The 61,859-nt window shown below is 45.8% G+C and overlaps 1 protein-coding gene across 2 annotated transcripts; it reads left to right on the top strand.

The window, feature by feature from the left end:
- The first annotated feature begins 7,333 nt into the window (after window positions 1-7,333).
- Window positions 7,334-52,584, top strand: MGARP (mitochondria localized glutamic acid rich protein). Of its 2 annotated transcripts, none has more exons than XM_029594996.1 (5): window positions 7,334-7,542; window positions 27,295-27,398; window positions 37,622-37,724; window positions 43,628-43,636; window positions 47,803-52,584. In XM_029594996.1, the coding sequence occupies exons 1-5, from the start codon at window positions 7,467-7,469 to the stop codon at window positions 48,084-48,086; spliced, it is 576 nt and encodes a 191-aa protein (XP_029450856.1). In that variant the 5' UTR covers window positions 7,334-7,466; the 3' UTR covers window positions 48,087-52,584. The 2 variants fall into 2 exon arrangements, with proteins under 2 accessions (XP_029450856.1, XP_029450937.1); XM_029595077.1 differs by lacking the exon at window positions 47,803-52,584 and adding an exon at window positions 45,171-45,471 and having other exon boundaries at window positions 7,364-7,542.
- Window positions 52,585-61,859: the final 9,275 nt, after the last annotated feature.

The raw sequence follows: 61,859 nt of genomic DNA, 5'->3' as shown, positions 1-61,859 counted from the left end.
TTTGTCTGTCTTCACATAAAATCAATGCCTGTTTTTGTAGCTCCCATCTAGACTGATTCCATCCTGTTAATAGCCTTTTGAAGGTGCAGTCTGCAGAATTGCACACACTTCCCAATGAGGTCTCGCAGGAGCAATATCACCTCTTAATTTCCTAGCGTGTAGCAGATGGACTCAGGACCAATGGGTATAGTGTGCTCGAGCTAGCAGTTGGAGACGGATCAGATTTCAATCTGACGCCGGCACGTAGTACATATACCCCTGCAGGAAGTGCAGAATCTCAGTATTTTCCGTCTCCAAAGCAGTTAGGAGCTATCTTCACGCTCGCCGAGCGTGAGAACAAAATAAAAGAACAGAACTACAAACAAAACTACCTGAAGGCGAGCCCCGCACTCCTGCGGTGATACCCTCTGGTCCCTCCCCCAGTTGAGTTTCCCGAGGTGATTTCCGTGGTCCCTCGGAGGTAAGAGCCTCGGTCCGGTGGCCGAATCGCGGCAGGGACTTAGCCCCCGAGTGAGAAGGGCTCAGGCGCGGCATAGAGGCAGCCTCGGTCCGGAGCCGTTCGCGGCGAGGACTTAGCCCCTGAGCGAGACGAGTTCGGGCGCGGCTTAGAGGCGGCGGGCACACTTCCTCGAGCGCGGTGGTGAAGGTATTCACCCTCTCCCCCCCCGCAGCCGGAGACCGCCCGGGTCGCAACCGGGAAGCGCCGAAGACAAGGTAAGGCGTACATCTTTACTTACTGGTCTCCGAAGATCGAGGAGGAGCAGGGTCTGCCCACGTGGAGACCGCCATATTGCCCGCACGCTCGCCGGCGCCATCTTGTCCCTCTTTGCCGCCCAATCGAGCGCACAATTTAAGCTAAGCGCACCTTATAGGCGCCCGAAAATAGCTGGGCGCAACACTTTAAGCTAAGCGCTCCTTATAGGTGCCCGGAAATAGCTGGGCGCAACACTTTAAGCTAAGCGCACCTTATAGGCGCCCGGAAATAGCTGGGCGCAACACTTTAAGCTAAGCGCTCCTTATAGGCGCCCGGAAATAGCTGGGCGCAACACTTTAAGCTAAGCGCACCTTATAGGCGCCCGGAAATAGCTGGGCGCAACACTTTAAGCTAAGCGCTCCTTATAGGCGCCCGGAAATAGCTGGGCGCAACACTTTAAGCTAAGCGCTCCTTATAGGCGCCCGGAAATAGCTGGGCGCAACACTTTAAGCTAAGCGCTCCTTATAGGCGCCCGGAAATAGCTGGGCGCAACACTTTAAGCTAAGCGCACCTTATAAGCGCCCGGAAATAGCTGGGCGCAACACTTTAAGCTAAGCGCACCTTATAGGTGCCCGGAAATAGCTGGGCGCAACACTTTAAGCTAAGCGCTCTTTATAGGTGCCCGGAAATAGCTGGGCGCAACACTTTAAGCTAAGCGCACCTTATAGGCGCCCGGAAATAGCTGGGCGCAACACTTTAAGCTAAGCGCACCTTATAGGCGCCCGGAAATAGCTGGGCGCAACACTTTAAGCTAAGCGCTCCTTATAGGCGCCCGGAAATAGCTGGGCGCAACACTTTAAGCTAAGCGCACCTTATAGGCGCCTGGAAATAGCTGGGCGCAACACTTTAAGCTAAGCGCTCCTTATAGGCGCCCGGAAATAGCTGGGCGCAACACTTTAAGCTAAGCGCACCTTATAGGTGCCCGGAAATAGCTGGGCGCAACACTTTAAGCTAAGCGCACCTTATAGGCGCCCGGAAATAGCTGGGCGCAACACTTTAAGCTAAGCGCACCTTATAGGCGCCCGGAAATAGCTGGGCGCAACACTTTAAGCTAAGCGCTCCTTATAGGCGCCCGGAAATAGCTGGGCGCAACACTTTAAGCTAAGCGCTCCTTATAGGCGCCCGGAAATAGCTGGGCGCAACACTTTAAGCTAAGCGCACCTTATAGGTGCCTGGAAATAGCTGGGCGCAACACTTTAAGCTAAGCGCTCCTTATAGGCGCCCGGAAATAGCTGGGCGCAACACTTTAAGCTAAGCGCACCTTATAGGTGCCCGGAAATAGCTGGGCGCAACACTTTAAGCTAAGCGCACCTTATAGGTGCCCGGAAATAGCTGGGCGCAACACTTTAAGCGCTCCTTATAGGTGCCCGGAAATAGCTGGGCGCAACACTTTAAGCTAAGCGCACCTTATAGGTGCCCGGAAATAGCTGGGCGCAACACTTTAAGCTAAGCGCTCCTTATAGGTGCCCGGAAATAGCTGGGCGCAACACTTTAAGCTAAGCGCTCCTTATAGGTGCCCGGAAATAGCTGGGCGCAACACTTTAAGCTAAGCGCACCTTATAGGTGCCCGGAAATAGCTGGGCGCAACACTTTAAGCTAAGCGCTCCTTATAGGTGCCCGGAAATAGCTGGGCGCAACACTTTAAGCTAAGCGCACCTTATAGGTGCCCGGAAATAGCTGGGCGCAACACTTTAAGCTAAGCGCACCTTATAGGTGCCCGGAAATAGCTGGGCGCAACACTTTAAGCTAAGCGCACCTTATAGGTGCCCGGAAATAGCTGGGCGCAACACTTTAAGCTAAGCGCATATTATAGGCACCCGAAAAGAGCTGGGTGCATATTTATGCTAGGCGCCCAATGATTGGGCGCGTATCATTGGCGCTGATTTTGGGCGCTTATTGTGGGTGCCGATAATTGGGCGCGCATTATGGGCGCACATCCTTAGGCGCACATTAAAACTTCCGCGCATAAGCTTCGCGCACAGTACAAGGCGCATACCAAAGGCTTGGAGCAAAACCGGCGCGCATATACCAGACGCATGGAGCGCCTAAGAGCTTACGCGTCCACAGAAGCGGCGCCTCCAGAAATAGGCATAAAAGCCCAAGGCCTCTGCCCTGCATGCCACTACAGAGCGAGAAAACGGACGCCCTATGCGCACACGGTGAGGAGGCCCTGGGAGACCAGGCCAGGGCCTCCTCACCCAGGTCCCAGTGCTAGCTCCTCAGGGAGCACCCCGGACCTAGCTGGCCCAGACGGGGACGCCCAGGGCACCGGCACCCCTCAACTTAGACCCGGCATCGACCTCCTGGGTGGAGTTATTTAAAGGGGATTTACGCCCTTGTCAATATGCACCGGAAGACCCTCATGCCCCAGGCACCTCGAGGCCTAGGCACAGGCTCCCACCATCCAGAAGCCCCACCTACGGGGACACGGATTTCTCCAAAGAAGAAGTTGAGCCCCTCGAGGAGAGAGACCTCCCCTTGGGGACGGAGTCGCATCAAACCATGAGACCATTTTTCTCTTAAGGACAAGCTTTCAGACCTGGTATCTCAATGCCTATCGGTACTCACTACCCCGGGCCAAGGCACCCCGGAGGAAACCTAGATGAACCCCCTGCTAGAGGGCCTTCGACAGATGGGTATCCTGAAAAACCCAACTGGGGGTTCCAGGCCAGGTTTGGGAACCTCAGTTCTAGTCTATAAGGTAGCGGTAACCTCTTTTGTCATTTTTGCTGCTAGATGCATATGGCTACTCCTCTGAAAGTGCTTACAGGTCAATATTTTCCTGTCAATAGCATTCACCTCTTTCTTCAGACTGGTGTAGCAGACATACCCTCTAATGCAGTGGTCCCCAACCCTGTCCTGGGGGGCCCACCAGCCAGTCGGGTTTTCAGGATATCCACAATGAATATGCATGAGAGAAAATTTGCATGTTATGGAGGCAGTGTATGCAAATTTTCTCTCATGCATATTCATTGTGGATATCCTGAAAACCCGACTGGCTGGTGGGCCCCCCAGGACAGGGTTGGGGACCACTGCTCTAATGCAGGGCTTCCCAAACCTGCTCTGATGATTCCAGGGCCAGTCAGGTTTTTAGGATATCCACAATGAATACGCTTGGGAGAAATTATGCATTCCCTGCAGATCCATGAATATGCAAATGTATCTCATGCATATTCATTGCAGCTAGCCTGAAAACTCAACTGACTGTGGCATCACCAGGATGATTTTGAGAAGCTCTGCTTTAGTGTTTTATAATTCTTACATGAGTGGGGAGGGAGAGAGATGCATTTGACACAGCTCTGCCTCAGGGATCCATTACAGTACAGGGCTGGATTTGTTACCAGCATGCAGTGATGGCGACCTCCAGGCCCCGAGTGCCACGAACAGGCCAGGTCTTCAGGAATATGCATGAGAAAGATTTGCATGCACTGCCTCCATTGTATGCAAATCTATCTCGTGCGTTTTCACTGTGCATATCCTGAAAACCTGGCCTGTTTGTGGCACTCGAGGACTGGAGGTCGCCATCACTGCCAGCATGGAGCTTTTCTCCACATACCCAATGAATTGGTTCCCAAGCCTGCCCTACTGACCCTGCAGCCAGCATGGGTGCACAATGGGCTAGATTTTAAAAGCCCTGCGCGCCGGCGCACCTATTTTGCATAGGCCGCCGGTGCGCGCAAAGCCCCTGGAACTTAAAGGGCTCGTGGTGCCCCCCTGATGACATCATTGGTCTGGGAGTATATAAAGCCATTTCTCATGCCTCGCCTTGCCTCGGCAATAGGTGGTCTCTGTTGGAGTAGTGATTTGCATTTGCATTCCTGATCCTTGCCTCCTGATTCCGCTGTGTGTCTGCTTGAGTTCCTGGTTCCTTCACAAGTCTGGTTGCCTCTTGAATTCCTGTCTTCATGGTCAGTCTCGTCTGTCTTCAGCATCTCATCTGTCCCGGTTGTTCCTCCGTGCTCCTCTTCCTCGCCTCTTCGGATTGAACTCCTGGTTTTTACTTCGGATTGGACCTCGACACTGCTTGACCTCCGCCTGCCTCTGACCACCGCTTACTCGTCATCTTGCTTGAATTCTGCCTGCCCAGAGCTCTGCCCGAACCACGACATCGAGCAAACTCTGCCTGCCTCCGACCACAGCCTGCACCAACCTCTGTTGCCTGCCACCTGCCCCCATTGCTGTTCGTATTGACTCCACTTCCCTTCTGTGCTAGCCTATAACATTCTGCACGTCAGATCTGCACCTCCACAGAGGCCTGCACCCAAGTCCAGCAGGCCCCGACACCCGAGCGCTCAAACTAAGGGGGAACGAGGGCTGGTATGGATGAAGCCTCTGTTGGGCCTCTGCTCCAGCCAGCTCCACCTGCCGACAGTGGGGACCTACAGGGCTCCACCCTGTGTGTTGAACTAACTCCACCTCGACCCGTGGGTCCACTTCCGCAACAAAAACACACTGAACTTGAAAGTGAGCAATTGCACGTCTTCAATAAAAGTGCCGCCTGACACCGTTCCAATGTTTCGTAGATTTAATGTCGAGTCGCACTGCGATTGTCAGCGTCAGACTGGACTGAGACTTCGACAAGCGCAATGCAACTCTGTAACAGCATTTACCGTTCAAGAGTTATGAAGCTTTTTTTTTTTCAAAGAACGTATTTTAAGCCATCAACCTTTCCGGTTTTTTTTTTTTAAATCTTTTTTTGGAGATTGATATCAATAAAGTTACATTGCTGCACCTTACTCTTTCAGAAAGGCACAAGTTGCTTCATATTGATGACAATGAATATATGAAAACAAACAATTAATTATGCCATCAGCTGTCCTATCCAACAGTTTGGTACAGTATGAAAACAGGCGCGTGCACAGCTGTATGTTGCATCTCCAAAACTATTGTTTTTCTAGAGGTAAGAATTAGTGCAATGGTTATCTATCTTCCATTTTTGTTGTTTGCAAAATACCCTTTGATATTGTGTATCCCAATCCATCTTTTGGAATATGCGTCTTTAATTTCTGTATGCATAGGATCCCTTGTGAATTCTGTAAATTCCAAGCAGAAATATTTTAAGATCCAGTTTTCATTTATACTGCAAGGTTAGATCTATCATATTTTCTATATTTGTCTGCCCCGGAACACTGCAGAATATAAGGGGGGGGGGTGTAGATTTCTAGTGAGGAGGACAGGCTGTATTTCATGACCTGTCCATCAGGATCTGAGCAACTTTTTGTGTGTGCAGGAGATCCAAGGGAATGAGTGTACATCACAAAAGGGCCCATAGGTAAGAAGCTGGAAGGATAGAAACTCGTGAAGTCTTGTGCTGACCGCTGCTTTGTATTTTAGAGCAATACCGTCTGATCCATATTTTCATTGGCAGTATTGAAATGCCTGTTTAATTAACTGGACTGGATAAGGTTCTGTCCTCACAAGTGAACACAGAAATGCAGGTGGTAAAGAAAAATGTTTATTCAAGAGGAATGTAATTTATGAAGGGGTTGGCCACGTTCCATGCCCAAATAGCACTCTTTCAAGGCATCTGTTCTGGAGTGCCAGCACTGTGGTGATTTAGTTGTCCATGGCACTGGTGCCAGGTTCCCTGCTTCTCAAGTACAGATGAGAACCAATCATAGGTCCACAGGGAAGAAATCCCGACTATGACATCTTCCAGGAAAAAGAAGCATGTGCCTCGGTTATAACATTAGCCCTTCAGCACCTGGCCTGGAAGGGGATACACCAATACAGGACAGAAAACCCTGGGGGCAACAAATGTGCTGGTGGTGCTCATGGCACCTCACCTGAAAACCTTCCCTCTCACACGAAAATAAGCAGCATAAGGCCAGCTCTGTAAATGCAGTGGATGCTTGAACACCCCCAGTACTGAGCAGACTCATTCAGTGTGTCCGGGGAGAGGTTATTTGTGCTGCTTAGCACCCTTCACTGCTTTTGAAAAGATAGCTCCCATGATAAGCAGGGTTTAGGCAGATTCCCACTAGGTCAGAAGTAGGGCCATCCTTGAGGGAGGGGAGCAAATGGGGAAGATACCCTAGGCCCTTCCCCCATCCATCTAATTTCAGCATTTCAGGACCGCATTGTGGTGGAATCACCCTGAGCCCTGCACCCTTCTAAGATTAGCTCTGATCTGAAGTCCAAGAGTCAAGAGGACGCTAAAGTGGCCAAAACCAAAAGTGCGTTCGGCCAACAATGTGATGATAAAAGGCAGAAGGTTATTTACTAGCGCGACGTGCCAAAGTCCAAGTTTACAGCATGATCCCACCAGACGCTGCCTTCCACTTCCTGCCGGTGCCCTTCAGGTGTTCTGCTGTTTGTGTCTCAGTGATTTCCTATAGGTCGATGGCTGGGCCTGAGCGGAAAGGACCTGCCCTTGTTCTCATATTGCAGTTCAGATTCGCAGAACTTTATTGGCACGACAATTTTACGCGTGTTGCCAAAGTAGTATGCATAATGATTAATACAAAAGGGAAAGAAAAGGAAAAAAAATACATTATAACAATAGTCAAGGAAGTCGGAGAGCCTCTGGCTTCTATTATAGAACGCTCAGAGGGGCGGAACTAGCTCCCGCCCACTGCCTCGTGGGCGAATGGTACAGTGACCTAGAATGCGCTAGGCGGCGACGCTCGTGCATTGTCATTTGCCTTGTATTCCGGCACGCGCTCGGATCCCCTTGACAGCCGTTCAGCTCAGCCTCGCGGACAGCGCAGCTATGCACCTCTGCAGGGCCGCCTGGCGAAAGCTCGCGCCGCTGGCGCGGGCTTCCTCTGCCTCCCTCGTCAGAAACGGTAAGCGGAGCCCCGAGAATAGCGGCAGAGCGCCCCGAATTGTATTAGTTAGGGAGCAGCAACGTTTGCAAGAAGTCGGGTTTTTTTTTTGTTTTTTTTTTAGTGTTTGGGTGCGGGAGAGTCGCCTTTCGGTGCAGGCTGCAGGTGACCTTCGCTTCGGGGGAGCGGCTGAAGCGCTGGGGATCAGGTGTCCTCTTTACTGGTGAAGGTCACACGCACCACGGCCCCCCTCCCCTCGTAAGCTGCCCTGGGTTTTTTTGTACGGAAATGAAGGTGATTACGTTGTATTATAAATACTGCTACCTTCTTATTTCCGTGTCTGGCTTTCACTTATGGCTTTTATGTTCTCTTTTCGTTTTAACGGCGGATCTGAAACGCTTTCCGCGTTGTCCACCGTTAAAATCGTAGTCTCTTTAATTTGTATTGAGCATCAAATATCCGCTTGCTCTTCTTCTTCTTTATTATTATTATTATTTTTTTAAATAATACCTGAAACTGCCTTTTTTTAATGTATTTTTAAAGACGCAGGAAAGGGCAAGCCTTCCTTAGAAAAGGGCAGTGCTATAGGTTACGCAATTGGTGCTGGGGGGGACTGGGGCCTGCCGAGCTGCGCCCTCTGGTTACTCTGTATCTCTGCTTCCTTACTGCCTGCTAATGAGCTCTCTTTAGCACGTACGGAGGGGTTGATTGTATCCATGTGGAATTACCTTTCCCAAGTCTATTTTAAAGGGGTGGGGGGAGAAGCATAGTGTTGAAAAATATTCTTAATCGTTTCGCTTTCGATATGCTTTTTTTTTTTTTCTTTTCTCTCTGCCTGATGTCTGGTTTCTCACTGTAGACTGAGAGTGTAAAAGGCATGACGTTTTAAGACGCCAGTCGGTCGATTTGATCGAATACTTTGCGATTGGTTTAACACTCAGGCCCTGATCCACCCCATAGACACAAAATGGGAGACGAAAAAATCAGGTCTTTGATTCCGTATTTGACACCCCCCCCCCCCCAATGGCATCAGGAACTTGGGAAGGCAGGGGAACATGGGCAGAAGTTGGTTTATTTGGCTCCCCCATTCCCCCCCCCCTTCCAAAAGATGGTCCCCCTTGCTGCATTTGTCTGGCAGTGTAGTAAAGCATCCCCCAGGAAGGGCTCGTGGTGGTTCTAGTGCATGTTGCTGAAAGAATCCCCCTTTATCTAAGGCAGCGGTTCTCAACCTGTGGGTCGCGACCCCTTTGGGGGTCGAATGACGATTTGCTAGGGGTCACCTAAGAGACCATCGGAAATATGGGTTTTTTGTCGCTCCTCGAGTCAATCCCTCCTCTCACCGGATGCAGTAAAAAAGTTCATTCTGCGCTCCCTCGCTCCCCGATTGGCCGGTGCTGGGCAAAAGGGGCTTGCCAAAGCAAGCCCCTTTTGCCCAGCACCGACCAATCGGGCAGCGCGCCCTCACTCCTCGAGTCGCTCCCTCCTGCTGTAAATGTTGGAATGCGTTGGAAGAGGGGTAGTCATATACGGCGAGTATATCTCAAACTCTATATTTTAACTGTAAAAGTTGGGGGTCGTCTTATACGCCGGAAAATACGGTATATAGGGGTAGATTTTTTTTAAAAAGCGTGATCGCGTACTTTTGTTTGTGCAGCAGGCGCAAACAAAAGTACGCTGGATTTTATAAGATACGCGCATAGCCACGCGTATCCTCTAAAATCCTGGATCGGCGCGCACAAGGCTGCCGATTTTGGGCAGCCTGTGCGCGCCGAGCCGCGCAGCCTGCCTCCGTTCCCTCCGAGGCCGCTCCGAAATTGGAGCGGCCTCGGAGGGAACTTCCTTTCGCCCTCACCTCACCTTCCCCTCCCTTCCTCTACCTAACCCACCCCCCGGCCCTATCTAAACCCCCCCCTTACCTTTGTCCCTAGATTTACGCCTGCGAGAAGCAGACGTAAATCTACGCGCACCAGCGGACTGCTGGCGCGCCGTCTTCTGACCCGGGGGCTGGTCCAGAGGCCTAGACCACGCCCCCGGGCCGGCGCCATGCCCCCGGTCCCGCCCAGCCCCCGAAACACTGCGTCATCCGGTCCCGCCCCCGACACGCCCCCTTCGAAAAACCCCGGGACCTACGCGCGTCCGGGGGCTCTGTGCGCGCCGGCGGCCTATGGAAAATAGGCGCGCCGGCGAGCAGGGCTTTTAAAATCCGCCCGATACAGTACAGTTACTTAGGCCTATGAACGAAAATAATTTTACGGTTGGGGTCGCCACATAGTGGGGAATTGTATTAAAAGGGTCGCAGAACTACAAAGGTTGAGAACCGCTGATCTAAGGGATTGTCCTGGCCCACTTCCTTCTGTGCTCCTTCCTTGGCTTCCACTTCTTGTGCCCAATGGGCTGGATGTAATAAAATGTGAGTAAAACATATATGCATGCCGAACCTCCGCACACACGCACTAAAAAGAATCTACTCCCAGCGCAATCAATTGATGTGCCAGTACATTGGAAGCTTAAAAAAAAAAGTGTGCTACTATGAAAATCTGCAAAAAAATGGTTAATATATGTAAAAATGATTTATGCTCCAAAACATGTTTTTCTGTGCATGAATCCTAAGTCCAGGACCTCCATCGTTCAGCCCCATAAACTAGCACTGGCCCCAGAAACCTTTTGCCACTTCTGAACAGGCATTCAATTTTGAGCATTAAGAATACATGGGGAGGGGGGCGGGGGCAATAGTTAATGCTTTCATTAGTGTTAGAACTTACCCGCGAGGGCACTAACCCAGTGACTTCCACCCTTTTCAAGACCAAGGCACCTCTACATGAACAAAAATGTGTGGCATGTCAGCCTCCATGGAGCGGACCCGTAATGTCAAAAGAAGAGCAGGGGAAGCACTGAAAGTCCTGTCAGTGTCTCTACCTAACTTCAAATCAAGGATGAAAAGGGACAAACGCCTGAGCTCATTACAGTGGGCCAGCATCCCCTGTCTGCAAGTGCAGGAGAAGGGAGAGAGAAGTCGCCGTGGTGCGGGTTAGCTGGCTCGGTTACCTTGGCCTGCCGCACGTGACTGTCAGAACTCCTCCATTGCTGCTGCTGCTCCCAGTGAGTCAGATCCAGTGCTCGGTGCACGCTCTCCCCGACTCACTCAGCCTGGGGAAGAGACAGAAGCTGGAAGGACTCGGAGGCTCAGCAGGGGAAAGATGACAAGGTGCTTACGTATCCATCCTAATGACAGCAGAAAAGGAAAAAAATGGTCCGTCCAGTCTTGCCCAGCAAGCTTCTTGTGGAAGTAACTGCCGCTCTGTGCACTTATCCCTAAGCCTTATGATATCGCTAGCACTAATTTATGGGTTATTTTTTTTACTGGGTGATGAACCACCTTGAAAATTCAGACAGTAGGGCTGTGCATTCGTTTAATTCATTTAATTTTACATGCTTGTATAGGAAACAAATGAAACGAATGCACATCCCTATCAGACAGTGCTGCTTGATATGCTTTGCCTATGGACTTGGCTGTAGAAACAGTCCTATGCTTTTCCCCTTATGTCTGCGTATCAGTGCCCCAAACCATAAAAGTCAGGGCCCGTGATGGTTGTCATCCGAATCCAATTCCCCTTCCCTCCCCCCACCATCGAAGCGGAGAGCAGTGGTGCAGTTGCATTAAAAGCATCGAGGATTATTGGTTAAGGGTAGTAATCTCCACGCCTTCTGCTAAATAGTAATTGCCCACACCAGCAGGTTAACCCCTCCATGCATGCTGTGTGCGTTGTGTGTACCGCACAAAGCGGGGCCCAGTAGTCCGTGCTCTGCATGTTGCCCAGTAACCATATTCCAGGACTCGTGCTGTATCTAGGAAGAAGAGGCATGCATGACTACGCACGTTCTCGGATAAGGGAACGTTTAAGAACCACCATTTGTGTTTCCTGTTGCTGTGAGCTGCTGAGAGCAGAACCCAGGTGCTTGTCTGGGTCTGAGTGTTAGGCAGTGGTGACTTTTTTTTTTTTTTTTGTTTTGTTTTGCACACCTGATCAGCTCTGAAGGCACACTGGTTGGGGAAAACTGCACTAACCAATATATGCATTTTTTTTTTTTGTGTATGTGCAAAACTCCTTGCTGAATCTGGAGTAAAGTTTGTGCACAAAAACTTTTAAATTTTGCGAAGTGCGTCTTATAATATGGGCATCCAGCACTGATGGTCCCCTCCCCTCAGCTCCTTACAGTCTTATGATATAAATAACACTCAAACAACCTTCTGGAATTCAAACAAGGCCGCAGCTTTATTGATACAATAACCACCAGAGCCAACTTAACACTCCAAATTCCCATCCCGGGGTCATCTACCACATCCCCACCAAACCTGCGCAAACCAGCAGCATCCCGCCGCTAATCTGGACCCCCCCCCCACCACAGCTCCCAACAAGGGGTCCCCAGCATGAGACTGAACCCAGTCACACGTAGCTGAAGCCAGAGGCAAAGCCCGCCGCATAGCGGGTTCCTTGCTCTGAACCCCACCCTAACTGAGTACTGTCTCTGGTCACTCTGCATAACCCCCCCCCCCCAAGCTGTGACAAACAAGCCCCATAACACCTAAAACAGGGGAGGGAGGGAGGGAGGGGGTCAGGCTGGCTGCTGGCATCAAAAAGGGGCGGGCCCAATGGCTCCACCCCTTTTTAAGCCCCGTTCAAAACCCAATGCCACGATGAAGCCAACCAATCACAGCCCTCAGGTCGGCCCCGCCGCATCATCGCCGGGGGGGGAGCGCAAGGACGCGCATCCCGGCTCTTCCCCCCTTCCCCCCCCCCCTCCCTCCAGCATCCGACCGGAGGAGCCCGGCTGGCGCCCATATTATCATGGGCCCAGCGAGTCAGGCTCCCCCGGCCCTGCCATTACATCAGGCTTGGTAATTGTAACAGATCCCTTTGTAAAAATGTCAAATTACTTATCTATCTTAATACAGTTATTCTACCACACTTCAGTTTTAATTTGATACTTTGTTCAAAGCGAATCTACTTCGATCGCGCTCCTGGTCAGCACTAAGCTGTAATCTGTACGTTTCTGCGTGTATCTTTGGTTTTGTTTTTTTCAGTGTACTGCTTTTAGTAGCTGTATGATCGGTATCAATTACGTGACTAACCATAGGTCACGCAAAGTGCAGAGAGGAGTAGGAAATGAATGAGGATGGAGTTATGGTTCCCTTTGCGATTTTACAGTATAACGTAGTATTGCCTGTGAGCTCCACACCCACGCTGTCCGCCAAGTATGACTCATGTTCTAGTCAGTACTGGCATGAAATGCAGAGGAAAGATTGGTGCAGTTATTAAAGCACCGTTGCCCATCTCTTTATTGTTGCACGAAATGGAGCTTGCAATAATTATAGTCCTCACAAAGTTAAGACACTTGGCAGTCATGTGTATTCATGGTATTACTCTTTTCATTTACAAAATAAAAATAAAATTGTTCTAGCTGAATTTTAGTTTCACAACACCCATGGAATTGTTAGATTTCACCCCCCCCCCCCCCCCCCGGTCTTATTCAAGGCGGATGGTATAATTTGATAGAATGGTGGTGGCGGCAGATGCTTTCAAGCATTGTATGTATGGTGTTTTCTTGCTTTATTTGTTTAAACAAATGTATAACACATCATAGCAAATGAAATAAAACTTCATCAGAACAGGCTGTTGTTTCTTTCTTGGATGTAAATTCCACTTTCGATTGCATTAATCATACATGCCTTCTAAAGTATCTATCTCAAAGGCACCAGCCTTAAAATCCTGGCCCCAATGGCTGCTATATTGATTTATGCAAGACCAGCGTGAATGATCTTGTGCTTTTTGGTCGTGTAATTAATTTGCAGAATTCACCAGCTTCAGTTGTTGTGCTTTAATGAAGCCTGTACTGTTCTTATGAATAAGGCGGGTGATAATACTGAGGTTTAGGTGTTATCTGCCAATTTCTTTGCTGAATAAAGATATGGCGATACTAATTACAGACGGGAAATCTTCAACCGCACGTTACAGTATCGATCTGTAAGATACTGCAGTTGTGGTCGGGGCTTCTTATTCTTCTGCCTATTCATCCTGATGCACCACGCAATATGCACCATGTAACATAACTACCATACACTTAGGCAGGTTCCAGTTGTAGAATCTCATTACCATATCGTAATCTTTGTAAGTTATACACCATGCAACATGCACCATGTAACATGACTTCCAGATACTCAGCCAGGTTTCAGTTATAGAATCTCACTACCTAATCGTAATCTTTGTAAGTTACTCCCCAGTTCCTTGATCCAAGTTTATTCTCCCGGTTTGATGTAATCGCATTCTTACATGCTTGTTTCTGTTATAATGTAAACCAAAATGATATGTAACTTTGCTACATGAATTTCGGCATATAAAAATGTTAAATCACACAGGACTCATTAAAGGTCATCAGATTCAGGCAGATACAGTACAGTGCGCTCCGGAGCGCACTGTTAGCCTGCTATTGGACGCGCGTTTTCCCTTACCCCTTATTCAGTAAGGGGAGGAAAACGCGCGTCCAACCCGCGGTACCTAATAGGGCCCTCAACATGCAAATGCATGTTGAGGGCCCTATTAGGTATGCGCGCGGGATACAGAAAGTAAAATGTGCAGCCAAGCCGCACATTTTACTTTCAGAAATTAGCGCCGACCCAAAGGTCTCTCCGACTTAATATCATAGCGATATTAAGTCGGAGGTCCCGACTTAATATCGCTGCAGCTGTCGGGCTGGCAAAATTGAGCATTGGCTGTCAAACCCGCTGACAGCCACCGCTCCTGTCAAAAAGGAGGCGCTAGGAATGCGCTAGTGTCCCTAGCGCCTCCTTTTCCCCGTTTCTACTGCGCCACCTAATTTAAATACTGCATCGCGTGCACCGGCGAGGGGCCGGTGCGCACACCGGGAGAGCAGGCGTTCGTCCGCTCTCCCGCGGACTTTACTGAATCGGCCTGTTTGTGAGTAACACACGTAGAGTGGCCTGGATTTCTCACTAGTCACACTAGGGCTGTGCCTAGGGCTCCATTTATTTGAGGGGCGGCAGCCAGCAGGCAGAGGAATAATAAAAATCCTGCCTCCAGTAGCAAAAAACCTCTGCAGTCCCTCTGATATCATGTCAGACGCTGCATCATGCATGCAGGTAATTTCCCATGGTGGCTTCTGTTCGAGGGGCGGTTCTATTATGAGGCAGGGTGAGGCAGTGGCCTCGGGCGGCAAAATTTTGAGGCGGCAAAAAGTGGCCTCAAAATATTTCTGCCATGGCCGCCTCACCCTGCAGGGAGCCACCCCATTCCCGGGCGGGCAGAAAAAACCTCTGGCTGGCGGCACACCTTCTCTGAGGCACCCATGAGCTTCCCAATCCCATGAGCAGAAGAAAATATCCATAATGGCACAACTTAAATGATGCCACCCCTGCGGTGCATCTTCAGTGACGTAGTCCGCCCCTCCCACGGCACATCTTACAGTGACTCGGCCCTTTCCCCTTACAGTGCATCTTTTTGGCCCAGTGACAAAAGAAGACATTCGGCACAGCTTCAGCAATATGTTCCCTGCCGCCCCCTCCATCTCAACTTCAGTGATGTGGCCCACCCCTCCTGTGGCCTTGAATCCTGTGAGAGTGTGAAGGGGAGTGCTTGAGAGGGGGGGAGGGGCTGAGAGTGAGCTACGTGAACATAAGGGGAGAAAAAGAGCCACTGATCATGAGTACTTGTGTGTATGTGTGGAGAGAGTGCATGCGTGTGAAATAGAACCACTGAGTGTGTGAGAGCTTGTGCATGTGTATGAGGGGGGGTGTGAGAATTAACATTTGCTACTGTGAATGTATGAGAGAGAGGATAAAGTTTGTGCACCCTCCTTGTCCCCCTCCACCTCTCCCACTGATCCACAGGTATGAGACATGGAAGACTTCCCCCCCCCCATCCCTATTAGTTTTACATAATTGGATGTTTTGAAATATTTTATTGGTGTTTGATACATTTTTTTTTTATTTTTTTGTATACATTTTTTATTGGATATTTTACTATTCATCACTGATTTGAAATATTTATTCTTTTATTGGTATGGTTGATGTTTTGTATTTCATGTTCACTAAGGAATAGTGATGGGTTTTTTTTCCATTGTTGCATTGTATGCATATTCTGGCTTGTGGTTTCCAGATCAATTTTTGTCTGCCTGCTTCTATTTATACTTTAGAGACAGTTTAGTCTATTTGGTGAGGGTCTATCTGTTCTGCATATGTGACCACAGTGAGGTCTTCTGTTAGCGAGTAGTTTTTGTATAGGGGTCTATAGCAGCTTGGCTTATTTTGTTTTCCTTAAATGTTTTAGGGCCAGAAATCAAGCCAGAGACTGCAAAGGTTGGAATCTTTACTGCTATATAAAGAATATTAATGCATCAGTATGAAATATCCTGGGACATGGTTCAAAATTCCTGACTTGCATGAATAATTGGATTTTGTTGGCTAAAAATAAAAAAGTTGAAGCACCATTACTTTATTATTATTTTAAGTTGATCAGTGTTAATTTAATTGGTAATGTCCTACCTGTGGGGTGGGGGAGTGTCATCTCCAATGGTGCTTAGGGGTGACAAAAACCCAAATCCCTCCCTGCACTAGACTGTTTTGTTACATATCTCCAGGGTGACTAAGATATCTGGGGTGGTGACTTCATTAGATGCTGATAAGGCCCTTGATAGGATATAATGGCCCTTTTTTGTTTGCTCTTAAGAAATTTGGTTTTCTTGAAGAGTTCAATAGGTGAATTGGTGTTTGTATGCAACTTCTAGAGCTTTTGTACAAATGACATTCTTACCTCCAGATTCTTAATTCATAGTAGCACTAGGCCATAGAACCTTTGGCACAAGCCATCAGGGACAGTAAACAAGTTTTGGGGGTTTAAAGTAAAAAGTACTGAACATAACATTTCTGGCCCGAGATTGATGTCACTACTACAGGAATATGGTGTGGTGTCAGGGTACCGGATTAACTTAAGTCTAAATTGCAACCTTTTACTGATAAGATCTGTTTCCTCTTAAGAACATAAGAATGCCAGACAAGTGAGTTTTTCCCTCCTACCAGCAGATGGAGGCAAAGGGCAAGTTATTTGTCCTGCTATTTCCCTCTCTAGCCTGGTGCAACAGGGGAGGCCTTAGTCTTCTGCAAAGGTGTCAGACTGGGGGGGGGGGGGGGGATGCAGGAGCTATGGCCCCTCCAAAATTTCAGTCAACAAGCATTGGTGCTTTCCCCTCCTGCCTGCCTGTGCTGAAAAAAGAAGACATTGGTGGCAGTGGATAGGGCTGGCGGAAGGCATTAGGCACACTAGACGGCCGCTTAAGGTGCCAGAAGCGGGCAGAGTGCCGCAGTTGATGTGAGGGCACCATTTTTGAAACGGAACAAGTCAGGCGGTGTGATGCATAGATTGCCCTACAATGTGATATCTCTCCAATGTCTCTGCCTAGGGCGGCTGAAAATCCATGCACTGGTAGTGGATGGTGCACAGTACTTAATCATGAGTTCATATTTTGAAACGGAGAAAAGCGCTCCGTGGTGATGGCTCTCCTCCCCTGTCGGTGCCTGAATGGTGCACTTTGAACCATAACCACAACACTCGAGCCCAAGCTCAGCAGCAGAGGAAGGAAGAGGGAGAATACCATGGAGGAGCTCTTCTGTATCAGAATATGAACTGATGAGTGAGGGGATCCAGAGGGGGCAGGGAGAGAGTGAACTGGGGATCAGTGTGGGGGTGGGGGGGGAGCGAACCAGGGTGAATGAAGGGTTTGGGAGTGGGAAAGAGTGAACTGGAGAAAGTGAAGGGCTTGAGGGGTGTAGAACTGGGGAAAGTGGGGAGGGGGGGAATAGGGTGAGTGGGGGGGGGGCAGGCCTCTCCATTCTCCCCATTAGCATCGTACCTCACTCCCCCATCCATCTCTTCCTTCAGCTTTTCCTTCCAGCCCCAATCTCTCTCCACCCTTCCTCCCATCAGCCTTCCTTCTCCTTGCCCCTGCTTCCACACTTGTCATCTTGCTCTTTCTTCTCCCTCCTGCCCCTGCTCCTACCACCACACAAATTAAAACAGCAAAGGCACTGCAGGACCAGCATAGCATCATATTATGTTAGGGCTGCAGAGCCCTTGTTGCCAGACTTCTCTTCCTTCTCTCCTGCCTCCGCTCCAGCTCCTTCCTCTCTTTAGCACACACCTCCCCCCCCCCCCCCCCCTCCAGTGATGGAATAAGAATTTTGCTGCTCCCTGGCACTGTTGGTGCTGTTGCCCCCACATTTCCACCCCTATATATATATATATATATATATATATATATATAATGATATTTATATTCCTAGTTAACTGTTAAACAAGCGTTTGGCTTTTCCACTTATGTTTATTGTAAAGCCTATGGCTGAATTACTGTTTGCTGTAAACCGAGGTGATGTGCATTACGTGCCGCGGTATATTAAAAAAAAAACTATAAATAAATAAACTTCCTCTTCAGCCAGGAGACAACGGAGCAGAACCTCTAAGGCACGGCCTTCTTCCTTCTGTTCATCCTGCTCCAGTGAATGAATGCCGAGGGGAGAGGGGCTGCATTAGGGAGCAGAGGGACTTATCTTGGCTTTCTGCTGTGGCCTTGCCTCCCCCCCCCCCCCCCCCTCCTGTTTCCTGCACAGGGCTGGAAGAGGGAGAAGAGCAGTTTTGTTTTTTTTCCCTTTCCTCTGTCCCTTCCAGCCTTGCCCCTTCCTTCCTGTTCTCTGCACTGGAAGGGGAGGGCTTGGAGCAGGAAGCAGCCTTTTCTCTGAGTGAAATTCAGCAGTACCATATATCTCTCCCCCCCCCCCCCCCCCCCCCCATCTCCACTCCCTCTCAGCCCTTGTTCCATCACCCCTTCTGTTCTTTTAGTCTCCCTCCTCTCTTCTCCCTGCTCCCACTCCTCCTGTTGCTCTCTCTACCTCATGCCCTCCCCCCTCCTACCCACCTCCCAGAAGCAGTGCCAATATAATATCATATTATGTGGCACTGCCAAGCCTGTCTCTCTTTTTTTGGGGGGGGGGGGGATGGGGTGTTAAATAACAATCCTTCACTCTTGGTATCTGATGGTCTTCTCTCCATGCAGTAAAGAATAGTCACTTAATACTGACATTCTTATTACTAATACTGATTTTTTTGTCATTTTATCCTTTACCACTGTTTGTTTGTTTTTAGCACCAAGCATTTATTTTGTCTAGGAACGAGTAATTATACTCTGATTTATATGAAGAATGTGTGTAAGATCCAATGATAAACTGGCAATGGAAATGTAGGCGGAGCTTGGAGTGGAGTAAGAGGCGGTGCTTGGTTTCTCCCCCCCCCCCACCCATATCAACCAGAAGGACCTTCTGCCCCTGGTCCTCTGCGTCAAGGAGGAGGAAGGGCCACCGAGTCAACTCAGGCCTTGGGTTAATTCTTCCAGGATAGGCCCAGGCAGAGTCAGGGGGAGCTCCAGCAGGATGACAGCCTCTCCCCAGGGCGATCGGAAACGGCAGGCTTCTGCATTTCCTTTTAAGAAGCATGATGGCTTTAAAAAAAAAGCTTGGAATAGCAGTGTGACCTGGCAGCAGGTTGATGGCAGACTCTTCCCCCACTCCCCAATCAAAGGAGTCTCAAGTATGGAGGGGCTGGGAACTGTGGACAATGCAAGGCCAGATGAGCGGCAAGGTGTTGCTAGCTCATTTTGCAGAGCGTGTGATGGAGAAAAGCCAGTGCAGCCTCTATTAAAAGAGGCAGAGCACGTGTGGAACAGCGCGGCCTAACCATGCCACCGTTTCCTATTAGGACGGAGTTCCGTGGTGGCAGCTCACATGTGGCACTCCCAGCTTGAGCCAGAAAGTCTGCACTGGTGGCTGGTCAGAAACGGTCTCGAAATCTATTGCCCCGCCACTGGGTCAAGGTGATCACAGATGCAAGTACAGTAGCGGGGGGGGGGGGGGGCGTCATGCTGCAAAGGACAGATGGCAAAGGTCTGTGGTCCCAGAGGGAGGTGGTGTCATGGAAACATGGGCGTTCAAACTAGCATTGGTAAGCTTCCAACAAGTAGTAGAGGGGAAGCCAGTAAAGATCCTTTCTGACTACAGTGGCATATCTGAACAGGCAGGAGGCCAAGAAGAGTTGTTTTATTGTGTATTATCCTAATGTATTAGTTACATTATTATTGTTTACAAACTTGTTTCGCCTTAACTTAATTTTGATTGTCAAGCTTGTTGCTAATTTAATGTTCTCTGTAAACCGAGGTGATGTTTGCTAACGAACCGCGGTATATAAAAATCCTTAAATAAATAAATAAGAGCAGGCAAGTCCTAAAGGAATCAGTTATTGATGGACTGGGTGGAGAAACATTTACAGGACCTCTCCACAGTCCATATAGTGAGACTGGACAATCTGCAGGCAGATGCTAGAGCCATGGGAAGTGGGATCAAGCGGACAATGACTTTAATTTAAAAATTAGCCAGATTGGACCATCCTCAGTGGGACCTGATTGCAGTGCACAGAAATGCCAAGGCTGAAACAGTTCTTCAGCAGAAGGTAGGATGCAAGGTCTGGACAAATACACACACTTCTGCAAGTGTGAACTCAAGGCACTTTTTTTTTTTTGTATGTTTTCTCGCTCTGGTTGGTCATAGGCAGGGTAGTAAGAAGGAGCTGTCCATCCTGGGGAGGTGATGCTGATTGTATCAGATTAGCCGGATGTCCATGAAATGCAGACTTGGTCAGGCTCAGAATAGGGGACCCACTGAGGTTCAACCAAATAGTGCACCTGCTAAAGTAGGGTGCATTAACCATGGAGGATATGGCTCTTGGGAGGCAAGGCAAGTCATATCAACACTGCTAAAGACCGGGAAATATTTGACTTCGCTTACTTACATAGGAATCTGGAAGATCTTTGAAAGATGATGTGCCCAGCACAGTATTTGGCCGCACAGAGCAGTTATGGTCATGATTTTGCAGTTTCTGCAGGATGGAGTAGAGAGAGGCCTAGCAGTGAACTCCCTAAAAGTCCAAATAGCAGTAGCTTGCTGCAGGGGGTAAGTCAAGGGCTCCTCTCTGGTGGCACACCTAGACTTGGTTCGTTTTTCTTCGAGGAGCAAAGTAGATGCGTCCATCTAGCAGGTGCCACCATAGGACCTAAACTTAGTCCTAAGGGCACTGGTACAGGCACTATTTGAACCCTTCAAGAATGCCTCAATTAAAGACCTTACTTTAAAGACAGAATTCACGGTAGCAGTTTGCTCAATGAGAAAAACCTGAGATGCATCTTGCAGAGATCCACATTTGTACTCCTCCAGGGAGGTGGTCACAATTAGGCCAGTGTCTTCCTTTTTGCTGAAAGTAGTATCATATTTCTACCTGAATCTAAAGCTGTTTCTTTACCAGGGTTCAGAAAAAGAGACTGTTTAAGGCAGAAAGAGAGTTTAGATGACTGGATGTTGAGGAAGATGCCATTAAGGTACTTAGAGTAAACGAATTAATTCAGAAACTCAGACATACTTTTTGTGTTTGCAGCAACTTGCAAAGGTGAAGTGGCCATCAAAACATCTATCGCTCCCTGGATCAAGGAAGCAAATATCAGCTTATATAATGAAAGGGAAGTGAGTCCTAGAGGGACTGCAAGCACATTCCATGACAGCACAGGCAGCATCCTGGGCAGAGTACAAAGCAGTAGTACCTGCAACTATCTGTAGCGCAGCCACATGGATGTCGCATTCATTTACGAAACATAGTTTGAACCTTCAGGAAAAGAAAAATACAATGTTCACCGTGGGGTCCTAGAAGCAGTTCTGGGGTACTACTATCTGGGATAAGTACTGTTTTAGGTACATCCCACTTGTCTGAACTGTAGACAGATGAACTCAGGACCAGTGGGTTTATGCTCCCTCCTGACGCGATTTCTGTGGTCCCTCGGAGGTGCGCCTTGGTTGGTAGCTGGGTTTCCCGGCGTGGACTTAGCTGCTAGTTCAGCTGAAAGGCAGCAGGTACAGGAGGCAGTTGCCCTCTCCCTCCGCAGCCAGAGACTGCCTCTCTTTCCTCGGCCAGTAAGCGCTTAATTCAGGTAAGGTTTAAAAAAAAAAAAAAAGTTTTACCTGAATCAGAGACAGAGGGGGTTTCAGGACTTTCTCCATTCTCTGCGCAGTGTGTCCACATTCGTTCCCGCTTCCGTTGGGGTTGGGGAACTGGGCAGCCTGGTGGGTTGCGTGGCCCCCAGTGGGCTAGGCTCCACACTTAGGCTTTTTTCTTGCATGCTGCGTAGTAGGTTGTGGCGGCCGTTTTCACGCGCTCTTGTGTGTTCTGCCCTCTATAGGCCGTCGGTGTGCGCAGTGTGTCAGCTCTGTGCACGCATTGTGCATTCTGTTTTTGGGTGCGCTTTTTACATTCACAAATTTTTTTTTAAGTACTTAACTTGGTGCACAGGTTGTGCATGCGCCTTGCCACACTTATTTTTTTGGGCGCATTTCATTTTTTGAGCGTGAGCTGTTCCGACGCATATTTACCGCAGCGATGGCGCCGGTAAGCAAGAAGCTTAAGTGACTTCCTATTTGTGTTGCCTGTCATATTAGGGCTTCTCAGCCTGACCTGGCTTCTAACCTGTGTCAGCGCTGCTCAGACACTCGGGGAGAATTGTCTTCCTCAGACTTTGCTAAGCTCTTCCCGCCAGATCTTGGTTCTCCCTTGATGGGTTATTTTTCCCTATATGCATCACCTTGCACTTATCCACATTAAATTTCATCTGCCATTTCGGTGCCCCAATTTTCCAGTCTCACAAGGTCTTCCTGCAATTTATCACAATCTGCTTGTGATTTAACTACTCTGAACAATTTTGTGTCATCTGCAAATTTGATTATCTCACTCGTCGTATTTCTTTCCAGATCATTTATAAATATATTGAAAAGTAAGGGTCCCAATACAGATCCCTGAGGCACTCCCCTGCCCACTCCCTTCCACTGAGAAAATTGTCCATTTAATCCTACTCTGTTTCTTCTCTTTTAGCCAGTTTGTAATCCACGAAAGGACATCGCCACCTATCCCATGACTTTTTACTTTTTCCTAGAAGCCTCTCATGAGGAACTTTGTCAAACGCCTTCTAAAAATCCAAGTGTACTACATCTACCGGTTCACCTTTATCCACATGTTTACTAACTCCTTCAAAAAAGTGAAGCAGATTTGTGGGTAAAGCCATGCTGACTTTGATAAAATGAGAAAAATTGTTAGAAAAAACTGAAAGGAGCAGCTACAAAGGTAAAAAGTGTGCAAGAAGCATGGTCATTGTTTAAAAAAAATACTATCCTAGAAGCATAGTCCAGATGTATTCCACACATTAAAAAAAGGTGGAAAGAAGGCAAATGTAATGATGTGGGGACTACCCCACTGAGACCTGATAGCAACTCAAGAGAACACACAGCCTAAGATGTCCTGACAGCTCCCCTGGTTGACCTTTTCAGTGCTTCCTTAATCTGGAGTACGGTACTTCCAGAGCACTGAAAAAGGGTGGATGTTCTTACTCATATACTCATAAAAGTGGAAGTAAGGAGGAGGCTGGGAACTACAGGCCAGTTAGTCTTAGCTCTGTGGTGAGCAAACTAATAGAATTGCTGCTAAAACATAGGATAGTAAACTTTTTGGAATCCAGTGGATTGCAAAATCCAAGGCAGCATGGTTTTATTAGAGGTAAATCTTGTCAAACTAATCTGATCAACTTATTTGATTGGGTGAACAGAGAGTTGGATCAAGGGAGAGAACTAGGCTTCGTGTACTTGGATTTCAGCAAGGCTTTTGACACTGTTCCACACAAGACATAAATTGTGTGCCCTTGAAATGGATCTTAGATGACCGACTGGGTTAGAAACTGGCTGAGTGGGAGGCGACAAAGGGTAGTGGTAAATGGAGTTTTCTTTGAGGAGATTGTTGTTAATGTGTCTCAGGGATTGGTCTTTGGACCGGTTCTTTTCAACATTTTTGTGAACAGAATGGAAGGGTTATTGGGAATGTTTTTTTCTTTTTTGCTGGACAGCTAGGAAGGAGTGGAAAACAGGGGGAGGGATCTAGTGTAGTTCGAGGAATAGTCTTAAGGTCTGGCAGCTAAGATTTAATGCTAAAAAATGCAGAGTAATGCATTAAGGATACAAAAACCAAAGGGAAAGGTAGAGTATTGGTGAAATTCTAAACACAAAGGAAGAGTGGGATCTCGAGGTTATTGTATCTGATGATCTTAAGGTGGCCAAACAAGTAGATAAAGCAATGGTAAAAGCCAGAAAGATGCTTGGTTGCATATGGAGAGGAATGGTTAGCAGAAGAAGGGAGGAGATATTGCCCCTCTATATGTCTCTGGTTAGACCTCACTTGGAACTGTGTACAGTTCTGGAGACTGCACCTTCAAAAGGGTATAAACAGGATACAGTCAGTCCAGAAGATTGCTATTAAACTGGTCAGTGGTCTTTGTTCTAAAGCATCTGGGGATAGACTTATCTAAACATGTATACCCTAGTGGAAAAGCAAGATAAAGGAGATATGATTGAGACATTAAATATCTCAAAGGTTTCCGTGCACAGGAGGTGAGCCTTTTTCAATGGAAAGGATGTTCTAGAACAAGAAGTCATAAGATGAGGATGAAAGGAAGTAGATTCAGGAGTAATCTTAGGAAATATTTCTTTACAGAGAGAGTGGTGTATGCATGGAACAGCCTCTTAGTGGAGATGGTAGAGACAAACAGTATCTGAATTCAAGAAAGCATGAGATAAATACAGGGGATCTCTAAGGAAGTGATAAGAATTATAATGCTGGATGACACTGTACAGTCTTTCTGCTGTCATGTTTCTAAATTCTACAGTTTTGCCTGGGAACGAGGCTCAAGGGAAATAGATGTGTTGGTCCAGTTATGGCCAGTGACTGATCTTCTCTACATGTTATCGGCCATGATGGGAACAAGGATGCTCCAGAGGATGGTGAACCATGCCGACTGGGTACCTTAGTAACACCGGACTGGCCCAGGTGCCCATGGTTTACAGACTTTGAGACCAAGCAGGGTGAGACAACTCAGGCTTGCAAGAAGACCAATTATTTGTTGTCTTATGGTTTGGCTATTGAAAGGAGGAGGTTGAGATAACTGCTTTGAGTAGCCTTGGCCTAACGCTCTTTGGGTGAGAGAGTGCCCTTCTCCCTTGCATACAGCAGAGTCTGGAAGGTGTTCGAAGCCTAGTGTAGAAATGGGAGCATTTCTCTGTTTGAGGCGCAAGTAGGGATGATTTTAGATTTTGTACAGGAAGGCCTGAACAAGGGTCTGGCATTAAATTCGCTGAAGGTAACATTGACATGTTATGGGGCCAGGTGGAGGGAAAGTTTAGTTTTCAACCAGATGTAATATACTTTAAGGTAGTAAAACATGTGAATCTTATCATGTAGTGCCAGCATGAGATGTAAATCAGACATTGAGGGCCTTAACGAAGACACCCTCAAGTCCCTTAGTGTCAATTTAAATACTTAACTCTGAAAACTGTATTGTTGGTAGCAATCTGCTCGGCCAGAAAATCAGAACTCCAGGCACTATTGTGTCAAGATCCATATTTGATGATCTATGAAGACAAAGTTTCAATCTGCCTAGTTCCTTCCTTTTTACCTAAGGTGGCTTTAGAATTTCATATGAACCAGAAGATACATTTTTGCTTTTAAGAAGGCAGAATGTGTCTGATCAAAGGGAAGCTTGGATCTGCTGGATGCCAGAAGAACTTTGTTGAGGTACCTCAAGGTCACAAATGATGTTGACATGACAGACAGGATGTTTGTCTATTCAGGTGCTAAAAGGAAGGGTTGGGGGGCATCCAAAATATCCATTGCAAGGATAGATCAAGGAAGCCATTGTGGCACCTTCTGAGAAGATGAAGATTCAGATGTAGAAATTGCAAAAGGTTTTTAGTGTGTTGGCTGCTGATAACTAAACTTTTTTTTTTTTAATTTAAAACAAAACTTGTGCATAATGGTTTTACTGTTCTTCCAGATAATGCATCCTTTACAAGAGACATTTTTGTATATGATTTGAAGCGAATAAAAATGTATGAATATGGGGTCTATTCTATCGGCAACCTGTCTTAAATGCTCCGACCCCGATGCCACTCTGATACATTGTCTGTGGGATTGCTCAGTTATCAGAGACTTTTGGGCAGCCGTTCGTGGAGCCCTATCATCTATCCTCCGGATGGAGGTTCACTGGTCTTGCTCGCTCTGCCTGCTGAACAATGATGTTGGTGATGAAAGCTTGAATGTGGATAATCTGCAGTTCATAGCAAAAGCTTGCCTCATCGCTAAGAAGTGTATCCTTCTGAAGTGGCTGGACACGGAGCCGCCATCTTTGCAACTGTGGTCTTCCAAACTGACTGAGCTATACCAACTAGAGTATGGCTCTATGTATAAGCACTTCTCTCCACGGAAAAGGCAAGTGTTTCATGACATTTGGGCGTCTTACTATGAGACTTTATCGTCAACGGTTCGAATTTCTGCTCCATTGACCATCAGTGACAAGCAACCATCAACTGCTACATGAGACTTTTCGGGGGGGTGGGCCCTATTTTGCGGGCTCATTGCTATGCCTTAGTTGGCGGTGGTCGCAAGATCTGCCTTCAGTACCCTGCTTCTTTCGATTTCCTAAATGGAGAATTAACGGCTCTCTACCGGGGGGAGGGGGGAGGGGGGGAAAGTTCAATTTTCCACTGTTAAACGGGATAAAAGTCTTGGGTGAGACAGGCTGGTCTTTGTTACTATGTTCTACGATGGCTGTAATGTTTAAACCTGTATGCCCAATAAAACATATATTACAAAAAAAAAATAAAAAAAAAATGTATGAACACACATGTAAAACTAAGAGAAATTCCCTCATTTTTGCGTCCCCACTACAAGTTTTAATTCTGTAATGCGGAGAAGGCACTGGGGGTTTTCGTTTATGATTAACCTACCTGAGTTGGAGGTTTGTCTGGTTCGCAGATCTGCACTTCAGACTTCATGGTAACCTTTGGAGGTTGGTCCTTCATGCTGGTAGCAGTGTCAAGGACATAACACATTTAATAATATTACCCTTTGCAGTTCGGACACCTTGGTTGGTTTGCATATTGGGGAAGTGAACGCCTTGACTTTGTGGAGCCTGTGTTGGGAGGCCTGGCCTCTGCAGGTTTTGGCACGTCTCATGCTTCTGTATTTATAATCTACCTCTGCTGTCATGTCTTGATTCTGTGCTTTCAATTCATTTGATCCTAATATAATGTGAAGAGCAAGTACATGCTACTTTTTTTTGTACTATGTGTCTCCTTTTTTAAGGTTGTGTAGACTTGTCTGGAATTTTCTTAGTGCTGTTAGAAGCGTTAGATCAGATATTGACACCAATAGCCACAGAAGCAAATTGATAAGAACATAAGAACATGCCATACTGGCTCAGACCAAGGGTCCATCAAGCGCAGCATCCTGTTTCCAACAGTGGCCAATCCAGGCCATAAAAGCCTGGCAAGTACCCAAAAACTAAGTCTATTCCATGTAACCATTGCTAGTAATAGCAGTGGCTATTTTCTAAGTCAACTTAATTAATAGCAGGTAATGGACTTCTCCAAGAACTTATCCAATCCTTTTTTAAACACAACTAGACTAACTGCACTAACCATATCCTCTGGCAACAAATTCCAGAGTTTAATTGTGCGTTGACAGAGACTCGACCCTGCTATTTCATTTTAATAGTTTTGTTTAATGTTTGTTTTTTCTGCAGCTCCCCAGCGGCTGATGTCCTCCAGCAGTGTTCCGGGTTCCTCTGGCGAGAGCATGATGTACTATGGGGTGGTTGGTGTCTGCATCACCGGGGCAGGATTTTATGTAAGTACACATTTCTATCCTGAGATTTACTGATTGGAGGCACATTGCGAGTAATGGCAATTTGTCCCGTCCCCCCCCTTATTGGTTAAAGATTAAAAAATAAATAAAAATGCTGTAAATAGCTTCTATGAAATTAACTTACTGAATTCTGTAGTTCTAATTCCATCGTATACTCGAACTTTTCTTTCAGGAACTTGGCCAGGCCTCTTTTGAACACCACTATGTTAGATGACTTGACCACATCCTCCGGCACTTGTTGGTGCATAATTAGTTCTCTTGTATGCAGGTCATACCTGCCAAAGTTGAGGCTTTGTTATTGGGCCCAGAAATATGTTTGCGGTAACAAAACTTAATGAATTTGCCTTCTAGGTTTATTTTGAGAGTAGATTACTACAGTTTTTCCATGGGAACAGTCCCTTGGCCACTCCTTTTTTTTCCCCTAAGACGTGCTGTGGGAGTGGAAAGCTTCTGCTTTGCTTCCCTCTGCCCACTCCCTCCTTGCTCCTTGAACGAGGACAAGATCTCACAGATGCTTGCCTTTGGGTCATGTGACTGCTTCCTGTGCACACCAGCTCTCTAGAGCAATAGGGGAATTGCCAATAACCTGCACCAGTGAAAAGGGTTTTGGTTAGGAATAGAATAAAACAAGTCACTTCTTGCTACAAAAGCATGTTATAAATGGGACACATTTATTAGTAGATAGTCTCATGGGGTCCCTACGTCTGCATTGACCTGTCCTGTATTGAGCAGATGAAGGGAGTATAACTCTCTTGAAAGCTAGTTAGATAAAAAGGTATTGCCTGTAATTCTTTCACTTTGTTTCCTTCACCAACAAGCAGGGGAGAATTAGCCATGGCAGGTGGGTGATGTCATCAGACTGTGCCAAATGGTCTATTAACTCATAGAGTGTTTGCTCTACGTATGAATGTAAAGTTGCCATTCTGGGTCAAACTGAGGGTCCATCAAGCCCAGTACCCTATTTCCAACAGTGGCCAAGCCAGTATACAAGTTTCTGGCAAGTACCCAAACATTAAATAAATCCCGTGCCATTAATGCCGGTAATTATTCCCCAAGTCAACTTAACTAATAGCATTTTATAGACTTCTCCTTGAGGAACTTGTCCAAATCGTTTTTAAACCCAGCTAAGCTAACTGCCCTAACCACATCATCTGGCAACAAATTCCAGAATCTAATTGTGCATGAGTGAAAAAAATTCTCATTTGTTTTTAAATGTACTACTTGCTAATTTCATGGACTACCCCCTAGTCCTTCTGTTTCTGAGAGTAATAAACAGATTCATAATTACCCATCATGTCATGATTTTGTAGACCTCTATCATCCCCCCCTCTCCCCAATTGTCTTTTCTCCAAGCTAAACAGCCCTAACCTCTTTAGCCTTTCCTTGTAGGAGAGCCATTCCATCCCCTTTATTTTGGAGGCCATTCTTTGTACCTTCTCCAATCCATCTATATTTTTTGGGATGCAGCAACCAGAACTGAACACAGTACTCAGTGTGGCCTCACCATGGAGCAGTACAGTGGCATTATGACATTCTTCGTTTTATTCATCATTCCCTTCCTAATATTTCAATGTTTATCCACTATGACACCTAGATCATTTTCCTGGGAGGTATCTCCTAACATGAAACCTAATATGGTGTAACTATACCATGGGTTATTTTTCCCCTATATGCCTCACCTTGCAATTGTCCACATTGTGCATCCAAACAGGCAAAATTTAATCTAGTCTCGCAAGGGCTTCCTGCAATTTCTCTGTTTGCTTGTGATTTAACTACTCAGAACAATTTTGTGTCATTTGCAAATTTGATCCTCGCGCATCATCCCCCTTTCCAAATTATTTATATTAAAAAGCATCAGTTCAAGTGCATATCCCTGAGGCACTCCACTCTTTACCTCTCTTCACTGAGAAAACGGACCATTTAATCCTCTTCTCTGGTTCCTGTCTTTTAACCAATTTACAATCCACAAAAGTACATTGACTCTTATCCCATGACTTAAAAACTTTTTTTTTTTTTTTTTTGGAGCCTCTCATGAAGGACTTCATCAGATGCCTTCTGAAAGTCCAAATACACTTAATCTACCAGCTCACATTTATCCACTTTTATTAATCCTTTCAAAAAAAAAAAATTAGATTTGTGAAGCAAGACTTCCCTTGCATAAATCCATGCTGGCTCTGTCCCATTAAACTATGTCTTATCTGTGCTGTGATTTTATTCTTTAGTATAGTTTGCATGATTTTTCCCAGCACTGAAGTTGGGCTCACCAGTCTGTAGTTTCCCGGATCAACCCTGGAGCCCTTTTTTAAATATCGGGGTTACATTGGCCACCTTTATTTAAAAATTTATATTTTGTGTAATTTTAACATATTCAAACGTGGATTACAGTAAAACATTCAAAGTATAAAACACAAAATACATCTAAAAACTGCAACATAATATATATAAAACAAATAAACTATGCCTTGCCATCAGCTGTAATAATGCCTCCAAGTCATTCTCTGCAGAAGCTTTGCAGAGTAGTTCTGCTTTTAACAATTTTCTAAATTCTAAATAATCAGACTCCCCTCTTATTGCCTTAGGTAGCGCATTCCGCATAGCTGGCGCAGCAATGGATTAAGCCTTAGCTTTAGTTTTCTGCAGCTGATACTTTGTTGCTGAAGGAACTAATAATAATTCCTGACTAGAAGAATGTAAATCTCAGCAAGGCGCATATTCATTCATCAACCCTCTTTTTGAAATTGTGAAACATTGTTTACTACCTTATGCATAATAGCAAGTATTTTAAACCTTCCAGTCTTTAGGTACAATGGACGATTTTAATGATTGATAGGTTACAAATTACTAGTGATGTATCTGAAATTTCATTTTTGAGTACTTTCAGAACCCTGGGGTGATTACCATCTGGTCCGGGCGATTTGCTACTCTTCACTTTTATCAATCTGGCCTACTTCATCTTCCAGATTACTGCGATTTAATTCAGTTCATCTGAATCATCACCCTTGAGAACCATGTCTGGAACAGGTATCTTAATCAGGAAACACTGAAGCAAATAATTCATTTAGTTTTCAGAGATGGCCTTCTCTTCCCTAAGTGCCCCTCTAACCCTTTGATCATATAACGGTCCACCCAACTCCCTTGCAGGCTTTCTGTTTCAAATATATATTTTAAAGTTTTTAGGAGTTTTTGCCTCTACGGGAAGCTTCTTTTCAAATTCTTAGACTCTTATCAGTGGGTTTTTTAACATTTAACTTGTCAGTATTTATGCTTTTCCCTATTTTCTTCATATGGATCCTTCTTCCAATTTTTGAAGGAATTATAACCAAAACAGCCTCTTTCACTTTGGCACTTCTTTCCATCTTTCTTAATGCATGGAATACATCTGGACTGCACTTCTGATATTTTTAAAATGTCCAAGCCTGTTGTACAAACTTAACCTTTTGTAGCTGCACCTTTCAGTTTTTTATATCTTCCTCATTTTATCAAAGTCCTCTCCCATTTGAAACTTTAGTGAGAGATGTAGATTTATTTATTATCCCCTTTCCAGTTATTAATTCAAATTTGATCATGTCATGTTCACTATTGACAATTGGTCACACCACTGTTACCCCTTTTACCAAATCATGCGTTCCATTAAAAATTAGATCTAAAATAATTACCTCTTGTTGTTTCCTTAACCAATTGCTCCATGAAGCAGTCATTTATTCCATCCAGGAACTTTACCTCTCCAGCATGTCCTGATGTTACATTTAGCCAGTCAATATTGGGTAGTTGAGATCTGCCATTATTACTGCATTGCCAAATTGGTTAGCTTCCCCCATTTCTCTTAGCATGTCATAGTCCCATCTTGTCATTTTGGCAAGGCAGACGGTAGAATACTATCGCTATACTCGTCCGCAAAACACATGGGATTTCTACCCATAAAGCTTCTACTGTGCATTTGTTCTCTTGCAGGATATTAAGAACATAAGAAATTGCCATGCTGGGTCAAGACCAAGGGTCTATCAAGCCTAGCATCCTGTTTCCAACAGAGGCCAAACCAGGCACAAGAAACGGGCAATTATCCAAACATTAAGAAGATCCCATGCTACTGATGTAGGACTCTTATGCCGCTCCACCCTATCATTGCAGTATAATTTGTAGCCTGGTATAGCACTATCCCATTGGTTATCCTCTTTCCACCAGGTCTCTGAGATGCCAATTATGTCTACCTTTTCATTCAGTCCTTTACACTCTAACTCAACAATCTTTCTTCTTCGACTTCTGGCATGTTTTAGAACAAGTATCTTCATTAGTAAACACCAAAGCAAAGAATTAATTTAGTTTTCAGAGATGGCCTCATCTTCCCTACGTGCCCCCTTTAATCTTTTGATCATATAATGTTTTTTTTTGTTTGTATCAAGTTGGTTTTCAGTTGACCAGGATAATTTTGAATTTATTAACTCAGATGCTTCTTTACTCATAGGCACATGGACTACTTTTGCTTTTATTGGAACCTCTGTTGGGATGCCCTAACTCTTCCTGTTTCATTAGTATCCTTCAAAGATATCTCCCTCCGAGCCACGTGCTGCAGAGTGATTGTCAGTTTTCCCTCTTATTCTAATTTAAAAGCTGCTCTATCTCCTTTTTAAAGATTAGCACCAGCAGCCCGATTCCACTCTGGTTAAGGTGGAGACTGTCCTTTTGTAAAAGATTCCCTCTTCCCTGCACCATTGAGACTCTGGAGCTCTGCCTGCCTTTGGGGATTTGCACATGCCAAAGGGTACAGCAGCCGTTGGACCTAGTGGTGAAGACTGACTTTTCTTCCCTGGCAGCTAAGGATGAAGCAAGCACTCTTCAACTTATCCTCTCTAAGGTATCTGATTTTCTGTCTCGAGGAGTCGCCCCTTTTTGTCCCAACCAAGTGGCATGCCATCAGAACCCTTGCCAAGGAGGTTAGAATCTTCCCCACTGTTTCGCAGCAGAATCCAGCCAGTTGGATGTTCACCAGCTTACTCCCCTCAGAGGTGATCAAGGACCTCCTCAGTTGCCCACTACATAATTGAGGTCCTGGATCAGTATTCCTTCATTCCTCAGATCAGAGGAAGGGTCAATGGGAATCCCCTCTACCTGAACCTCCAAAACACTCTTTTCCACCCGAGGACCTCCTATTCCAGATTTCTGGATAAGTTGGGTAAGCTGCTAAGAGTCAACAGCCATAAAGATAAATGCACGCACATGGAAGTCTTCGGCTTTCTCTAGATTCTGGATGCTCCGGCCGCCATTATGAGCCATTCAGTCCTGCAAGAAATACAAACAAATGTGGGGGAATCCCACTTCTCTGCTCCAGTAGCCAAGAAATTAGACCTGAAGTAATAGTGTCCAGAAAACCCTAGATTTTGGAGTGGTAAAGCTGCCTCTCTAGTCATGGTGAAGTCTGTGCTAAAACAAGGTGAGAAAGCAAGGATATTCTCAAACACTCCACCAGGCAAAGACCGCCCCCCCCCCCCCCCACACCCTGTATATATCATCCTGTTCTGTTAGTATGAGGTATTCAGCCTCAACTGGAGCACACCGAATGACTTGGATAAGGGCAGGCAGTTTGCACTATGATCATGATTCTGTGATTGAGTGTATTATAAATCTATAAATAAATATGCCCAGTCCCCTCCCTGGAGAGTTGCCTAGTTGGCTAAACTTAACTCTGAAATTGATTGAGGGGCTCATGGTGCAATACCTGTGTGGGAACTCCCATACATGCTCCATACAGCAAAAGCTGTAGGAGCTAAGAGAAGGATCTGTTTGGAACAGTCTGTCACCCATGTGTCATGGTGGATTTCATCTTGCTGTCTACAGGGAACACCATTTATGGTAAGCAAACTTGCTATTTCTATATAAGTAAATTTTAGTGAATTTATGCAGAGGTTAACCTTTTTATCTCCATCAGAATAGGTTCCATAATCTTAAAATTCTTAAGATCCTGCACATATACAACGCTGTTCAAGGCAGATAAAGTGAATAATTGTAAAATAAACATAAAACATTCATGAATGGTCATTGCAGTCCCAAGGTCAAGATCTCTTCCTGGGCCCTTCTGAAAGAAGCAAGATTGCAGGCCACCGGAAAGTGAGCCTTTTTTGTGCTTGGAGCTATGCTTTGGAATGATATGCTTGCTTTGAGCCATATTAGATTTGAAACTGTTTCATACAGGACTAAAGTCTCATCTGTTTAATATTTGTATTATATTTTATTGTTTGTAATTTTGTTTGTCATCCATCCAGGATGTGTTTTACTAAGCTGGGCAGATTACACATTTTAAATAAAATAAATTTAAAAATACATAACATGTTAAATTCCTTATAAGATATAGCCTTAAGCTTTTTTTTCCTGAAGCATTTTGTCTTGTTCACCCCTCAAATCAGAGTATTCCATAAATGAAAATGCTCTTGATCTGTTAGGTATTTGTTGTAACCTGTATTCCCAAAGCAAAGTAATGATTAAGAGTTTTGTCCCAAAAGATCTTTATGCACATGAAGGTGTATATATATGACTGTAACCTTTTTCTTAACTCTAGGCCTGATGACTTTTTTTTTTTTTTTTTAACACCTTAGAACTGCTGCCAGCATGTTTTTATGCCAGTATGTTTTGGGTCATTACCTTGTTCTAAGTGGACCCTTTTAAATTCAAGTTGTGGAGTTCCAATGTTCTAATAAAATTTAAATTATTTGTGTTACTACACTTTGTAAGGACTAGCTCGATTTTTTTTTTTTTTTTTTTTTTTTTTTTCACACACTCTTCTTTGAGTAAGTTTTGGGCTCCATAATTGAAAGAGAAATTATTTTTAGTGTACAGATTATTAGTGAATATTAAGTACAGACAACAAGTCTACATTTTGTCTATTTCAAAGTTTTGATGGTGCAGTCTGTGATAGCTACCCGAGCGAGGCTAACACCCTAGAACAGCCAAAAGCACAAATATGCAACTATGATAGGTCCTATATTTGGGGGGGGGGACGACACAAAAATTAATTTCACATTTTAGAAGTGCTTTTATATGTATTCAGTGACATTTTTCACGTTGACTTACAGTTTAATTAGAAACTCTGCAGGCACATTGTTATGCAAATGAGAAGTGTAAAGGCTTGCACAATCTGTGTACATGATCACAGGTTGCAGCTGTTAATTTTCTTCATTATGACTCAGAATTGTACATATCCACAATGTAATTAAAGTTGGACCTTGTATGATATATATAGTACACATACATAACTTGATCTAATCTGACTCAGATGCTTCTGTAAATTATTGCACAAGAAGAAAATTCTCATTGGGAAGCAAATATTTCTTTTATAAGACACTGAATTCTAATAGCTGCTTGACTTGCTTAGCCAGACTGAAGCAATCATCTCAAACAATACAAAGAGATAAGGAGCTATTTACAGTTTACAGCTGAAGCCATCAAAAGCAATCAGCAAACACAAATACAGAAAAACCTTTACAGACCATTCTCACCTCTGATTCATTACAACTTGCCCCTTCTTCTCTCCTACCTTTCTATTATGCTTGCACATCTCATGAAAAAATGTATACAAATATCTGCCTTTATTCTCTCTACTGTACACACTACTCTCTAGTGTACCCTCTGCCTTGGGGAGAGGGTACACGACCCTGCATGTCGTTACTAATATTACATGATGACCTTTGATTTTTGAGATTTTCACCCACAAATTATGACAAGCAGAAAAAGACACATTTGCCAGCATGAAAACTTGCTGCTCAGCAGTTCTAGGGTGTTCCAAAATTTGGAGAGAACACTGAAAGGGGAGTATAGGGTTAAATTTTTAAGAAATCTGTTTATAAAAACAATCTACAAAGTCTTAAAAATTGAACCCACTGTGATTGTGTATACTGATTGTGCAAGCTTTTGAAATTTGTACCAGCACAAAAACATGCTGGTGGTACTAGGGTGTTTCACATGTGGGCAAACACTGAAGGGGATTGGGGGGGAGGAGGGTTTAAAATTTTCAGAAATAAAAAATTCCTAACAATCTTCAAATTCACAGAATTTCAAACCCTGAGATCATGTACACTGTGCAAGCTTTTAAAATTTTTACTGGCACAAAATTGTGCCGGCGGCAGTTCTAGTGTGGGACAGGAAGTGTCAGAATAAAGTATTTTATGAATAATAGTTACAATCTTGAAACTTGGCCTGTCACTACGTTGGCAACCAGTGTAACTCACGCAGTATAGGCATAATATGATCACTCCATGTCATACAAGCTTTAAAACACGCATACGGTTTTTAGGGAGTCCATTATAGAGACTATTATAGTAGTCTAAAAGACCTATAACAATAGCTTGTAGTACAGAATGAAAAAATGTCTGAGACTATATATAACATAATTTTAAAGGTCTCAGTATTTTAAGTTTTTTTTATAAAATGCTATATGAAATGCATGTTTCGTATGCGATTTAAAAGAATTGTGAATCTAGGATAATTCCTAAATTATGTGCCTCGAAAGAATGTATTAGGTGGGTAATGCTATTTCTAGGTAGGTATTTCCACTCCACAAAAGATTCTGTAAATGTAATATTATATAATTATGTAATCATGAATTCATAGTATCTAAACATTGAGTAATCGCAGAGCAGTTCCGTCAGAACATGGTATGTAAAACTGGATATCATCGGTGTATGCAAAATACATTATGCTTAAGGTGTGCATTTGCAGTCCTTATAGGATGCAAATAAATATTACATAAAACAGAAGAAAATGCAAACCTCTGGGGCACACCACAGTCCTCCAGGAAGAGGTATCCGTTCCGGGCTGAACACAGTGGGGCAGATTTTCAAAGAGTTACGCGCATAACCTCCGAAAAGCTGCCCCGGGACGCACGTCAAGGGGCAGGAAGGGGGTGGGTCTGGGGGTGTGGCAGAGGTTCGGGGGTGGTCCTGAGTCCTCCAGCACAGCGGCCTGTGCTGAGGGATGGCGAGCCGACGCAGGCGTAACTTCTGGAATAAAAAGGAGGGGGATTTAGTTAGGGCTGGGGGGTGGGCTAGATAGGGGAAGGGAGGGGAATGTGGGGGGGGATTGCAAAAAAAAAGTTCCCTCCAAGGCCCCTCCGATTTCAGAGGGGCCTTGGAGGGTACAGGGAAAGCCATCGGGGCTCCCCTTGGGCTTGGCGCGCGCAAGGTGCACAAGTGTGCACCCCCCTTGTGCATGCCGACCCCGGATTTTATAACATGCGCGCGGCTGCATGTGCCATGCGTCCAACCCGCGGCACCTAATAGCGCCCTCAACATGCAAATGCATGTTGAGGGCGCTATTAGGTATTCCCTGCGATACAGAAAGTAAAATGTGCACACAAGCCACACATTTTACTTTAAGAAATTAGCGCCTACTCAAAGGTAGGCGCTGGTTTCTGCCAGCACCGGGAAAGTGCACAGAAAAGCAGTAAAAACTGCTTTTCTGTGCACCCTCCGATTTAATATCATGGCGATATTAAGTCGGAGGTCCCGAAGGGTAAAAAAAAAGTGAAAAAAAAAATTTTTTTAAATGGGCTGGCGGCTGTCGGGCCGAAAACCGGACGCTCAATTTTGCCGGCGTCCAGTTTCCGAGCCCGTGGCTGTCAGCGGGCTCGAGAACCGACGCCGGCAAAATTGAGCGTCGGCTGTCAAACTCGCTGACAGCCACAGCTCCAGTCTAAAAGGAGGCGCTAAGGATGTGCTAGTGTCCCTAGCGCCTCCTTTTGCCTGTTTCTACCACACCACCAAATTTGCATACTGTATCGCGCGCGCCGGCAGAGTGGGCATTCGTCCGCTCTCCCGCGGACTTTACTGAATCGGCCTGAGTGCTTGTAATTGGAAATGGCCATGTGTGTGTGTGTCTGAGAAACAGCTGGTTTGCACTGGGTGAGCGTCTGCCAGTCTGAGCTCAAGAGTGACAGGGAAAGGCTGAGAGTCTGCAGGAGGACAGGAACACTGTTTGCTGTAAGATGATCAGAGGCCTTCGTGGTCGTTTTTAATAAACTGCTGTGGAAGCAATGTGTGCACAGTTTGTGTCTTGCAGGTGACATCTCCTCTTGTAGTTGGAAAAAGAGGAAACTTTAAGCCATGCAGGGTAGAAGTGACAGGTTGGGTCTCCTCAGCAGAATGCAGCTTGATGAATCTTAGTATTCAGTAATTCATATTAAAATAAATATATATAATTTTTTTTTTTTTTGTTCTCAGATTTATCGAACTCTGAAAGGTGACAAAGATCGGTTTACTAACCGTGCTTCTTACATCGAACAGCAGCAACAAGAGTGGAAATCCAAGCCATGGCCCCCCCAGTGTAAGTCATTTCTTTTCTTTTATTTATTTTTTTTTTTACCAGTTAACTGTGCAAAGGGCATAAGGTTGGGTATTCTGAAGCCTTCATTTTTGGAAACTGACTCCTCAAGAAGAGCAGTATCCCTATTACCCCTAAGATGAAACTTCACACTAGTCAAGAAACTTGTTCTTTGTGTGTGTGTGTGTGTGTGTGTGTGTGTGTGTATATGTGTGTGTATAAAGATCCTATGTATATATGTACGTATATATAGGATCTTTCAGTTTCAGCTTAAACCGATTTTTTTTTTTCACTCATTAATTCCTAGACTTTTTTTTTTCCAAAAGTGACAGTTGGTTTAAACCGATTATTAACCTTAATTTTAGTCTGATTAACGAGCAGCTCCAGAGCTGCAAATGTGGCATGGAGGCCTCCAGCAACTGCTGGAAGCCAGTGAGAGCCAAAGCACCTGCGGTGTGATTAAAGTCGTCCCCACCCCCCCCCCCCCCCCCCCCCCCCAGTGAGAGCATGCTTGCCTTCCAGCGCCGCTGATGTGTTATTTCAAGTCCCGCCTCCCCCTCCCTCCCCCAGGTAGCCAAAGCGCGTGCTGCTTGGTACTGTCAGCGCACCACGTGACGTGGGCAACGCCCATCAGGAGCGCTTCCCGGTGGGTTCCCTGGTCCCCACAAAATAGAAGTGCAGAGGGCGGGAGCCTCAACAGGCCGCTAAATTGAAGGTCTCTATATATAACAGCAAGAAAAAAAGTTGTTGCCATTTAAATAAAAGCAGTCATTTTTATGGCAAGGTTATTTCTTTTATCTCAGATTTTATTTATAACTTTTCAAATTTACAGGTCTATCCAGTAAAGTGCGGCCGCGTTTACCCCGCTCCTAACCTGCATTCTACTCACTTTCCGGCCGGGTTAGCCCTTCCTGCGATCCCGAATCCCCTTTAACCTACTCCTACCGCGTTCTAAAATCCCCGGCAACCCCTTCCGCACGCGGCATGTATATTGCATGCAAATGAGCGAATTAGCTATTCCCTAGCATCCCATAACCCGCGCCCCGACTATCGCTATCTTTCCCTGCCGTTTTGTCATGCATTTAACCTGTTAACTTACCGCCTACCCTTACCCCTGCGGTAGAGGCAGGGGTAATGGTAGGCGGCAAGCTTTCCCCCAGCCCCCGCTCACCTGCCCCGGCCGCGATCATGGGTGCCGGTCTCCGGGACAGCCCCAGTCCTCTCCCCTCCTCCCAAAGCAAAAAAAAAAAAGCGAAAAAAACGTTGCAGCCCCCTCCGATGTCCGGAGGGGGCTGCAAAAAGTAAGTCGCTTCGTACTGCCAGCCCCTTCTTCCCTCCTCCCGGAGTAAGGCTGCTTTTCGTGCCCTGCTTCGGGAGGAGGGAAGAAGAGACACTGACGGTGTGAAGCGGCGAAGCAACTTACTTTTTGCAGCCCCCATCGGACCTCTCCTGCCTCCCGCTGCGCGACTTACTTTTTTTTGCAGCCCTCCGGCCATCAGCAGGAACGGATCGTGGCTCCCCTGCCTCCCGGCGAAGATGGACGCCTGCACGGGGGAAAGCGGCTCCTGTGCATGCAATGGCCGCTCAAGACGTGACGTCACGACATGTGACGTCACGACATGTGACGTCACGTCTTGTGACGTCACGTCTTGAGCGGCCAATTGCATGCACAGGAGCCGCTTTCCCCCGTGCAGGCGTCCATCTTCGCCGGGAGGCAGGGGAGCCACGATCCGTTCCTGCTGATGGCCGGAGGGCTGCAAAAAAAAAGTAAGTCGCGCAGCGGGAGGCAGGAGAGGTCCGATGGGGGCTGCAAAAAGTAAGTTGCTTCGCCGCTTCACACAGTCGGTGTCTCTTCTTCCCTCCTCCCGAAGCAGGGCACGAAAAGCAGCCTTGCTCCGGGAGGAGGGAAGAAGAGACACCGACAGTGTGAAGCGGCGAAGCAACTTACTTTTTGCAGGCGTCCATCTTCGCGAGCAGCTGGAGGCAGGAGAGGTCGTCCGATGTCCGGAGGGGTGTGCAAAAAGTAAGTCGCTTCGTACTGCCAGTCCCTTCTCCCCTCCTCCCGTAGCAAGGCTGCTTTTCGCGCCCTGCTTCGGGAGGAGGGGAGGGGGACTGGCAGTCCCGACTTCCTGGTATCTGTCATTTCAAATGACATTTGAAATGACAGATACCAACGTGGCGTGAAGCGTTAGGCCCGCGCACCCAGGATACTGTATAGGCGCTCTATCCAGTAAAATGGGTTGCGCGGGCCTAACGCTTCACGGACCCTTCTTAGACGCGGTTTACATTTGCATGAAATTATAGTTCAGGATTGAGCGGTAGGTGAGCTGCACTGTGCGTGCGGCAACCGCGGGTGCGCCGGGCACTAACGCAGCTCTTCCTACCGCTCGGTACTGGATAGACCTGTATGTTTTTTTACATCTGGGTGCCAACTCAGATTTTCTTTTTGTGACACATTTTCTGTCAAGGGATTATTTTATTAACCTGCCAGACAAAAAAAAACCCAAAACGCATTTAAATTAAAAAAAAAAAAAAAAGCCAGTTTGTCAATTTGCATTTCCTGAACATACCCAGATCAGTCCAGACCCGTGGGTTATACATCCGTACCAGCAGATGGAGACAGAGAACAAAAACCTTGGGCACTGCTACATAACAGAGAGTGCCACCTGCAGTCCCTCAGTATTTCTCTGACTCTAACAGATGGTGGAGGTGCATTCCTGCAGTCTGTTAGTTGAAAAGAAAAAAAGATAATAGGAAATTGATAACTAGGGCTAGTAGTAGTGCTTCCTGAGGTGTTAGACACCTTCATGGGCCATCCCTCACTGGAAGCCGGGCGACTGGGGGGGGGTGGTGTCTCGCCCGCAGCGGTCCAGTGGTTCGACAACCAGGAGCTCCTGAAGTTCCCTCAACCACTGAAGCGGCTCCTCTTCCTCTGCTCCCTGAGACTCCTAGGGTATCTTATTAAAGTTTAAAAAAAAACCCCAAAAAAACAGCAGAGCAGCTGAGTGCAGGTAAGCGGAGTCTGTTGGAGGGCCGGGCCGGGCTGTTGCCGATCGCAGGTGGGGAGGAGGAAGCCAGACCCCCACAGGCCTAGTCGGCGTCCCGGGGCTGTGGGTACACCAACAGGAAGGGGGAGGGGAAGCCTTCACGCGTTGTTTTTTTTTTTTTTTTTCTTTTTCGGTGCGTCGCTCGGCTGGCCTCTAGCTTCTGAGCTTCGCGCTTGCAGGGAAGTGGTTATTTTTAGCTCCCGCTGTCGTGTGGTGATTTTTCCCCAGCTTCTTTCTTCAATCCTTGCCGACGACCGCGTGGCTGCGCGGGCCGGGGCATGGCACCCAGAGGGGAGAATGGTGGCCTGCCACGCATGTGGCGCAACAGGGCAGACTCTGGATGGGGATTTCCTCTGCCCTGCCTCTAGCACTGGGCAGGAGGGTCCTTCCTCAGGGGACAGGTCTCTAAAGCAAGGCCTATATTCCTCCAGCTCAATGTCCGTCCCGTCCCCCCCCCCCCCCCCGGCATCGAATTTCACAGGATGATGAGGCCCCCTCCCATCCTTTCCCCTGCAGTGCAGGTGGACTCCCTTGGAGTGGATTCTGGGCTACCGGACCCCTCAGCTGAGGGGGGTGAGGACCCAGGGGAGTTTTGCCCAGAGTTCCTGCTGCTGCTTCACCAGGCTTTCCTGTCAAGGAAGTGGGAGGGCATTGAAGAGAGCAGCGCGGCCGGATGTTTCTTCAGAACCTCAGGCTAAGCGGCTGCCCAGAGAGCCCTGGGATGCCCGACCTCCTGGGAATCGGGACAGGTTGCCGGCTCCGCTGGGGGACAGCACTGTCCCTGGGGTGGATCAGGATCTGGGGGTTCCGCAGGATATGGATGATGGGACCCAGCGTGACCCGGATCCAGAGGGGTTGCCTTCATCAGAGTGCAATGATCCCAGCGTGGTATGCTTGCTTAAGCGTGAGGAGCTTCGGCCTCTCATCCCCCAGGTGTTGGAGGTTTAATTCTGTCCTTGCAGTCTAATGGACCGATGCAATAAAGTGCACCCAGCCTAGCACACAGGTTTACATGTGGTTGGATGTGCTAGACTAGCACCCAGTGCAGTAAGAAGACACTAGCATGCCCAAAACGTGCACCCAAACAAATTCCATGTAGATGAGGCTATTAGCCTTTACCCTCCAATGCAGAAAATCGCTGGGCGCCCAGCACACATTTTTTTTAACGCGGCAAATTTTAACTCCAGCCTCGGAGGTGGCGTAAAGTCAATCCATGAGTCCAGGGCTCATGAGAAATTTAAAAAATGTGGTCCTCTGTGATTCCTCCTAGTTAGTATTGTGACACTTAGCTATGGGCGTCTTCAGCACCCTCAGCAAAATTGGCCAGAAGAAGTGGGATAAAAATGGATCCGTGTATTGAGCGCCTTTTGCGCAGTTATGGGCACCCGATGCATTTGAGCGTCTTTTTACACAGCCCCTCATTTAACTACTGCATCGGGCACCCAGGGTATGTGGCTGCACGCATGTTAGGAAGGGTGCTCAGTACAAGTGCCTGTTTTCAACGCGTGTCTTATTGCATTGGCCCCCAAGTATGTACCAATGCTACATACAATATAAAAATGTACCTATATGTTTTAAAACTTCCTAAAGTCACATGATCTAGTATTTTTAAACAGGGGGGAAAATCCTTTATTTTTTCTTTAAATAGGGGGGAATGAATAGGTGGCCAGGGTCTGTGGGCAGAGTTTGGATTACAGCAGCAGCCCAATGAAAATCTTCCCAAGTTGCAGGAGTCCAACCCTGGTGCGGTGTGCTTTTTTTTTTTTTTTTTTTTTTGTCTGAGCCGAAGCTGTGTCCCTGTTCAGGAAGGCTCTTCTGGTTTTTGTTTGAGAAAAGTTCCTTTCAGAATTTTCCTGGCTAATTGCGCTCTCTACCGCTCTCCTCCTTTCACCTCCTTTGCAAGGTTTTATGCAGCTGCCAGGTCTTTCACCCCCAGAGAAGGCAAACCTGCATGTTTATGAAGTAATCTGCTGTAACATGCAGGTGGATTCTGCAGGTGATGTACTAAGGGCGGTGCAATGCAGATGACTTGCCCCCACCTGATACTAATACTAACCCACCACTTTGGCACCTCTCACCAGTAATTCCTGACTTCTCCTCCATCCCTCCCTCCTCTCATCTCATATTCCTCATCCTATCCGCCCCCCCCCCCCCCCCCCCCACATGATGCTTCTCCTGACCCGCTCTGCTTTTCTTCTGTTTCCCTCTCCCCCCCCCCCCCCCCCACACCAAATAAATGTCTCTTTGCTGATAATCCTCCTCTTCCTGGCTGTGGTGTGGCATATTGTTAGTATCAATGGGGGGGGGGGGGATCACTAGCATGGGTAGTCTGGGAACATGGGGGTCATAGGGGTGTCCCTGAGGCTGGGGGGTGTAGAGAATGACAGATGGGAGCGAGGGAGGAGAGTGGTTGTTCCTTTGGTGGGAGGGAGGAACCAGGAGCATCACTGGGGGTGAGGGGTTTCAGAAGCCTAAAATGTGTAATAATCACGATGAACACGCTTTTTGTACTCTTGCTTCAAAACGATTAATTGTAAATGAAAACAAGTGAATGTGAGGAGACATTTTATATTCTTTTAAGATTTAAAGTAATTATGCTGGAACTTGCACGTTGGTCAGTTGTGGGACTGGATTTTATTCTTACTAGGTAGATGCTAATATTGGAGGTTTCACTTTTCCTTTATCCTGTGGAAGTAAAGGTCAGGAAACGCGTTTTTGTATATTCCAGAACATGTTTTTTGGTGGAAGAGGGATGTGTTGTGCTTTTTGTGTTTGGTTTTTTTTTCGTTTGTTTTGGGGTTTTTTGTTTACATTAACTTCTGAAATTTTTTTTTCTCTTCCTTTTCTTTTTCTCTCCAGCTGGCAATGGTAAGTATCTTGACTTTTTTTCTGTTTGAAATGGCAACTAAACTTGTGTATAGGATGCAAATTAGCAGAAGGATCCCTCCGGGGCGTGCATGCACTGAGAGGAATCTGAAATGCTTCCCGTCCTTATGAGAGAGAAACACTGGGGCCGATGCAATAGTGCGCTCAGCCGAGCGCACTGTTGAACCCGCGGTCGAACACGGGATAAATAGGCGTTAATCCACCCCTAATGCAATAGGGGGATTAATGCCTATTTAACTCTCGTCCGACGTGGAGTGAATGAGAGCGCGCTCATCACATGCAAATCATGTGAATGAACCTATTACTCATTCACTCTGAATGCAAAAAGATAAATGTGCGTCTCAGACGCACATTTATCGCTCGGATATTAACGCCTGCCTGGAGCAGGCGTTAATAGCTGAGCGCATTGAAAAGAAGTCCAGAAGCAGAAAAAACTGCTTTTCTGTACTTTTTTTTTAAAGTAAAAAATAAATAAATAACTCGGCAGACAGCCGAGTTATGAAGACAGACGCTGGTAAACTCTGCGTCTGTTTTCATAACCGGCCACCGATAAACTTGGCGGCTGTTTTTATTACTGGCAGACAGGCAGGTTTACCGGCGTCGGTCTTCACAACCTGCAGCAGGTCGCGTTAGGAAGGAAGCGCTAAGGTCGCGCAAGCGACCCTAGCGCCTCCTTCCTAGGGCGACACCCCCCCTAATTTCCATATTGCATGGTGCCCCCCCCCTTGCGGATGCCATGCGTGCGTTAAAAAAAAAAAAGCGAGCGTTAAAGTCAGCGCCCGCTTTCAGCGCACATAATTGCATCGGCCCCGCTGAGCTGCTCTTGTGCGAGTGTCATGTGGGCTTACGCGGTACGGAGCAGCCCTGGTCTGAGCTTGATGTGGGGGAGGGTGGAAGGCAGCTTTGCAAGCTCTCGCTGCTTGGTGAATAACTGGCCATCGTCCAGCCGCACGTGCAGGGCTGTTGCCAACTCTCTCTTCCTGTCCCCCTTCTCACCTCCACTTATTGTGGCTTTCACCCTTGCCCCCTTCTAATTCCTGCTAGAAGAAATTGTAAAGCTATTAGCCACGAGCCTTTCCATGTGCCAGTAATTCTTCAGTATTCCTCTTTTACTAGCAGGTACAAAGCACTGCATAAAACACTAAACTATCTGAAGAGTTGCAGGAGACAGAACCATGCAGGTGCTTTTAGGTTTTGTCTGTTTGCACAGAAAGCGAAAGCTTGACTTCTGCATGCGGTTACCTGCGAGGTAGATAGGAGGGGAAAGGTGGAATGAGGAAAGTGTGCCCAATTATTTAGGACTTCAGTTTTTCAAAAGCAAGTGCATTATATTAACATTGAGTATGCAGGAAGTGCTCATCTCATTTTTGTTACTTTAAAAAAAAAAATCTGATTCTGCTCATTCCCCACCCCTTTTTTTTTTTTTTATGATCAATCTCACTCACTATTGATTTTTTTTTTTTTTTTATGACAAAATCACTATTGCTAATTCTCACTCTACTTTTACACTTTCCAGAGTAAAAAAGCCCAGGGGAAATCTTTCCAAACATGAGGAGGTAAAAGACACAGGACAGGCCTTCGGCAGTGTATGCCTTGCAGCCCGACTCTCCTCTCCTCTCTCCTCTCTCTAAATGTCAGTTTTTCTGACATGGAGAAATAACCTTCGTTCACTTAAAGCCATCGCACACGCAGCTGTGCCGAGCACTTTGTGCAATAACATTAGAGCAGAAGGCACCGTTACAAAGCTTAGGGATGCTGTTTTGGATGGATAACTCCTGTGTATTGCACTCTCTCCAATAAAATGCTCTGAATGTCTAGTCTGGCTGTCCGTCTGTTCTTTGTCGTTTTGATTGGGCTGGGCTGGGGTGTCTGATTTTTCTGCTTCTCTCCAGCTGCTGGTTTTCCTCTTCTGATCTCTATTTTTTTGTTTTGCTCAACTTTCAGCTGTCTGTTCTTGGGTTGTTTTTTTTTTGGTGAGGGCTGGTAGGGTTTATCTGACTAACCAGGAATGAGTGTCATAAATACTCTGTGACTAACCTGAGAAAGATCAGTATACGGCTTTAGTGCGTTATGCTTAGCTCTGTCGTGGGTTCTTCTGTCCTTCATCGCACTATTTCACTAGGTCTGCTTTTTGCTAACTTATCTCACCTCCCCCTCCCCCCAGCCCAGCATGTAATTCGTGTACTCTGTATCTGATATTATATACGGGCTTCATTGGTTCTGAACAGGTTTTCATTCTAGTCCGGATTCAACTCAAAGACCCTGAAAAGAGAAATATCCAAACGTTCTCGAACGGATGCTACATGGCAGGACTGTGCTAATACAGTGGCACCTAAACACCTATCCGTGGAAACCGGGCTAGAAATTTACCTGGAAACCGGGCTAGAAATTTTGATTAGCATATTTTTACATTTCTTTGCTTGCATTTTTTTTTTTTAATCTACTTCAGGCTTGGTTTTGATTCTCTGGCCTGGTATTAAGTAGAGAGAGATTCCCAAATCCTGATTATTCCAAAATCTTGGGCCCGGTGGGGAGATTCGTATGGAAAGGAACTGAGAACCACCGAAGCCAAGGGAAAATATCCACAAGTAGTATGTCCACCTGGAAAATTGTAATAAGTGGTAGCAGCCTATACCTTCTGTTCTAACCATGGTCAGCCCTTTATTTTGCTAACTTGTCCATCTTCAAGGTTGACTCTTTGCTTTATAGACTGCCATTTATTTATTAGCAAACATAGGCCCTCATAAGGTGCGACATCTTAATTTGAGCATGAAATCTGTACAAATCATGCCTTCATGAATATCCTGTAGGTCAACTTATGGGAGCCACCCTCTGGCCTCTCCCTGCTGTGCTGCTTTCTTCAGCATCAGCTCAGTAAATGGTACAGAAGCCATAGAGGCGGGGGTGTCTCCCATTGGTTTGTCATTAACTAGTTAAGGGCCTTAACTAGTATTTCGGCGCACGTTTTCCTAACTTTGATTTGGCGACTGCATTAACTCCCAATGCACCAAGCTGCTAATAATGCAAATGCATGGAGAGTTATGAATAGCATGCATAAATCCATGTTTACAGCGCACCCAATATGTTTTAGGAGCCTAACCAGAAAACGTGATTTGTGCACATGACATGAGGTGGGAGCACGGCCTCTGCGTCTGAAAACTGCACATAGAAAACATGATTAAGAGCATTAGAATTCCTGCTCCTAGGTTGTGCCCAGAAAACCCACATAAATCTCAGAGTACGGGACTTCAGCACCACTAACTGCAGGTCGATTCCCCCCCCCCCCCCATAGACTTACAGTAACTAGAAACTTTACTGATCAGATGATATATCCTAAGCACGTCTCTGCATTGAGGAGCAATAGCGCATGCCTTGATTAACATGGGGTTTGCATAGAGGAGCGCTGAGCTGTGCACCAAACTGCTTGCTACATCAGGAATAACGTTCTACACACACATACGTGTGCACAGTCTAGAGCAGCTTATTACACTGGGGACAGAGGTTTGTGTATCTGTAAGCCTCCCACCCGTAGAATCTCTGTGCTGAGTAGACCAAGCTGTGACAAACAATTAAATCCCCCTCCGCCCCCCACCAAACAAAAAAAACAAAACACCAACACACCTTTAATGCTGCATCAATTTTGGTTGCTGGTCCATATGTTTATGCAATTCTGTCAGCGACAGTAGCCACCAGCCAGGCAAGGATAATGCAGCTGTCCTTATTTCTTCATGCATCGCCACCAGTCGCCAGAACACATTTTCATCAGGGGAATTTGTATTTTTCCTTTTGTGTGTAAAGGGACAAAACACAGCTAGACTTTCCTTTTGTCGGGTAAGTGCTGCAGGGGCCGAGACCAGCAAATTAAATAACAACCTTGTCTAGGGCACTGAACAACTATGATCTCGCATTCCAGGAGGGGAAGTTTATTTGTCGCAGCGTGGCACGGTTCACTTCGCTGCATGGTTGCTTTTAAGATTTTCCTTTTTTTTTTTATGAGGGGTTTCTGTTTGCAGAAGGATGGTAGAAGCAGCAGGTTATTGTCACTTTTTTTTTTTTTTTTATTTGTTGCTTCATGTCTTTTTTTTATTTATTTTATTTTTCCCTTTGTGTTTTAAAAATGTTTTTGTTGTATTAAATAAATCCTTTAGAAGGTGAGGAGGCAGTGCCTGCAGAAGAAGCTGCTGCTGAGGTGAGCAGAGAGGCAGCGGGAACGGCTGTGGCGGAAGCGGTCGCAGCCGAGGAAGAGGCTGGGGCAGCCGTGGCGGCGACGGTGGTGGTCGACGAGGCCCCAGAGCGGAAAGAAATCCCCGCGGTTTCTGCAGAGCCGGAGGCGACGGTGGCTGTGGTAAAAGAAGCGGTGGAGACCTCGGCGGAGGAGGAGGCAGAGCAAGACGCTTCAGCTGGCGCAGAGCCTGCCCCAGTGCAAAGTTAGGCTCTGTCCTACGGAGCGTGGCTGTGGTGGGCTCGATTTGGGTTATCGCTAGAAAGGGGTGTGTGAACTTTATCCAAAAGAAAATCAGGGGTTAATGCGATGCACTTGCACAAAATCCACAAGTTTGGCAAATCAGTTCATCTGAAAAAGACCTGTGGGCTCTCAAAAGCTAATATATATATATATATATATATATATATATATATATATATATATATATATATATATACAATACTTTCCCCTTTTTAAGAGGTGTGGCGCTACTTGAACATGAATCATCAACTTTTTTTTTTTTTTTTTGTATGTTGACAAAATCTGCATCGGATTTCTATAGATCCAACCTAAACTTTAGAGATTCTTGGGAAAACAAGTCTGAATTTGTCATATGGATCTTGGGAGGTAGTCTGCAGGGAGGGGGAGGGGTGTGCTGGTTTTGGAGGGAGGGTTTTTCTCCTACCAGAAATCTCTCCTGGTTTGACTTTTTTTTTTTTTTTTGGTTTTGAGCATCCTGAGTTATGCAGTTGTCCCAGCACACTCCTTCCATGTCAGCTATGTGATTTTATTTCAGGGGTTTAATACCCGCCCCACCCCACCCCCCACCCCCGGGGGTGATATCTGAAGCCTGTGAGCAGGTAGGTTCTGTGGTTTTTGCATCAGGAAGGGACAGACGAGACTATGGGCCTTGCAGCCCTCGTCTGCTGTCATTTCCTTGGTTTCAGTGCATTACCACAGCTTTGCTGAAGGCACAGAGTAGGATAAAATCAATCTTTCTAAGAATGGGGCACAAACTTTATTCGGATATTGATGGATGAAACCGAACTGTTGATGGAACAGGCGAGCAGGATTTTGGGACTCTCAAAGTCACTGTTTCCCCTTTCTGTAGGCTTAAATTTGTAGATCACATTTGTAGGGAAGAAAAACCTCAAGGTTTAAAAATGCAGCCCATTCCTCCCCCCCCCTTCTTTTTTTTTTTTTTAAATTTTTATTTTTAACTTGCAGGTCAAACTTAAGGCAACAGTAACAGCAGAAACTTTAGTTGATTCAATGGTGCTTATAATAAAAAAAAAAAAAAAAGAAAATTCTTCATGATTTTTATTTATTTTACTGGGAAGGATAGTGTTTCTGGCTGTGGCTTTTGTTTTGTTTTTAAAGCTCCTATGCGGCTCCTTCCCCAGCACTGTCTGATGCTGTGTGCAGGCACGGTACATCTGCATGTAGCGCAGGCCGACGCGTGAGCTTTGGCAAGAGAGCCGCTCCGTGAAGTCGTGGGGGAAGTTAAGGGAACGTGCACGGCTACTACACAACAATGTAAGAAATGATATCTGAGCCAAGTCGGGGAAGGAAATCCTAGCGTTGGGGACAAACCAGCCAGATGCTGCCGTTTATCTGTTTGGTCACATTTCCCTCTAGCCTACAACTTCTGTTGGCTAGATGTTTTCCTTACTAGTCCTAATGCATCTTTCAACTGAATTTTAGATGTCTGGGGGTTTTTTTTTTTGTTTGTTTGTGGTTGTTTTTATTTGTTTCTGCCCTTTTAATATATTGAGATAATTGCCATGGCTTTCTTCCCTACCCTCAGAAGCCATGATTTACTGCTGTTGGATGAACGTACTCCCTGCCTTTACCCCAGTTTGTTGCTCCTCAGGCACACACGAGAGGACCTGCATCCCACTGTAGTATTTTGCTGCTGTCCAAGCATAGTCGGGCCACTGTCAAGCAGGAACAAGAGCAGGGAAACCCTCACCATTTCCTGTTGCGTGGCGGTGGGAGAGTGGCGTGTGAGGAAAGCATGAATACACCAGCTTCAATAGGGGATAAAAATAATCCGCTTTAGCATGAATGAAAAAAAAAAACCAAATGAATCTGCAAACCCCTTGTGTTTTGCTGCTATGCCATAAAGGGAAAGATGATGGGGAAAAAGAAACAATCTTTAGGGTCTTCTGATTAGCCCACAGGGAGAGCGTGGTTGCTTGGTCTCGTTTTCTCCTTCGGCCCTGTGAATTTTCCTTTTATAATCGCCCCTTACCTTCTGCTGCTGTTCAGTAATAGTTTTGTTTCATGTTTATTAATTTTTTTTTAATTGTGTAACCTGGAATTATACATAGGTGGGTATAAGGGTTAAGTACATAATGGTCAATATTAGATATTTTTCAGGTACACAAACCTGGACAGTTTTCAGATATGGTGGAGGGGTTAGATAATTCTGCTGAGGGCGACCTAGCCAGCCTTGCAGAGTAACAATCGAAGGCGGTGAGATTTGTTGTTAAGCTTTTTGAGTGACTTCCTAGCTTGTACATAAGAAGGATCCTGGGAGTGGGAAAAAGTGTTCCAGAACAGGTTTTCCCTAGAAAGCCCAAAGCATAACTGCTGGTGATTCTGCCAGTCTATTCTGAATTGGGTGGGGGGCTTTCCATGTCAAAGCCAGGCTCTGCTGCTGATTCCACCAATCTCAGATATTACGCAGGCCCGTGGGAGTTTTCTGGTGTTTTTTTTTGCTCATCAGACTTCAGGAGGGTTAAGGTTTTCCCACACTTTGGCAGCTGACTGCTTTTCCCGTCTGCTCGGTTGTTATGTCCTTTTGCCAGCTTGGCTACTGGGAGAAAACCAGCGCTGTGGCATGAAAGCACGGAGCTAGCGGGTTCTAAAATGCCTTTGTTCCTATTACATGAATGGAATGCTGGGGGGAAAATGTTTCATGCTCCTTGTAAACGCGTGCACATGCAACGGGTGTATTCACCCTGAAAGGAAAGGATTACAAGCCTAACCTCAGCGGGGCAGCTACATCGGGCTTTCAGGAATATCTGGGTAAGCTGTGCCGAGTGTCCATGACTCTAAGCCGAACATTAACTAAACACGCGTAGGATAACAGCCGGGCGCTGGTTTTGCTGGCTGGCCGATTATTACAGAACCTAATGGTAAAACATAGACTAGGATCTTGCATGTTGAATTGAGCAATGGGACTTTTAAGACCCAACGAGAGAGGGAAGGCAAAAAAAAAAAAAAAAAGGCCTGGCCCCAGGGTGGCGGAGGCCAGTATTGTAACAGTTTTAAACATGCTTGGGACGAATATAAAGGGCAGGGTTAAGGGGCTAGGCAAAATATGGGGATGGACTTTAGTATAGGTAAGTAAGGGAATGCATATGCACATCCACCCACCCAAAGGGGTGGTGAGCCATAGAGGAGGAGTTTAATTGGATGGATCTGCTGTCATTTACTATGTGGTTTTGAATAATACTTTGAATTCAAAGCTTAGTGACCAAAGCATTATGATTGGGGGTTTTTTTTTTTTGTTTGTTTGTTTTTAGAGGAAGGGATCAAATTTTTTTAGATTCTCCTTTTATAAGGTCCCTGCTCCTTTTTCTCTTCAAGCTCTTATAAATTGATCTTTGGTGCAGTTGCAGCCTAAGGCCTGTAAATCGTCTTGGCATGAAAATATTTGACAGTCGGTGAGTGGCCTCTAGTAGTGTGTTTTCCATTTTTCTCCTATGTACCCTAACACGGGGCTATGCTCTACTCTGAAACATTTTGTTTTCATAAATTTATGTAAAACTGCTTCGGGGAGCCCTCTCTGGGGCACCACATTTTGTGGCTTTCCTAGCCCCCTAAGTGCTGCTTAATTGACCCTCCAGCCTCCCTCTCACCTGCGACCACTGAGCACTCGGACAATGAGCTGACCCTAGGAAGTAATTGCTGAACAAGCTCCATCTTCACAAAGTGTTTTGTGGGGTGTTTTTTTGGTTTTTTTTTACTGTGACAGTAAAAACTGGTCAACATGTTGTAGGTGTAATACCTATTTAATGGATTAACTTAATTCATTTGCAAGTAGCTTTTGAAAAGGTAGTCAGAAAATGGTATTAGATTAGTCCAGTGAAAAGGTTTTGCCTGCAAGGGGGTTGGTGCCTTTTTTCTGCATGCCTAATGCAGGATTTGCACTGTTTCACTGACAATGTTGAAACCTCATCTGTACTGCATCCGTTTTTCAAGTAGGCACGAGTGACATAGTGCAGCCTTCTTAAAGAGTTTATATCTCTAACCATTCAGAGAGGACGCTGCAGTACCTCTTCACTCTGCCTCCTGCAAACCATGGTGCCTGATTTAGGATCCAAACGTGCTATCTTCAGGCGAGGCCTAGCTTCCATTGGCTGCGCGGCAGCTAGCCTTGGCCGCATCCTCCACCAGAGTGGTGGGGCATAAAGACAGAGGTGTATGTATAGTTTGTAGTAATGTGTTTTTCTCCAGTTGCTGATTCACAGGTGCCTCTGCAAACAGTCTGATTTAAGAGCTCCCCAGCTCATCTTCCTCTAAAGCTTTCCTTTTGGCAAGACTGACCTATTCCCTAACACAGCATATCAGCTATTCTCTCATGGTGCAGCCACAGTAACTAGAGCTAAAAGTCGGTCAAGTCAGGCAAAAACTTGTTTGTGTAAAAAGATTATATACTGCAAATTTCTGAAAAAAAAAAAAAAAAGGAACGCAGTAGATCAGTTTGCATAATCTTCTGGACAGTCTTGCTATATAGATTTTTGGCTTCTAGTGTTGGTTTTCCTCCTTGGGCATGGTCCATGACAGACGGGTAAATGTTGCTACGGTGTCCTGGCTGTAGCTGTGCATCAGAAGATCCAAGCAATAGCCCAGCACCTCCCCGCCTGTTCCTGTGTGCACAGTGGTGGAGTGGCTTGTGCTGTGCTTCCCTATCGGTTTGGACTGCATGCAGCACTCTTACTGGATGAGCGCCCGGAGCTCTTGCCCCAGAGGTTTCTAGGCAGTTTCTAGTCATCTAAGCAGGTGCCTGTAGAAAAGCAAAGTGCTTCCTCCCCAGGAAGATTTTGGCAACACTAATGCTAGGACAGTGTAGGGGCCGCCCTGGTGGCTTAACTTGATTATTAGAGCTGGGCACTGCTGTGGAAGGGTCGGCCGGGGCTGGCCATGCTGCAGAGTGTGGGGGGAGAGGAAGTCCTGGTTATTGTCTGAGGGTGATGCAGAGTGGCCCAAATTCAGGACCTGTGATGTGAGCTTCAGCCAGGAGGGCTGGTGCATGCCCCCCCTCCTCCCCTCCATGACTGCACCTGAATTGAATCTGCTTTGAAGGGGGCCTGAAAAGCAAAATCTAAATAATCACTGCCACATAAATTGGAAGGGGAGGATAGTGGCGGGGGGGGGATCCTTGCATAGTTGCAAATGAAGGCTCATGGTGCTAGCTGCCAGCTCTGGTTCTGACAAAGCAGGAAGAAACTGCTCCAGAAAAAAAAAACTGCCCGGGTGTAGAGCACCCATCTAGTTTTCAGTATTGTGATAAGGGAAACGCAGATTATGTTCGCTTTTGATTTAGCACAGAAGCTGAAAGCCAGCTTCGGGATCACAGCAGTCACACATGCGTGCGTGTGAGCTTTTGGACGTTTGCTGTGCTCCAGAGTGAATCTAGAAATGCCTGTTCAGACTGAGAGTGGCTGTGTCCTATAGCAATGAATATGCAGCCATCAAAATTTGCATCACCAGTCTAGATTCTTTAAATGATTTGGGTAGACGGGGGCAGGACAAGTCCTGGTGAGAAGAAACTATGTATTAGCTGTTAACACTTAACCTCCTCCGACACAGGGGAGAGTTAGGATTTTTTTTTTCACACTGGTCTGTGAAGCACATTAGAGTTCAGACAAACTGACAGACTTTATTTTTTCTTCCAGAGGGTATATGATAATTTGAATAATACTTCAACAATAATATTGTTTTTCAACATAATGTCTTTATTGGGTGTATTACCATTTTTTTTTAAGAGATTGCTGTGGAAAGGTGTGTTTTCTTTTCAATACATGGATAAGTGCTGTGTTCATCTATTAACCTATTAAACACTACATTTGAAGAGGCACGTCTGCTTTCTTTATGTAATGCTAAAGGACATACTTTATTCATTAGAGTCCCTTCAAAGATTGGATTTATATATTTAATATTACTTTTTTTTTCTTTCTTTTTTTTTTGAGGGGCGGGGAGTAGAAGCTGCATGCATGCACAGCATTTTTCGGGTGCCGGCAACCCCATGGTCTCTCCTGCTGCCGCCGGCTCACCACTTTCCCCCAGGTGTGCTGCCCCATGCAAATGCCCGGTATGTACACCCGGTTGAGCTGGGCCTACCCACAACGATATCAACAGGATTTTGAAAACCTCCTGTGGCAAAAAAAAATGTAAAGCACAGCATGGTTGCAATAGGCCACAGGGTCAAGGTGACGGCGCAGGTCTTCATAAAAGGCTAGAACTGCTCATGAGCTGAGCCGATATCTTCGCACCACATCGCACTCAGGCAACTCAAGGAGAGTTGGCTGTGGGCAAAAGATACATTGCTGGCATGGTCTAGGGACAGCTATGCCTGAATCTAAAGCAAAATAACATAAGAATATAAGACATACCATACTGGGTTAGGCTTAGCTGTACTTGATGTACCCTTGCTCTATCAAGTCGCAAGTCATTTCATTATTTTGTAATATTAGTACTGGTAGTATTTTGCATATTATTGTCTGTATTTTACTGTATTGACATGTATGTAGGAATAACTACTGTCCACTAATCCATGGAAGGATAAAGGAACAGGCCATAGCCAGCATGAACTGATTAGACATCCATGTACAGGCCTGTTGCCTCACTTCATGGACATCCCAGATTTTGATTTGGCCTTCTGTGTCCATTTCTGGACCATTTAAGACGTCCGGAATGGGCGTCCTAGGTCGCATGGATGCTTTTGGAAAGATCGAGCCTTTTGGCATTCATAATGGACTCCCAATCGTTGCGTCCCTGTTCTTGTACTGGTACCGGCTTTTCTGGAGTTCCATTCATCTGAGCAATGGCTCTCCTTCTCCTGGCATTCCTTATTCTTGCTTTCATGTGCAGAAGAAGGCCAGCAGGAAAAAAAATGTACAGAAAATCCATTAGATTTAGTAGGAATTACACAAAAGCTTTCCTGATATATCCGCCAACAGCGCCACCACACTAATGCCAGGGAGAGGGTAGATGCTAAATTGTACACGTTAGAAAGCTCGTAATGGACGCACTATTTTTGGGCGCACGTTACTGTATCGGGGTACTAATCTAATCATTTACAAGCGATGGGTGCTATTACCTGAGGGTTGGTTAGCACGCGCATTATGGATGCGCTAATGCATGTACTGTATAGGATGTCCATGTAGCGTTTCTAAAACCCAGTCCAGACCATGTAGAACAGCGTGCTGGCCGGAGCGCCTCTTACTGTATCGGCCCAATTGTGGGAAAATAGAAAGTAAGAATAATTATCCTGCAGCTGATGGCCTGTCACTGATCAAAACATATGCTGTTTTTAAAAATAAGATATCTTGGAACAAAATCTTATTCATCATCAACATCTAAACATTAATCTGTTCCAAATGCAGAGTGAGGACCGCAAAGACACTGGTCCAGTGAATGACTTGTATCAGTGTCTTCTGTACTAATGTTTGTCTGTGGTTAGAGCAGTGTTTTTGGCATTGCTGCATTGAGAAAACTTTCAGCTCCTCAGTGAGACTAAAGCAGGGTTTAAAAGCCTCTCTGAGATTCAGTAAATGCTTTCTGTCAGTGCCGGCATAACTATTTTCTGGTCCTGAAGATGAGGTGACATGGTTAGTTGATACATGGCAGAAACACCAAATCAACATTTCTTAAAAATGTTAATGTTTATACATTTTACAATTAAATAAAATCAAACAAAAATGCAGACACTAGAAAAACTGAATTTTAAATGCCCCGAAAGTAAACGGTTAAAAAAACAAATGCAGAATGCAATTCAGCCTCACTGGATGTCAATCGGCTCATTTCAGTATCCACTGTTTGTACTAAGTCCAGGCTAAAGCAATTAGTCCAGGGGTAGGAAACTCCAGTCCCAGCATGCAACAAATGGGTCTGGTTTTCAAGATATCCACAATCAATATGCATGAGATATATTTGCATAGAATGAAGGCAGCTGGCCATAGAGGCAAAAACTCATAATAAAAACTATTAAAAATATATGCAAAGCTGGTGCAGGAATCTGTTGAACCATTAGATGATCAAGGGGTTAAAGGGACACTTAAGGAAGATAAGGCTATCACAGTCCCGATTTTGTGGAATGCTCTGCCAGATCCTCTACATCTGGCTGAAGGTTTGAAAACTTAAAATGAATCTTCAGCTCTGGCTATTCAAGACATATGACTATGACGTCCAATCTCCCCAACTCTACAGCATCCTGAATATCCCACCCTCACTCTCACAGACATCCAAGATTCAGAATTCCTGGAGATTGGACGTCATAGTCATATGTCTTGTTCTACCAAATCCCACAGTAAACCATTTATTCTTGGAATGCTGAATCTTCTGTGGAAGCTGAGGAACTGTAGGAATAAAAATGATTTACAATCCAGACAAAAATAACCTTTTATCTTAATCTTAGCTGTGGGAGGACCTGGTTGTTAAATATCTCCATCAAGCAATTGAGTGTTTGGCTTTTATTTAGAAGAAAAAAATGATATGCAACACTTCATCTTTCATTATATTTATTAGAGAAAAAAATTCTACATGGCTCTAGCATAGTTGCTCTATTCATCTGCTCTCTTCCTCCAGCCCCCAGGGCTCATCTCTAATATAAGGCCTGTCATGAAGAGACATCAACTCTCTCAACTATTATCCTTACATAATGGGGTACATTTTATTAAAAAGCGCGAGCACGTACTTTTGTTCGCGCACCAGGCGCAAACAAAAGTACGCCGGATTTTTATAAGATACACGCGTCTCTGATGTTCGAGTAGGGGTTCACCTGAGCACTAGTGATCATCAGATGGTATGGTTCAATATCACAAAAAGGATACAGAGAAGTCATGCAAAGACCCGAGTTTTGAATTTCAAAAATACTGATGCGGGATGAGACTGGAGGGAGACCTGGAAGACTGGGAGGAAACGGGTGAGGTGGAACAACAGTGGGCCAAATTAAAAGGAGCTATTACAAAGGCAACAAATCTATATGTTAGGAAAACAAAGAAGAGGAAAAAAAAATGATCTGGTTCTCTGAGATGGCTGAAAAGATTAAGGCAAAAAGATCAGCATTCAAGAAGTATAAAGGATCCCAAAAAAAGGAACACAAGGAAGAATATCTGTTAAAACCGAGGAAGTTGAAGAAAGAAATCAGGAAAGCAAAAAGTCAAGCATAAGAAAGTCAAGCTCTCTGCTTCAATGGCAGGGGGGAAAGGGGAAATGGATTCAGACAGCAACCAACAAGAACCCTGACTTTTACAGTCTGGGGAAACAAATATGTATGGGGGGTAACTTGCTGCTGTGGCTGTTATTACCCTTAACCACTAGGCCTGATACTTTTGATGCAATTCCAACATTGCTCTCTGCTTCAATGGCAAGAGATAATGGGGAATTGGACTCGAGAGCAATAAACAAGTGCCCTGACTTTTACAATCTGAGAAACTGATCAGTATGGGGGTGACCTGTATGGCGCAGCGGGTATTGCCGTGGGTTTGCTGGGCAGACTGGATGGATGGACCATTTGGTCTTTTTCTGCCGTCATTTCTATGTTTCTGTGTTTATGATTATATTGGAAAGTCGGGGGGCTAGTTCTTGATTAAGGCTGCAAACGAACCCTGGGGAATCGGATCTAGTGGGCTGGTTCATTTTCTGGAGGATGTTTTCCACTTCTTTGGGAGAGATGGGTCTGGGCAGCTAGCATGGTATTGTCTGGAGGGAGTTGAGGTGTTCCTGCTGATAGAGAGAGGATGTGGATGTGAAGGAGGAAGAGTTGTCAAAGGAAGAACATATCGCTAGGATCTTATCCATGAAGAATCCACAGTTTAAAACAGGAATGTATAGGAAGAATGATAAATTGCCACATAATCTGCCATAGTCCCCCATCCTCTCTCAGCACATGTTCATAAAACTTGGCTAAGTCTGTTCAGGTTTTTAGATTGTCCAGTTAGAGTTATGTACACATTGCAATGACTTGGCAACGTGGCGGCCTGCACTGACCGGCTCCTATAATCCTCGGATGTGCGGATTGTCTCCTTAATAAACATGAACAACACCGGTAGCTGTAATTACTGAGAAAATCACATGTGCATATATTTGTAGTACACATAAACACAGTTGAATTAGCCCAAGTTTGAAACCTGTGAGCAATAACACGATTAAGTTTTCAGCTCTTGCTACAGGATCTATGGCCAGCGGCCATAACTAGAGCTGAAGCCAGAGGTGACCTTTACAAAGTGATTTAGAAGAGTTTGCACTCTGCAGGACCAGCATTAAGTCATGCCACATGCAATGCTATATTAAGCGCCATGGATTTGAATGTGAAAGCTAGAAGGCTCTCTGGTTAACCAGGGCTAATCATCTACTCTCACCAACCTCCGAAATCTGGATAGTTTTCTGAAAAAGTATTTTGCTGTAAAACGTTGGGCTGGTATAATTTAATTAATTAAATTTATTTGTTTATTACAGCATTTACAGGCTGCTTTCTGCTGGAGCTCTAGACTTTCCAGAAATTTAAAATTTAAACAAAGCTCCCAATTGCTAACCCTTCGCCTGCTATAAAGCTGTCTTTAAAATAAGAGAGTAGGGAAAACTCAACATGGTAGACGAAAGCTGCAGTTCTGCTTTCCTACTAGCATTTACAGTCAGAGAAATACTTGTCGTGCATTCCTGTGCACAGGTTCCTCTCTGATAGGCTTCACCGTTTTACTTGCAAGGGGCACAAAGAGCTGCAGGCTGATTCCACCGTGGTTAGATGTGGGCATTGTTGACCTTGGCCTTCATTGTGTTTGACCTTCAGCTGTGAGCATGACACTTCTCAACAGCAGGCCTGGAGTGAGGTACAGGCCTACTACACCATTGACTAGAACGGGGCGCACCCCGCCACCCTGCCCTAGACCTTGGAAGGTACCTGCCCCTCCCCATCACTGCCTCCTCTAACACCCCCCCCCCCCGACCTTGGCTACAGTGATGATCCTTAAAGCAGAGAGAGCACGGTGGCAGGCCCCCACCCCCTCTACGCTTGTGTGGGCTTGTGGATGGGAAGGGAGGGGGTCAGAGCCTTTGAGCACAGGCTTAGAACCCGCGCCCTCTGCAATTTGAGGATCACCACCGGCGCCAAGGTCCCAGGGGTACTGCATATATTTGGAGGTTTGCTGGAGGAAGGGAGGCAGGGACAGGGATTGGCACCAAAATCAGTGCCTAGGGCTGACCAAATCTGTCCTTGCTCATTAGCGATGACCTGTTCCCACTTCAAGAACTGATCGGTAATAGTTTATTAAATAAGGTGGAACAGTTGGTCTGATGCCATCTTTCCTCTGTACAGATTTCTTAAACATTAGAGTTGGAAACGCAAGCAGTGACCATGTGCCACCCAGTGTTTTACACACGAACAACATGGTGTCTCCTGAAAGCACGGCAGCCTCTCCTAGCTCAATGTTTGGCAGTAAATATAGTTTGTTCTCTAGGATAGCACAGGTGTAGCTGCACCTCAAGGCAGCAGCAGTAGGCTCTAAGGGATTGATTCAAGTTTCAGGTACAAAAAAAAACATTGCAAAAGTCTGCCAATCAATTTTGTTTGCACAATTTATTTTAAGGCTCCTTTGGCCGTCCAGTCAGAAGCAGGGCTGGGATCTGGCACTATGATTCATTCATAAGTACCTGAATATTTGAATCAATGAACCCCCCTCCACCCTGGGGTTGCTTAATGCTTCCACAGCAGCTGCAGCTGAGCCATTAAAAGTCCCAGAGTTAGGGCTGAAGCAGGGATCTTCCACTGAGCCACCAGGCCAGCCTGTTTGCCCAATTGTGAAAGCCCTCATCATGTGCCAGGGATTTAATTTCCTGCAGCCTGAGGCAAGATCACCCCCCCCCCCCCCCCCCCCCCCCCCAGTTCTGCCTGGTGCTTGGAAATCCCTGGTAACCAGAGGCTGGAAAGAGAACTTCCTTTGTGGCTCAGCCTCCTGGAAAGCCTAGCTCCGTCCTTCCCCCTGACATGTCAGTCCCACCATCCATCCATGGAAGGCCCCACAAGTGGATGAGTTGCAGCCGCACACCAGTTATTAAAGGAATAAGCTTTTATTTACATTCTGACATTCACGACTCTTCAGAGCAGATTTCATCCAGGTACTGTAGCTATTGCCCTATCCACAAAGGGCTCACAATCTTGTCATCTCTTATGCTTCATTTTAAAAACCATGACAGCAAGCCCAGTTTAATCTGGAGGTCATGGTAGCACGTTTTGCTTTTGATTTGTGAGGGCTGTCTCGTACATGACTGTGTGTGGTGATTCTTAGCAGAGTGGAATAAAGGTTGGAATTGTATTTTATGTTTGTCTGTTTATTAATATCAACAGAAAGAGAAAAACAGTAACAAAGAGCTCCAGTAACGTAAATTGTGGAGACTCAAAATGGCACCCTGTTGGAATGAGCTCCGAACCCAAGAGGAGCATAATACAGAGCAGGAACGCGTCCATCGCAGTATTATCAGTAACATAAAAACAACCCCCCCCCCCCCCCCCCCCCCAAACCCACCCTCCTCAATAATCAGAGATGCAAGTCCGGTATTCAACCAGGTCCATCAGTAAGTGTTCCCAATGAAAGCTTCTGGTCCGGGTAGATAATGAATCCAAAGAAGGAAGCCAAATCGCTAGGATTTTCCGCCTCTTGGAAAGGTGACTATGCCTCCCCAGTATTAATCCATAATTAACAGACAATGGATGGCATTCCTCCAAAAATCAAAAGAAGGGTCCACCTCTTGCCTCCAGTATGTAGTATAGTATTATGGGCAACCAGCAAAGCTTTAGAAACCCCTAGTCTTTGCGCTGCAGTATACACTCCAGCCTCAGGAAAAATCCCAAATACAGCAAGTTGGACAGATAAAGGCAAAGGCCGAGACATAATGGCTTCCATATAATCAAACATCTGCTTCCAAAAGACTTGAACACTAGTGCAGTACCTTATAGAGTGACCCAAGGTTCCCTCAGCAGTCTTACATTTATGACATAAATCAGAGTCAGTTAGGCCCATTAAATAAGCTTGCCGTTGAGAAACACATGCTCTGGACAACAATTTAAATTGCACCTATCGTAAACGTGTATTTTGCGTACGACTAGATATGCCGAAAAGAAGCCTAAAAGTCAGACAAAGGGAGAGAGGTGTGCAAGTCCCGGCTCCATGGGAGCAAATGTGTCCTAGAGCTTATGTTACCCAGTAAGAACTTTAAAGATTTATGAAAAAATGATAACGAGTGCCTGGACGGACCTTCCAAATGGAACCAGTCCAGGAACACCTCCCATCCCTTGGCTGTAAGGGCCTTGCCATCCAGAGACTTCACATAATGTTGTAATTGTAAATAATTAAACACCGGGATATTGAAATCAGGAAACGTTTGTCGCAAGGAATCCAGGGTAAGTATTTGCCTTGAGACCCCCTCCCGAGCTCAGTTAGAAAAAAACCTTACAGTCTAACCCTGGTGAAAAATCCATATTGCCCAGAGTAGGCAAGAAAAGGAGAGACCATAGGCGTAAGACCCAACTGAGAGGTAAGCCACCACCACACCCACCGAACAGGTGAGATCAGCACATGTTCTTCAGATAAGGAGAGAGCTGTGAACCAGTGGCATGTAGTATAAACCGAAGCTGAAAGGGAAAGGGAATGGCTGCCTCATAAGCGTAGTCAAATAATATGACGTAGCTAAAAGTCAGATACCAATACGTCGAAGGTGAATTCCATAATTCTATATTCGAATGTCTGGAAGACCCATCCCTCCCTGCTTACT

The sequence above is a fragment of the Rhinatrema bivittatum genome, chromosome 1 (genome assembly GCF_901001135.1).
Source record: "Rhinatrema bivittatum chromosome 1, aRhiBiv1.1, whole genome shotgun sequence".
NCBI classification, from domain to species: domain Eukaryota; kingdom Metazoa; phylum Chordata; class Amphibia; order Gymnophiona; family Rhinatrematidae; genus Rhinatrema; species Rhinatrema bivittatum.
Note: the sequence above shows the minus strand (reverse complement) of the source record. Positions and strands in the feature narration are given on the sequence as shown.

Coding starts and splice junctions, on each gene's coding strand:
- MGARP (XM_029594996.1), top strand. CDS start 7,467: ATGCACCTCTGCAGGGCCGCCTGGCGAAAGCTCGCGCCGCTGGCGCGG. Junction 7,543..27,294: donor TGCCTCCCTCGTCAGAAACG/GTAAGCGGAGCC, acceptor TTTTTTCTGCAG/CTCCCCAGCGGCTGATGTCC. Junction 27,399..37,621: donor TCACCGGGGCAGGATTTTAT/GTAAGTACACAT, acceptor TTTTGTTCTCAG/ATTTATCGAACTCTGAAAGG.